Source organism: Apium graveolens, chromosome 8 (assembly GCF_009905375.1).
Source record: "Apium graveolens cultivar Ventura chromosome 8, ASM990537v1, whole genome shotgun sequence".
Lineage (NCBI taxonomy): Eukaryota > Viridiplantae > Streptophyta > Magnoliopsida > Apiales > Apiaceae > Apium > Apium graveolens.
Window position 1 is genome coordinate 198,593,079 of NC_133654.1, and position 72,089 is coordinate 198,665,167.

Sequence of the window (72,089 nt, forward strand, 5' to 3'; positions counted from 1 at the left end):
TAATTCACAAAGGGAGGCCGGAAACGTTGTAATGCACCATGGATCAATGTGATTCTCAGATTAACATTTGTAGTTTTTCACAAAATCAACATGTTTGCATACACAATATGTAGACATAATAGACGTCCAAAACAAAGCAGGTACCAATATTACTGATAAAATTTTCATTAAGAATATTTTGCAATGAGAAGTTATTTTCTATATAAGTTGTATTTTTTAAGGAAATTATAATAATTGGGAAGAGAGAAAATGTGTTTGATTGTTATATACGAATTTACTTCACCGTAGATATAGTCCTTGTTCTTTCAACCGGGACATAGGTTTTCCTACCATCCAAGACATCTATGAGAGTAGTCTTTCCAGCTCAACTATTGAAGCTGTAAGACTCGTAGGCTAAATAGGCTACTGACACCTTTCAAAAAATTTTATCGCTCTCGAGGAACACCTTAAGCTTTTATATCTTGCAGGTAAAATTTTAAAGATTTCGTAGCTAAGTATCAAGTCTAATATATCTAAATATCTTGCAGCATTATCAGTTATATTAGATCAGTTTTAAAGTATCAATATAGATGTCACCTGAAAGTAAAAAAGAGCAATGTCGTAAATTCTCATTTTAACCCTACTTAATCGGGACAATTTTTTAAAGCCAGCTGAGCTTAATCTCGCATCAACTGGTTTTCAGAAAAGGAACATGAACTTATTCATATTAATTAATATAAGGGATATCAGATGCATATAAGAAACTAATGATCAATTCAAATTCTTAGTTAACCTCTTCCACTTTCCAGATTTGCTGAACCTTTTGTAGGATTTTATACATCACAGAAGCATGGTAAAACATTTTTCTTGATATAAAATTCATATAATCGCATATAAATCGTGAATAAATCGAGGGATCGATTACTAACCTTTAATAGCGATCCAAGAACGATGAACGGAGATCCCTAACAGCTGCTCCTCAAGTGTGAAGCACTCCACCGGTATCCACCAAGAGATCAAAATAATGGAGGGAGGAAGAGGTTGAGAGAATTAGGATTTTTATTATTTTTTTTGGGTTGAGGCAAATAGGGTTTATAATAGTATATTTATAGGCAAAATTTTCAGCTGAAAATTTTCCCATAAAATATTATTATTATTAACCCTTTAATTGATTATTCTTATTAACCAATTAACTAATAATTAAAACACCTTTTAATCATTAATCCTTTTTCTAAACACTTTAGAAAAATAATTCTCTCACTTGATTTAATTTCCAAAATTAAATTCTTAATTAATAATATTAAGAACTTTTCTTAATTAATTTATAATTAATTAAATCTCATTTAATCAATTATTAAATTTTCTAATTAATTATTTATTTCACAAATAAATAATTACTAGCCATTATTAATTAATTCCTCCACCATTAAATCATTCTCTTTCATGGTGTGACCCTGTAGGTTCAATATTAAGCCGGTAGTAGAAATAAATAATAATAAAACTATTTTATCATTATTTATATAAATTCTCTAATTCATTAAATATGATTAATTAATAAATTAATCATATTTATTCTACATCGTGAGGGATACTTCTCAGCATATCGCGACTATCCGGATAATACGAATTCACTGCTTAGAATACCAAGAACCTATTCAGTGAATAGTTACCGTACAATTATTCCTTCTACCCTGCAATGTTAAGATTAAATACAAGGCATGGAACTCGTGTCAAGCCTATATTATTTAATCATATGCTTTCCCATTCACTATGCTTAGTTCTAATGAATGTGAATTAGAAATTCCTTTCTAATTTCATTGAACTAGCATAAGTGGATCAGCATTGAAAATTCTCTTCCTTTCACTGGAAGGGGTAGATCCTTTATTGATCATACACTATCTTCGTGTACAAATTCCTACACCCAGTAGAACCCTTATTATTGTCCCTGGAGACTAAGAACTAAACCAAAGTATAGTTCAGTGTACACAAGATGACTATGATGACCTCAAGTCTAAGGATACTTGTACAACTATCACTATATGAACATCTGCTGACACGTGAGTGAACTCCATCAGTTGTTCAGCTGTGTGAGTTAGGGGTGTACACGGATCGGGTTGGGAGAATTTAGCAACCCAACTCAATTAATTCGGGTTTTTTAAAATTTCAACCCAACCTAAACCGTTTAAATTTGTAACCCAAACCAATTTGTATACTTCGGTTTGGTTCGGTTTGGATCGGTTTGATCGGTTTATTAAATATACAAAATTAATATAAAAAATTATAATAAAACATAAGGTTTTAAAGTTTAAAACACTTGAAAATAGTTCAAAACAATATTACAATCCTCCATATTAAATAGTCTTAAATATCTAATTTTCGACATCAAAAGTACTAATAATATTGCTTACGCTTTATATATTGGAGTGAATCATAAATGCAAAAAATATAACACTAATCAAACATCTATTGTTGTTACGAAATGAACTATGAACATGGAGGTTATAAGTTACATTTAGAGTTAGAGATATATGGATCTATGTAAATGGCCTAAACATAATTTTAGATTAACTTATTAGCATGTACATATAAATTTTAATGGGGTTGGGTTGGATTGGTTTAAAATTATCAAAAACCATATCCAACCCAATTAAATCGGGTTGACATTTTTTCAACCCAACTATATATCGGGTTGAAAAAAATCGGTTTGGTTCGGCCGAAATAGGGTCGGTTCGGTTTGGATTGGTCGGGTTGGCCAAACCGTGTACACCCCTAGTGTGAGTCATGTTCAGTTAACTTATTCTATAATAAACACCTACATACTAGCTATAGTGTCACCACACAAATGTCTATGAGAACAGACATCCTTCATAATGAAGCAAGCATAGTATGTACCGATCTTTGTGGGTTACTAATTACCAGTTAGTAATCCTACGACCAGGAAATATTTAAGTTCAGAGTTATCATCTTTTAGGTCTCATTATTATGATCTCATCATAATCCATAAAAAGCTTTACTCTAAACTATGGTATATCTTATTTAAACACTTAAATAGATAAAGCCCGCAATAAAACCAAAACAAGTCTTTTATTAATATCAATAAAATCAAAACAGATTACATAAAAGTTATTCCTAAATCATCATACATGATTGGACTTAGGACACATCTCTTTCAATCTCCCACTTGTACTAAAGCCAATTACTCTAGTATCTAATACCCATCTTGTCTTTATGACGATCAAAGTGACTTTGAGAAAGTGGCTTTGTTAAAGGGTTCACTATGTTGTTATGTGTGTCAACTCTCTTAACGTTGACATCTCCTCTTTCAACAATCTCCCTAATCAGATGAAAGCGCCGCAGGACATGCTTGAAATTCTTATGAGATCTTGGTTCCTTAGCTTGTGCTATTGCTGCGTTGTTATCATAATACAACACAATAGGCTCCTCAATGCTAGGAACAACTCCCAACTCAGAAACAAATTTCCTCATCCAAACGGCTTCTTTTGCCACCTCACTTGTAGCTATATATTCTGCTTCCGCTGTGGAGTCAGCCGTTGTAGACTGTTTGGAACTCTTCCAACTAATTGCACCATCATTCAGAGTAAACACGTACCCTGACATGGATTTGCTATCATCACTTTCTGATTGAAAACTAGAATCAGTATAACCCTCTATTTTCAACTCAGATTCACCACCAAAAACAAGAAAAATATCCTTAGTCCTTCGCAAGTACTTAAGGATGTTCTTCACTGCTTTCCAGTGGTCTTCACCTGGATCGGACTGATATCTGCTCGTCACACTTATTTAATAAGCAACATCAGGCCTAGTACATAACATCGTGTACATGATAGATCCAAATGCTGAAGCATAAGGAATCTTACTCATACGCTCTCTTTCCTCAGGTGTCTTAGGAGACATCTTTTCGGAAAGGGACACTCTATGGCTCATCGGCATGAGACCTCTTTTGGAGTTTTCCATGCTAAACCTTTTAAGCACTTTCTGGATGTATGTACCCTGGGTAAGACCTATCATTCTTCTAGATCTATCTCTATAGATCTTCATACCGAGAATGTAGGATGCTTCTCCCAAGTCCTTCATAGTGAAGTTCTTCGATAGCCACACTTTGACTGATTGTAGCATCGGTATATCATTTCCTATAAGAAGTATGTCATCCACATACAATACAAGAAATGTCACCGCGCTCCCACAAACCTTCTTGTAGACACATGGTTCATCTATATTTTTGATAAAATCAAACTCTTTGATTGTCTCATCAAAATGGATGTTTCATCTACGAGAAGCTTGCTTTAAACCATATATGGTTCGCAGCAGCTTACACACTAGGTGTTCATTTCCCTTGGAAAGAAAACCCTCTGGCTGTGTCATATACACTTCCTCTTCAAGTTTCCCATTGAGGAAGGCCGTTTTGACGTCCATTTGCCAGATCTCATAGTCGTAGTAAGCAGTAATCGCAAGCAAAATCCGAATTGATTTTAACAGGGCTACGGGTGAAAAAGTTTCATCAAAGTCAATCCCTTGCCTTTGTTTGAATCCTTTTGCCACGAGCCTAGCCTTATAGGTCTCCACCTGGCCATCTGCTCCAATCTTTCTTTTGTATACCCATTTGCACTCAATAGGCTTCACACCCTCAGGTGCTTCAACCAAAGTCCATACTTGGTTGGTATACATAGATTCCATTTCGGATTTCATGGCACTTTGCCATTTCTATGAGTCAACACTACTCATAGCCTCATTATAGGTCATAGGGTCGTCATCATCAATGATTGACAACTCATTGTCATTCTCAATGACAAGGCCATAATACCTCTCAGGTTGGCGATACACTCTCCCTGTCCTACGAATGGACTGTTCCACAGAAGGTTGTTCAGTCTGAATAGGTGTTTCCACTTGAACCGTAGTAGTTTGTGCTTCTTGAACTTCATCAAGTTCAATCTTGCTCTCATTGTTTCTTTCAAGGATAAACTGCTTTTCCAAGAAGATAGCATGTCTGGAGACAAACACCCTATGATCGGTGTAAAAGTAATACCCTAAAGTCTCTTTAGGATATCCCACAAAATTACATTTTACGGATCGAGATTCCAGCTTATCTAGGTCAACTTTCTTGACATAAGCTGGACATCCCCAAATCTTAACGTGTTTAAGACTCGGTTTCCTTTCTTTCTATATCTCACATGGAGTTTGAGGAACAGATTTGGAAGGCAACTTATTCAGTAAATATGATGAGGTTTCCAATGTATAACCCCACAGGAATACTGAAAGATTCGCATAGCTCATCATGGACCGAACCATGTCTAACAAAGTTTAATTTCTCCTTTCAAATACCCCATTCAACTGTGGAGTATATGGAGGAGTCCACTGGGAGACTATACGATTTTCTTTAAGATAAGCTAGAAACTCTCCATTCAAGTATTCACCACCTCGATCTGATCGAAGAGTTATAATACTATGTTTGGTTTGTTTCTCCACTTCATATTTATATTCTTTGAACTTTTCAAAGGCTTCAGACTTGTGTTTCATCAAATACACATATCCAAATCTAGATCGATCATCTATGAAAGTAATGAAGTATGAAAATCCACCCATGGCTTGCGTAGACATTGGTCCACATACATCTGTGTGTACCAATCCTAGCAAATCTGCAGCCCTCTCTCCATGTCCACTAAATGGAGATTTGGTCATTTTACCCAATAGACAAGACTCGCATGTAGGATATGATTCAAAATCAAAGGGGTCAAGTAACCCTTCCTTATGCAATGTCCGCAGTCTATTTTCACTAATATGACCAAGTCTGCAGTGCCACAAGAAAGTGAGATTTTCATCATCCCTTTTTCTTTTATTAGTATGTTCAATTTATAGTAAATTATGCTCTACATCACATACATACATACCATTGTTTAAAATACCACTTCCATAAAGAACATTATCTCGAAGAATTGAACATTTATTATTCTAAATAACGAACAAAAATCCAACCAAGTCTAACATGGGAATAGAAATAATATTCCTCACAATCGAAGGAACAAAATAACAATTATTTAAAACAATAGTCTTGCCCGTAGGCATATGTAAATGAAATGATCCTACAGCTTCAGCAGCAACTCTTGCTCCATTTCCCATCCGTAGAATCACCTCCTCTTCTTCAAGAGTCCTACTTCTCCTTAGTCCCTGCAACGAATTGCAAATATGAGAACCACATGCGGTATCTAATACCCAAGTAGAAATTTAATTTAATGACATATTCAATTCAATCATGAACATACCTGAAACAGAAGCGGTAGTCTCACTACCCTTCTTCTTCTTCAATTCTGCAAGGTAAACCTTGCAGTTCCAAACATACATACATAACACTAAAGGAGTATGAGTACATTTAAGTTGCGTTGCTTTTTTGACATATATAAAACATGATAATAATCTTTCAGGTAAACTCATACATATCATTAATGTCATTTATTAATAAGCCAAAAACCTGATAGTGCAACTATAAGTTTGTACCATATTTCAAGCATGAAGGTTTAAAATTAATAGTATCCAATAGTTTTTTAAGAAAATAATCTTCTCATATAATAACACAGATCTATCAACTAATATTATTGTACATGTAAATGTGTTCAAAATAACATACCATCAAGTTATACGTCAGACTACATATTTTAACTTTTTTGTTTGCCTTCCAATTAATAACTTAGATCATGAAGTTCTGCACCAACTGCATCATTACCTTTTGATCTAAGAATGTTGGTGTATTCGTACTATCTGTTGGTTGATCCTCAAGTCCTGCAGCAACCTATGCATCAAATCAATTATTAATTTGAATTCTGAAAGTAAATAGCGACCATTAAGGATAAAAATATGTATGTTTGTTTAAAATTTATCATATCTCATTCCCAATTCAAATATGAAGCTAATAATTTGAACCATAGATACTAAAACTTAAACAGAGAATATCTATGAGTATGAAGGAATTTAATCACAATATGATGAAATACTAATCCTAGGAACATGATTTGTTTCCATTCTTCAATAAAATAAGGTGACATACCTTGGCATTCTTTTATTTTATTAGCAGCTTTAGGCCAAGATCAAGTAACACACGTCTAGATCAAAAAAATGATTTTCAAAGCCAAGAATTTAAAAGAAACCTTCATCAAGATCAAACTCGTAGGTGCTAATTAGCACCATATATCCGAGAATGATTAGTAACAAAATATATATATCCAGAGTGCCACCCCTTCTAGAAAGTTCTGTCTGCAACTTTACCAACTGATCTTCAAGAAGTTGCACATGCAACCTTTTTTGAGAAACAACCATAATCCTAGCATCAGTTCCTGCTAGACATATTAAATCAGTTAGTAAAGTCTCTTGAAGAGGCACGGGTGGATTAAGGGGAGCCTGAAGGCCAAGTATGCAGTTATACCTTGGATTTAACTCACCTTAATAAATTGAACTCAACTATTTCCCCTAACAAAAAATTAAATAGACCATGATCCAATATAGTTTAGAAACAATTATATTTTAAATACCAAGAAAAGTTCTTATGTAACCTGGGAATTCTATGTAGCTCTTCTTCATCTTTAATCTTCTTCTGCCATCATTTTTTTCTGCGAAATACAAATAAAAAACCGAGTAATTCTTACCATTATTTAGAAACTACCAAGTATAGACTGGTTGGCCAAGACGACCTCCTAAATAGTGCTATTTTTATAATAGTTTGATGATTAATGATCAATATTTATCTAAGGTTTAAAAATAAAATATTACAAATGAAAAATCAAATTATCATATGGGAAAGGAATCATACTTCTTCTTCATAAGATGTGAACTTCAGTGCTGGCTTCTCTTCTTGCTTGGGTGCTACATCTTTCAACTCATCAGCCCCGTCATCCTGGACATCCAACATAAATCAGTATATTGGCACCCGAGACTGAAGTTATGCATAATTTATATTATATATCTTGGTCAAATACATACTTGCATATCAGAAGTCCATACAGTCAGATTGTCTCGAAGAAGCTACATAATAAGAATGTTATCCTTGTATAAAGACTCTCCCATAATATCTACAAAAGCTTCATCGAAAGCTTTAAATATTGCAAGTACCGGTAATAATTTATGAAAAAATAATATAAAGCCTAATGTGTTCATTTACAAAAATTGGTGGAAAAACCTGTTCTGCAGGATGCATGCTCGATCAGGAAAATTTAGAATCTCATAATAAACATCAAACACAACATTTAAAAAGAACCAAAGTTCCATGACCACCTTTATAAGATCGAAAAGAAAAGAGACTAAAGGCATAAACATCAAACACAACATTTACAAAGAATGACAATAACTTACCGGATCCTGTCATGAACAATATTGCTGCAATCGAGTTCAAACACTAATGAAAAATAATACAATGTAAAAGACAAAAATAAATAAGTTTGTAACATATCAATATTGTATCTGGTAAAAATAAAATTTAAGAATTAAAGCTACAAAGTTACAATACACACAAAATCAATATGAGAAAAAAATAATAAACACAAAATCATCTCATACAAGGATCATACAAAAGATAATAAAAATTAATCTTATAAATTAAAACATCGGAGATAACCGTAATCTTGACATGAAAGCTCTTTTGACATCCACTTTCATTGATCTTCAGATAATCAACACACAAAAATTGTCAAATACTGATTTGAAAAATATAACAAACACATGTTGGATATGCATATAATATGTGCAAACATATATTACTAAGTCGCAGAAAGAGGAAGAAAAATAAAAACAAATAGAGAAAATTGAGATGTTAGAGATTTAAAATCAAACAGTTGATGTACATACCTTGATTCGTGATTCTATAATCACTTCAACCCATCGTCATCTTCTGCCTAAACCAAAAGTAATATAGGTAAATAATAATAGGACAAACATATTAAATCTATACAAACAACAATACTAAAATTATATAAAGGAAGAAGTGAAGAGGAGAATAAAAAATGAAAAAAAAAGAAAAATGATTTACTAACCTGTTTGTTCGTTGTGTTGCATTAGCAAATAAAACCCAATTAAAATCCGCATGTAACCTGCAAAAAAAGAGAGAGAGAGAATGAGAATCTGGGATTTAAAATTGAGAGAATAAGAGTAATTGACGTGTATACATCAATATAACTTAACTGAATTTACAAATCAAGAAGGTATGAATTCTGAGATTTTGTTATCATCAGACTATCAAGTTATGAGTTTGAGATTTAATGGTGATCAATGGTGAAATCTCCTGTCAGTTGAGAGAGAGAGAGAGAGATGTAACAGATTGGAGACAAACATGCCAAGATTTGATTTATTTAAATTATTTTCCATAGATAGTTTATTTTTGAAATAAAAAAAATCAATCTATTAATTAATATGGGTCAATTGAAGCTAATTGGATAGTCCATGAATATAGCAAAATATATAGGATTTGGGTCATGGGTAAATTGTTTTACCCATGGGTAAATTAAGAGTAGTCATTAAGATATATAGATTCATCCATGTAGAGATTGATATCTGAAAATTCCTTGATATCACAGATGTATAGAAGATCTCCCTTGTTAAAAATAGGTTGAGCTTTGGTTAAGGTTTTAGTTTTGAGTTTCACAGGCTTGACTTTCTTGATTGCTTTTGTCTTTGTCTTCTTTAGCTTGTTGAAGATTAGTAAATTAAGTTCAAGAACAGGCAAACTTTCCCAGTCTATTGGCTGATTCTTGGGAACTATAGGCTCACCATGAAAATTCTTTGTGGGATCCACCTTAAATTCCTCATGCACCACTGAGGGCTTGGATGTTTGAGTTGTAGATGTAGACTGGTTAGGAATGTAATCTTCCAACTTGTCATCATCAAAATCCAACATTCTTTTGGGAAGAATCTTGTATCTGAACTCCCTTTTCTGTTGAGGTTCCTTGTGCATTTTCTGATCTTGATCTTCAGCTACCACAGGTTATTTCTCAGAAATTTCAGTTGCAGTTTTCACAGCTTAAATCTTGGCTACAATATCAGCTTGCTTTTTCTTCTATTTGAGTTTCTTAGCATCTAAAGCAGCTTGCTTCTTTTCTTGCTTGATTCTTTCCTTTTCTTCCTTCTTTGCTTCTGCAAACTGAGGGTGTCCTGCCACCATACATATTTCTCTCTCATTCTTGTAGATCTTAGCAATTCTTCTCTTTAGCACTGAGTCAGTTGGATCTTTGAAGAATGCAATGGACCTTGCCAACTGCTTCTTTTCATCTGGCCTTGGAGTATCAAATATAAGGTCCTAGGGATTCTTGTTAGATGACTTTTGATAAATTTTTTCGGGCTTCAAAACCAAGTTGGCTTCTGGAGACTGTATACATGAAGGTTGGCCCTTTTCCAAGTTACCCAAACTCATTTCATTTACAAATAGTTGTCTCAATTGAGAGAAGTGAGAAAAGACCTTGTCTTTCTTCTCAATTGGACCAAACTTCTTTGCTATCTCTTCATCAATTTTCTTCCATTTTTCATCCAGTTCCTTCTCAACTGCTGCAATATCAAGGTTTTTGAATTTTTCATTTGATTCCAATTTAGCAGCTGCTATCTGGATCAGATCAATGCTATCCAAGACTGGTGGCTTAGGAAATGTAATTTCTGGAACAATTACTTGATTGACTTGTATGTTTAGCATATTTCCCCCTCACTTGTTGGCTTCTCTTGGCTAACTTGAACAATTGAGTCTTTCTCCCAAGTTGAGAAGTTAGGTTAACCACCTCATCTTTAAGAAAAGAGATTTCAGAGTCCTTGGCCTTGATGTCTTTGGAATGGAGAAAGTCTTTGTCTTTTAAAGTGTTCTGTAAGATGTTATTATCACCCTGCAACCTTTCCAGGTGCGCCTTCTCCTCCAAAAGCTTATCCACCACCTGATTAGAATGGATGAATATCTGACAAGAAGTCTTAATAGAAGCCCTGGTGGCATCCTCCAGGCTCATGGCTCGCCATTGCTCCACCTCCTTATCTATGACATGGAGAGAACCCAAAGGACCAAGGCAGTTCAAAGCAGCAGAAGATCCAGAAGGCACACCATCTGTCCTTGGCCTCTTGGGCGCGCCCTATTTTTTAGTCAGATCAATGATTGCACTTTTTGGGACAGGGACAGGTTGAGGAATATAAACTGGAGTAGGTGTGGATGTTTGGGCCTTGGCAGCATCTTTCTTTAGCTTGGCCTTATTATCGCCAGTACGTGATCCGAATTATTTGGGAATCTTGGGAGGAGCCATTTCTGCATAAAACATATGAAAAATATTAGTAAACATAGCAACAAGGCGCGTCTAGACTTTGGGGCGCACCCAAATAGTATCAAATCTGCTAATAAAGGCTCAAAACATATGATATGCAAAAAAGTAGCAGGTAAAAATAAATACAAATGCGAAGCAAATGAAGTACAATGTACAATATACAAGTAAAGAAACTAAGGTAACATTAAAATAAAATATAGATAGGACGCATCCTAACAGGAGGGCGCGCCTTCCAAAACACTATCATTGTTCAAATAGGGGGGTTCACTTTGAGTGGTGCTGTCTTCATGTTCTTTTTCATCTTCTTCCTCATCACTGTCAATTTCTACAACACGAGTAAGGGGAACGCCTTTCCTAAACTATGTGTATCTACATTTGGTCCTAACACGATCAGTAGAATACCAACACACATTATATTAGATTCAGTGACAAGTATCTTCAAATTCTACCTCTCCGTAACAATCTTAAGAATGGCCTCCTCCCTTTCTTTGGGCGCCCTCAAGATCCCGCATGGTGGGCCTGTCTGGTATAGAAGGGAAAAATAACATGAGAATAAAAGAATAAAGATGAAGATAATAAAAAATAATAATAAGTAGGGCGCGCCCTTACTTGAATCTGTGTTAAACTGGATTCTGACTTTAGGAACATCATACACATAGAAAAAGTTCTCCTTCCATCCTTTCTCGTGGTTGACTTTGCCTGATGAGAAGCCCTTCTTGTTATGTTGTTTGTCTATCACCAGATAGTAGTAGCCATGATCAGATTTTCTTAGACTGAAGAAGTGACTAACTTCCTCCATGGTAGGGGCAAGAAATCCTAAGTCTATGTACATGATGTATAAAGATAGGACAAGCTTGTAACTGTTGGGAAATAGTTAAAGAAGGGCCAATTCATATAGCTCAATCACATCCCTCAAGTAGGGATACAGAGGCGCGCCCACACCTAAAGATACCAGCTTTGGGCTGGTAACCATCCTTGGAATTCTGAAATTCATGCCATAATTAAAGAGATGGGGGCGCATCATGCTCAGAGGGCGCACCCATATCCCTTCCATATCATAGTATTCCATTAACCATTTTAATTGCTTATCTGAACAACTAAACAAAAGCCCCACACATAATAGGTTGCCTTGCTCCTTTCTGAAACGCTTCTTCACGGCCCCGGTGCAAACTTCATACTTACTCCTGTCAAAATCCAACTCGCTGTCAGAAAATTCCCATGAACAAATGGTGTGGGTGAAGGTGTTGGAGAAGTAGAGAATTAAAGGGTATCCTCGTCGAAAAAGTTCATCTCATCATGAAGAGGTGATAAGGTCTCCTCAGGTGCGCCCTCAGGATTAGGGGAAGTAGGCCTTCCTTGAGATGGACATGAGGAGATTGCCCTATAAAAAACTTTTGATGGGCCTACACTAACATTGACCCCAATCTATGTGCTCCTATATATGTCTGCGTTCAAAGACTCCAACCAATCATCGTCATCAAATTCTGTCTCAATAGGAGCAAGAGATCTCTCTTTTTGAACTAACTTTTGTTTGCCATGTCTCCAGGATAAAGGGATGTTGTTGTTCATGGAGCAACTGTTTGAAGAATTTGCCATTAAGTTGCCTTCTTTGGAATCTTGAATGAGGCGCACCACTCAATTTAAAAACTCGGGAGTGTGGTGAGCGTTTGGAGGTTGAGGTTTGAAATAAGTATTAGTAGGAGAGTAAATTCTAAGGTTTGAGAGAAATTCCTTGAAATGGTGAGAAGGAGAAGACGCGCCCTCGTCTTCCAGCTGTCAAAAGAAAAGCAAAAACATTAAGGGCGCGTCCAATTCAGAAAAAGGAAAAGAAAATATGAAAAGCGAATAGTAGAAGGCATGCATTGAGAAGATAGCGCGCCCCATTCAGAAATTATATATATAGAAGTAGGCTAAAAAGCATTTATCCTATCAATTTTTAAAGGCGTGCCCTGCGCTAAGAAGGAGCGCCCAGAAAAGGTTGTGTCTATTACAACACAGAAAAAGAGTTACTTAAAGGGGAAGGAAATGCACGCCCTATCAAGATATAAGGTTCGCCTTAAGTCATGTTTTGTACTTAAATCTAACATTTATATTAAAGGATACACGAGATGGCGCGCCCTATGATGTTGGAGAGCCCTAAACAAATACCGTGATATACGCACTCTGAAACCAAATTTGGCATAGAATAATAATGGTTGAAATTATTAAGACCAAAAATTTGAAATTCAAAATCCTATGATTTTGGATCTAAATTACAAAAATCTGAATACACACAATATATATACACAGATACATACACTATGTATTTCATATCAAGAACAATTAAGTATGGGAAGATGAACAGATTTTCACACATGCACTAACCATTACATCACCAAATTATGAAAGAAGAAGGGATTTGTGTACCTTTCTGGTTGCTTAAGAATTTGACCGGAAAAAACTCAAGAAATGTTGAGGAACCAAGTAGCTTTGATAGAAATCGCCGACACTGTTTATCAAGAAAGAGATGAGAAAAGTAAAAGTAAAAAGTAAAAGAATGGAAAGTTACTTGTATTTATAGCTGAAAAAGTGACAGTTGTCAAATCAAATCGAGTCAATCACGTCGATCATAATCCCCAAGAAATAAGGGGACCCGTTTTAAAAACCGCTTGGAATTCTAAGGACGCGCCCTCATGATGGCACGCCTTCTTCGGGGTTATAGGGATTTGATTAGAATATATGATGATAAAGAAACTCTAAGTTTCTAGAAGACGCTCTCAATTGGTGGTGCGCCTTATAAGATAATGGTGAGAATATGCTAATTTATACAAAGTTTAAGAAAAGATAAGGAATTCCAATCCTATTTTCAATAGCATATGGAATTTGGGGGTAGTTATGCCTGAAATTTGGTATAAACCCTACTTTGAGTCATAGTCAGATAATGTGGTTAAAATTGAGATATGTGTGCCTAAGATTGAGGAATTATGATAGCCAGTTTCCTTAAATATTAAAGTCAGAAGGCGCGCCCTCATTGAATCAAAGAAGGCGTGCCCTGGACCCATAAGGTTGGTTCGTCAACTACTTGTTTTGAGCATTTGGCTGACCCATTTTTGTCAGAAGAAGGCACACCCTCAGAAGGAGTCTGTTTGGTCCTTTGAGGATTATAGGGTGCGCCCAAGAAAAAAAAGTAAATTAATGAAGTATTGGCTCGGCTGCTTGGACGGGTTTTCTGGAGGATTCAAGGAAGATATAGATGATTATTACTAACGTGTTTGCTGCAGGTACTCTATTGAAGAACTCCTTCCTGTAATGTAACCAGAGGAAGGCGGTGTCCGCGGCAGAGACCACCAGGGGTATGCCTGGATGGAAGGCCTCCTCTTGTAGTCAATGAGTGTCCTTATTGGGGATGTGGGGTAAATTCTGGGGTGTGCTTTGGGAACTCTGTCTCTGTAGTCCACGGGTCTCCTCGTTGGGAGACTTCGGAGTATCCTAAACTTTGCACCCAAAAGCATAGGATCACTTGTCTTGTAATCTGGTAGGGGCTCCTTATCTGGGGGATAAGGATGCGTCCAATATTCGGGGTGAACCACGACTATACCTGCGTCCATGGATTAGAGAAACAGCTGGTAGCAGAGGGTTATCCTTGGCCAGGGAGAAGCCTTATCCGTGAAGTCTCGAAGCAATGGATGAGCCTTGGGCCTTAGTGGTTGGGCCTCATCGGCAGACATTCCTAAATCCAGAAGAAGACGGTTTCCAGTAAGTTTCCTACTGGGCCTCGAGACAAGAGATCTAAGCCCGTTAGGTTTCTTGTTCCCCAAGAACTACATTGGCTTGATTCCCTATAAATAGGGATATGTAGACAAATTGTAAGGGGTTATAAGTGAGAGCGCAAAGGAGCCACCACTTACCCTAAGCAATCTCAGCCACCAATAATCACCACCACCAAATAATGTTCATACTTCCCGACGAACACTATTCATAAGATCCGATGATTACTTGTTGTGTATATGTCGTGAACTTGATGATTTCATTAACAAAATACCTTGGTAGATTTTACTTAGTGAAAATGTAGCACTCGACGGATAAGGATTATAGTCCCGATGGATGACTCAATATAGACCCGACGGATGATGATTTATTATCCATCGAGTGAGTAGCTTATGTAACAATAAGTCTGTAGCACATTTCTACATACACATTGTTTAGAATCTATAGTAGTACTTATATCATGTTGACTTTAACTAGATATGCAGAATATGTTGATTAATTATACATAGATGATGTCTTGTAATTATGCATAAATAAAATGAAGTCTAGTGCCTGATTGCTACCCGACGGATAAATAACAATGAATTCGACGGATGATCAACAACCCGACGGATTATCATTAACTCGACGGATGATCATGAACCTGACGGATAAAGAATTCAAATATCTGTTGATAGTGACAACACAGTCACATACTTCGAGTGTATGCAAATGGAATGTGGTAGCCTATTCAACTGGGTTTTCGAGAACAAAGAAGCATTGCCATTTCCATGCTATTATGAAGATATTCAAAGATGCTGGAATAGAGTAATGGAGTAGCATTGTAATAGAATCGATAGTTTTTGTTTTATTATCTTGTCTTATTGCTTTGTAATCTTGGTGATATATATAAACCAAGAAGCAGCAAATAGAACAACTAACTAAGAAACTAAGCAACCAAGAGAGAAACATTTGTAAGCTGAATTCTCAGTATTTCTCTGTATTCTTAGTTGTTCATTTATAAGCGGCTGTGAGCTTTTTACACACAGAGTTCTCTCGATATATATTATATATCTTTGGTGGAATCATTCAAATCCACCATAAAGTTTTTAAAGACTCTTGTTTTTAATTACTTGTGTTTTGATTCATTTCAAGTGATTATTCTGCATTCTGCTAATCAATTCACACTGATATATATAATTGAGTTAAAATAATTTTTATTCAAGAAAAAGTTTCAAGAATTCCATTCAACCCCCCTTTTGTAATTCTTGTTATATTTTAAGGGACTAACAATTGGTATCAGAGCAAGCTCTTGAAGAACAAAGAGTTTAAGATCAAAACAATACATCAAAATGAACAAGAAGGATGTTGGAGGCAAGATTCCTTTTCTCGATAAAGATAATTACCATCGATAAAGATGCATCTTCATTTGCTTTCTCAAGATGAGACCTATGTGGATTGCATAGAAAGAGGCCCTCATGTACCAATGAGAGCTGCAACTAGAAATGAGCCATCTGTCCCCAAGCCAAGGCATGAATGGTCTGATCCTGACATTGAACAAGTCAGGAAGGATAAAAAGGCCATGAATATTCTGTTCAATGGAGTTGATGGTGATATGTTTGACAACATCATCAATTGCAAAACTGTAAAGGAAGTTTGGGACACAATACAGATTATCTGTGATGGCACTGAACAAGTCAGAGAAAACAAGATGCAACTACTGATTCAGCAATATGAGCATTTTCATAATGAAGAAAGTGAGTCTCTCACTGACATCTTTAGTAGGTTTCAAAAACTACTAAATGCTCTAAAGTTGCATGGAAGGGTCTAACAGACAAAAGACTCCAATATGAAATTCCTTAGATCTCTTCCAAAGGAATGGAAACCAATGACAGTCTCATTGAGAAACTCACAAGATTATAAGGAGTTTACTTTGGAGAGACTGTATGGCATCCTGAAAACATATGAGCTTGAAATAGAGCAAGATGAGAGGATGGAGAGAGGAAAGAAGAAAGGAGGGTCCATTGCACTAGTTGCTGTGTTAGAAAAGGAGAAGGAGATGAAGATGGAAGCTGTTAAATCAACTTCAAGGGTCTGTGAAAACAAGGGCAAGGGGCTTGCAGTAGAAAATGAAGATTCTTCGAACCAAGATGACATGGAAGACATTGATGAACATTTAGCATTTCTTTCCAGAAGATTTTCCAAGCTCAAGTTCAAAAAAAACTTTGGAGCAGCCAAGCCAAATAGAAACATGTTGGATAAATCAAAATTCAAATGTTTCAAATTTGGCTTGGCAGGGCACTTTGCTAGTGAGTGTAGATAGTTAGTTTCCAGCAAGAAAAAGTTTGAGCCTGTGGATTATAAGCAAAAATACTTTGAGCTGCTCAAACAAAAGGAAAGGGCTTTCATTACACAAGAAAATGACTGGGTAGCAGATGGTCTGGATGAAGATGAAGATATCAGCTATGTCAATCTTGCCCTAATGGCCAAGTCTGATGAAACAGAAACAAGTTCTTCAAGTAATCAGGTAATTACTACAAACCTTGCATATTTATCTAAAGCTGAGTGTAATGATGCTATAAATGACATGTCCACAGAGCTATATCATTTGCGTGTTACACTTAAGTCTCTTACTAAAGAAAATGCTAAAATTAAAGAAAACAATCTGTTTTTGAGTGAGAGAAATAATGTGCTAGAGTCTCAGTTCATTGATTATGAAAAATTAAGAATTGAGTCTAAGATTGCCAAGGAGGAATTAACTGAGTCCTTGAAGAAAGAAGAAATTTTGAAGAAGCAGCTCGAGCGTGAACAGGAGGTGATTAAAGCATGGAAAACATCTAGAGATGTCCATGCTCAAATCACCAAAGTTCAAGGAATCGAGTCCTTCTGTGATATAGCCTGGAAAAAGAACAAGGAGAAACTAGAACCAAATTTGGTGGATGGAGTGCTAACATATGTAGACTCGATGGATGATGAGGGTCATTCGTCGGATAACAAAAAGGGTTATCCATCGACTGATGCAAATCCTCATCCGTCGACTGTAAGCAAGCCTATCAGTAAAGCCAAACTTGTTAAGTTGAATGAAAAATATGGATCTGTTTCCAAGAACTTTGTTCCAGGAGAATTGAGTCAAATTAAGAAAGGGAAAAAGGCTAATGTTGGTCACATGACTGTCAAATGATTAAGTGATAGACTTGAAAAGATTGAGGTTAAAACAGAGGCTAAAAAGAAAAATAATAGAAATGGTAAAGTAGGAATTAACAAATACAATAACTACATACCTGATAAATATGCTCCAAGAAAAATCTGTGTCAAGTGTGGTAGTGTAAATCATTTGTCTGTTAATTGCAAATCTGCCATGCCTACTTCCATGTCTGTGCCACCTCACTCTCCCAACATGAATGCCATGCCTCCCATGCCTATGAATGCTATGCCTACACAGAATATGAATGCACAGTTTGCTAATATGCCATTTGCACCTAATCCTTATTATGCTGCATTTAGTATGCCACAAATGCCATTTAGCATGCCTTACTGGAATAACATGTTCACTAGTAGCATGCCATTCCCTATTAATTATAATATGCATGATAATTCTGTTGCAATGAATGGTTTCAAAGGTCCAACTCAAATGACTAAGGATGAATCTGATATCCCCAAGTCAAATGAGATAAAGCCTAAGAAACAGAAAAAGAAAGCTAACAAGGCAGGACCCAAGGAAACTTGGGTACCAAAATCAACTTGATATGATTTTGATGTGTGCAGGGAAACAGAAAGAATCTTCAACACTTGGATAGTGGTTGTTCAAGACACATGACTGGTGATTCTACCCTGCTCACAGAGTTCAAGGAGAGAGCTGGCCCGAGTATTACTTTTGGAGATGACATCAAGGGTTATACTGTGGCATATGACTTGATTTCAAAGGACAATGTCATCATTGAGGAGGTTACCATAGTGGATTGTCTCAAACACAACTTGTTGAGTATCATCCAGCTTTGTGATAAAGGCAATTCAGTAACCTTCAACTCAGAAGCCTGTGTTGTGACTAACAAAAGGAGCAACAAAGTGTTTCTCACTGGTGTGAGGAAAGGAAATGTGTACCTAGCAGATTTTAACTCATCTAATGCAGAATCTGTTACTTGTCTTCTCAGTAAAACAAGTCAGGATGAAAGTTGGCTATGGCACAAGAAGCTATCCCATCTAAACTTCGAGACCATGAATGAGCTAGTAAAGAAAGAACTGGTTAGAGGCATTCCTCTAGTGGAGTTTTCTAAGGATGAATTGTGTGATGCCTGCCAAAAGGGAAAGCAGATCAAAGCATCATTCAGAAAGAAACTTGATTCAACAATTGAAGAACCTTTGCAACTGCTACACATGGATTTATTTGGACCAGTCAATGTGTTGTCCATCTCAAGGAAAAGATATTTCCTAGAAATTATAGATGATTTTTCAAAGTTCTCTTGGACATATTTCCTAAAGTCTAAAGATGAGGCTAGTGAAATCATCATCAATCACATAAGGCAAGTCAATAATCATCCTGACGTCAAAGTAAGAAGAATCAGGAGTGACAATGAAACTGAGTTCAAGAATTCTGTCATGAGAGCATTTTGTGAAGAAAATGGAATTTTGCATGAATTTTTAAAAGCAAGAACTCCACAACAGAATGGAGTAGTAGAAAGGAAGAACAGATCACTTATTGAAGCTGCCAGAACAATGCTTGAAGAATCTAAATTGCCTACATATTTCTGGGCTGAAGCTGTAAATACTGCATGCTACACTCAGAATATTTCTCTTATCAATCAAGCAAAATGCATGACTCCTTATCAGTTGTTCAAGAACAAGAAGCCAACTCTAAATTTTCTTCATGTCTTTGGCTGCAAATGTTATATATTGAGAAATCAAACTGATCAAAATGGGAAGTTTGATGCTAAAGCAGATGAAGGAATTTTTGTTGGATATGCTGTTGGTAAAGCATATAGAGTCTACAATCTAAGAACCAACATTGTTGTGGAATCAATACATGTTGTGTTTGATGATAAAAAGATTGAAGGACTAGAAGATGGAGACTACCATGAAAGCCTCAAATTTGACAATGTGGAGATGGTTAGTGATGACAGTGATGATGAAAGTGATCAAGAAACAGTATCAAAGGATAATGCAGAAAAATCTACTACCAATGAAGCACAATATTCAACATCTGTCGAATTGAAAAATGCTTCATCCGTCGGGAGACAATCCGCTTTATCCGTCGGAAGGCAACCCGCTTCATCCGTTAGTACTCAAAATTCACCATCCGTCGGGTTATCAAAAAGAGCAGGAAGTCAGGATAGATCACCTATAGAAAGTTCCCCTTTCTCAAATCAAATATCCACAAACTCAGGGGGAGTTTCTAACAATCAAAACTCAATCACACATCAAGACAACAATGAGGCCTCTTCATCTAGAGCTAATCTACCTCAACAAAGGAAATGGACAAAAGATCACCCATTTGAGCTCATAATTGGTGATGTTTCTTCTAGAGTTCAAACAAGGAGAGCAACTCAAAAAGAATGTCTGTGCAACAGCTTTTTTTCTAAGGAAGAACCAAAGAAGGTAGAAGAAGCTTTGTTGGATCCTGATTGGATTTTAGCTATACAAGAGGAGCTAAACCAATTTAAAAGGAATAATGTATGGAAGCTGGTGCCCAAGCCTAAAGGAAAGAATTTAATAGACACCAAATGGGTATTTAGAAACAAGATGGATGAAAATGGCATAGTAGTCAGGAACAAAGCCAAATTGGTTGCTAAGGGCTATTGTCAACAAGAAGGAATAGATTTTGATGAAATATTTGCTCCTGTTGCAAGACTTAAAGCCATCGGAATCTTCTTAGCCTATGCAGCCCATGCCAATTTCAAGGTCTATCAAATGGTTGTCAAAAGTGCCTTTTTGAATGGAGATTTGGAGGAGGAAGTCTATGTCAGTCAACCTCTTGGTTTTGAAGATCCAAATTTTCCAGAACATGTCTATTATCTTTTGAAAGCACTTTATGGATTGAAGCAAGCACCTAGAGCCTGGTATGACACCTTATCAAAGTTCCTTTTGGAAAATCATTTCACAAGAGGTACTGTATCTTTAGAAATGTAAATGGCTCTAGTATACTTGTTCAAACTTATGTAGATTAGTTTTGGCTCTACAGATGAGAAACTTTGCAAAAAGTTTGCCAAATTGATGCAAAGTAAGTATGAAATGAGTATGATGGGAGAACTAACTTACTTTCTTGGTTTGCAAGTTAAGTAAGTTAGTGATGGAATATTCATTAGTCAAACTAAATATATTTTTGATCTTTTAAAAAAGTTTGATCTAATGGATTGCACATCTGCAAAAACTCCCATGACCACTGCAACTAAACTTGAATTAAACACTACTGAAAAGTCTGTGGATATTTCAAGTTATATGGGCATGGTTGGCTCACTTCTGTACTTAACAGCTAGTAAGCCAGATATAATGTTTGCTACATGTTTATGTGCTAGATTTTAGGATGATCCTAGAGAATCTCACTTAGTAGCTATTAAGAGAATTTTCAGATATCTCAAGGGAACACCAAAACTTGTCATTTGGTACCCTAGAGATTCTGGTTTTGATCTAAATGATTATTCAGATGCAGATTATGCAGGTTGTAGAATTGATAGAAAAAGTACAACAGGAACCTGTCAATTTCTAGGAAACAAGCTTGTGTCCTGGTTCAGTAAAAAGCAAAATTCAGTTTCTACTTCTACAACTGAAGCTGAATACATTGCTGCTGGCAGTTGCCATGCACAAATTTTATGGATGAAAAATCAATTGCTAGATTATGGTCTGCAAGTTGAAAGGATTCCTATTTTTTGTGATAACACAAATGCAATTGCCATCACTGAAAATTCATTACAACATTCAAGGATAAAGCACATAGACATCAAGTACCACTTCATAAGGGAACATGTAATGAATGGTACTGTGGAACTACATTTTGTTTCAAGTGAGAAACAGCTTGTAGATATTTTTACCAAACCACTGGATGAATCCACCTTTTCAAGGTTGGTAAGTGAATTAGGTATGCTCAATTATTCTTAAATCTTTATGAGATAATTTGCAAGTTATAATGCAGCCAGAAATTTAATTGATTTTTCAGTCATGGATGAAAGTTTGGCTAAGTCAAAATTTACATCTCGACGGATGATCTTTATCCATCGAGTTTGATCATCCTTTAAAGATCATCCGTTAAAGATCATCCGTCGGTATAAAATTTGCTAATAAAAATCAATTATTTTTCTGGAATATTTCATGACTCGATGGATAACAGTTTAAACTCATCTGTCGAATTGTCTTAATCTTAGCCGTTAATTCCCTGAACATTATCCATCGAGTATACTTACAGTTTGTAAGCATAACACGACGGATAGTGAGTGGAATTTTTACAATTTATTTTTAAACGGCTATTTTTAGGCAATTTTCATTGGTTACTTTATTTTACTTTATTATTTTTAACAGTTATTCTTGAGATAGTATAAAAGCTTATTTCATTTCCATTGCTTTTCTTTTATCATTCTCAAATCAACTGCTCCAATTTCTTTCTCTTTCAAAGCACTTACTCTCTCTCTCTTCAAGCTCTTATTCTCTAACAATGGCGCCCGTTGTCAAGATTATATCTCAAACTAGGTTTATTTATGAGAAGAACAATTTTACTACACTAGTAAACAAGGGGATTCAGCAATCTGGTGACTATCACAAGATGATGGACTTTGTGAAGAATTGCAAGCTTAGCTATGCCATGCTGGAATCACCCACAATCTTTTGTGAATTTGTTGAAGAGATGTGGACCACTGCTACATACAACTCAACATATAAGACAATCACACTCACCATTAAAGGTAAGGAATTCTGTATCAATAGTGATGTTATAAAAGCATGTTTCAAGATTCCTGATAACACTGTGACCTCACCACACACTGACACTGACATAATCAATATGCTTAATTCCATGAACTATGCTCTTTCTACTTCTAAGTTAAGTGACATTAAGAGATTGGGCCTTAGGAAAGAATGGAGTTTTATGTGTGATGTAGTGACAAAGGTCTTTTCAGGTAAAATTAGTAATTTTGATTCAGTCAATATCTCCATGCTTAACATGCTCTACATGCTAGTTACATATAGGTTCTATAATTTTAGTGACCTTGTTTTATTTGAGTTGGTATTCAAACTAGGAGAGTTAAATAAGAGAGGTAAGAATGTGTATTATGCTAGATTCTTTATGATGCTAGCTAACCACCTCTCTGAGGGAGTTTTGCTTGAGAACCCTAACAACAAATTAGATTGTTGGGTTCAAGAGAGAAGGATCATTGCATATTTGAACAGGGCTAATCATCACAAGGAGGTGCCACTGTTCTATTTCCCTGCAATGGAAGCACCTCAGGTAAGTGAGGTAAGTTCATCTATCCCTGCTATTCCAACCTCACGAGTTTTTTTTTTGAGTTCCAGTGTAGCTATGGAAACTGTGTCAATGACCCAACAGTTGCCTACCAAAGCTACCAAACCAGCAAAAATTTCTAAATCCAAATCAAAGAAAACCCCCTCTGGTATTTCTCAAAAGATGCCAATTGCAAAATCCACTAAAACCAAAGAGGGGAGTGTGCAGGTGGGTAAGGCAGGTGAGGGAAGGGGTGAACATAAAAGAAACCCTAAGGATAAGGATGGAGAGTTGAGTGGTTCCTAGCCTAGCGACACTGCAGTTTCCCAACAAACTGTAGTACTTAAAAAGGATAAAAGCTCATTTCTAGCTGCATCCTTCCAAAAGGATGTAGCTATTGAACAAAGCTCTCAACCAAGAGCACAGGTCAAGAGGGTTAGGGACATAAGCTCACCCCAAACTTATGTTAGAAAGAAGAAATCTAAAACCCTTGGGGATGCACAGGGTACACACACTGTGCAAACTGGTGCTAAAGACACAGTCACTGCACCTTCACAAATTCAGTTTGATGTGGCTTCAATAAATATGGAGTCACAGCCAAAATCTCTAGTAATAGAAGCACCTCAAACACTAAACTCACCCACAAACTTTCTGGATGTGGATATGATAAACACATCAATTCCTGATTCCCCTTCTTTAACTTTGTTGGGGAAGCCAAAATCTAGTGCAAGTGAGCATCATCTTTTAGATGATTTGTTGGCTCACTTGCCAATTCTTTCAGGAACTGTTGAATCATCTGTGCCCAAAATATCATCAATCAGCACAGAGTCCACAATAGTTTCTATTCCAAGTTCATTCATTTCTACTCTCTCGATGGATATTTCTCATCCGTCGAGTAGTGACTGTATCCCGACGGATAAGCTTAACAGCAGTTATCCGTCGGTTAGCAAAATCACTAACCCGATGGATATTCCATATCCGTAGAGTGTCTCTGCACCACCTCAAACTTCATTTATTTCAAGTGCAGAAGAATTAGTGGTTGCATAGTCACTATTAGGATTGAGAGAGAAGAGTGTTTTGAGTGAGAGTCTGGGTTGCTCCCAGGAAAAAGGAGAGGAAATGAGGGAAACAATGCAGTCCATTTCTTCAGGACTGGCAAAAGAGAGTGAGAGGAGTCCCACCTTAGATTGTGAAGGTGAGGGTATGAGGGTGGGGAGCCAGGGTGAGACCCTGATGCAACAAAAGAGAGAAAAGGAGAGAAATGCAGGTACTGGAACTATAAGGATGGATGTCATTGCTAGTGAGTCAATGAATGTCCAGGATGCAGACATGGAGGGACTATCTCAGCAATCTCAATCTGTTATAGATTCCACCTCCCTCGATGCTGAGGCATTTACTCACCCTGTTCCAGCTTATCAACTTCTAGCCGAACAGGGCAATGACAATGCAGAAAGGATGCTCAATCTGGTGCATACCACACAGTCTATGCTAAGAGCTAAGGATGCTATCACAGCTTTGCCCTCTACAGCTGGTGATCTGGATTCTGAGACTGCTGATTCAGCTGATTTCTTTGGTGATGGAAGTGGGGATAGTGAAGATGAAGCAATGGACATAGGGGGAGAAGTAGGTTCCAGTTCAAGATCAGGTATGCCATCATGGGCATTTTCAAAGCACTGTGATGAGCACTACTTCAAGACAACCCTGATCCAACTAATCAATCAGACAAATACTGCTCTTCAAACCACTAAAAAATGCCAGCACCAAGAAGCTCCTTCAGGCACATCTAGCCTCTCTACAACTTCAACAAATTCAAGGCTTCCAATATGCTAGGGATGTAAACACCATCAAGGGTGATATTGAGGAGATGAAGAAGGCCATTTCAGACAAGATGGATTCTAAGCTTCCAGAAGCTACAATGCTTGATATCAAGAGGCAATTAAGGAAAAATTATGATATTGCAACCAAGATAGATGCCTTGGATACAAGAATGTCAGCCATGGAAGCATATTTAACATCCATTCATCTTCATCAAGCCCAACAGACAGATTTACTTCAAAAACTGGTGGCTGCTCAAACCTCCTCCTCTACTCAACTTGATGATAACAAAAAGGGGGAGAAAGGACCAAGTGAGGGGGAGAGGCTTCAAATTCAAATCAGTAAAGTAATTGTGCCTTCAATTAATATCTCAAAGCCACCAGTTACAGACAGTATAGATCTGATAAATGCAGCAGCAGCCAACATTAGAGCAGCTAAAATGAAGCAGTTGAAACCAATCAACTGGGAGAAGATTGATGAGGATATACAAAGGAAATTTGGGCTAGTAAAGGAGTCAGAAAAGTCAGCCATCCATCACTCTCAAATCAAGCAGATTTCTGTGAATGAGATGAGCATGAACTATTTGGAAAGGGGACAGTCATCCTGCATCAAATCTTTAAAGGCTGAAATAATTCTGAAACCAAGGGTGAACTATCCAAAATTATCATTGAAGAACCCTTTGGATACTGTGTATGAGACACCTAAGCCTGATGAGAAGAAACTTCTGTCAAGGTCAATTGCCTTCTACAAGGATCCAGCTGATTCAGCTTTAAAAAGAAGAATTGCTAAAGTTTTCAGGAATGGGAAAGAAATCTGTGTGGTGGCTGGACATCCTCAATTTGCTCAATCAAAGAGAGAAGAAAAGGCAAGATTGATGCAAGAAAAGAAGCAAGCTATTCTAGATGCCAAAAAGGCTAAGCAAAAGAAAGAGCAAACTGCTATCTTGGCCAAGCTACATGCTGTAAATTCATCACAAAAAATTCCTGTTCAGCCATCTGAAATCATTGAATCTCAAGATCCAAAGAAGCAAGTTGAATAACAGAAGAAAGCTCCAAGAATCAAGGAATTGGCTAAAAGAACCAAAAGGAAACTAGACATTGTTGATAAGGAATTGGAGAATCAGTTTCCCAAGGAATCCACTCCAACTACAACTCAAGCATCAAAACCCTCTGTGGTATTTGAAGATATCAAGGTGGTGGATCCTTACAGGAACATTCATGGTGAACCTATTGTGCCTAAGGATGAGCCAATAGAATGGGAGAACATACCAATTCCTGACTTTAATTTGCCAATCCTTAACAAGCCAAAGAGAACAAAGTCAAGAGATGTCAAGAAAGTGAAGTTGTCACCTCTCAAATCCAAATCTTTAGTCAAAGCTCAATCTAAAGTCAATAAGGGAGATTACATGTACTTGTGTGACATCAAGGAATTCTCTGATCTAAATCTCTATCTAGATGAACTAGAAGAAGTAAGAGGGATTGATGCATACAGAAACCTACCTGAAAGGCTAGTTTCCAAGTACAAGGGAGGAAAGGAGATTCAATGGCCACTTCACAGGATCCTTCAAGAAAGCCAAGCTGTACTGATTAAGGTTTATTCATCTTTCAAGAAGAACTTTGGGTTCAATGTTACTGCAAGAAGATTGGTTCTAAAGAAGATTGAAGAACTAAGGAGTGTTAGAGCTAAAGATGCACTCCCAAAGACTCTAATTATCCCTTACACAAGGAGAAGAGTGCATCTAAGGCCCTACTGGCTGATGGAGTTCATAGATGATAAAGGAGTGAGAAGATTTTTCAGATTAGAAGACCAACTGAGCATCTCTAGCAATGAGACTCTCTTGGAAATGCAAGAAAAGCTAAATCTCTCAGAATCTGATGAACTGGAATTCTACAGGCAGCTCCAAAATCAGATTGAAGAAAATAACAGAAAGCTTGGAAAGAGATCCAGACCTTCAAGGAACTAGATAAATCTGCTCAGGCTAGAGGAGCATCTTGAAAATGACTGTGAGCAAAACTTTGTACATTTTGTTAATTGAAGCACTTTACAGTTTTATCTATCTACTTTCAAAGTTGTATTTTTAGGGTGTTTTGTTATCATCAAGTATCTCTTAATTTATGGCTACAATTCTAGTAGACATAAATTGAGGGAGATTGTTGTGTATATGTTGTGAACTTAATGATTTCATTAACAAAATACCTTGATAGATTTTACTTAGTGAAAATGTAGCACTCGACGGATAAGGATTATAGTCCCGATGGATGACTCAATATAGTCCCGACAGATGATGATTTATTATCCATCGAGTGAGTAGATTATGTAACAATAAGTCTGTAGCACATTTCTGCATACAAATTGTTTAGAATCTGTAGTAGTACTTAAGTCATGTTGAATTTAACTAGATATGCAGAATAGGTTGATTAATTGTACATAGATGATGTCTTGTAATTCTGCATAAATGAAATGAAGTCTAGTGCCTGATTGCTACCCGACGGATAAACAACAATGAATTCGACGGATAATCAACAACCCGACGGATGATCAACAGTCCGACGGATGATCATTAACTCGACGGATGATCATGAACCCGACGGATAAAGAATTCAAATATCTGTTGACAGTGACAACACAGTCACATGCGTCGAGTGTATGCAAATGGAATATGGTAGCCTATTCAACTGGGTTTTCGAGAATAAAGAAGCATTGTCATTTCCATGCTATTATGAAGATATTCAATGATGCTGGAATAGAGTAATGAAGTAGCATTGTAATAGACTCGATAGTTTTTGTTTTTTTATCTTGTCTTATTGCTTTATAATCTTGGTGATATATATAAACCAAGAAGCAGCAAATAGAACAACTAACTAAGAAACTAAGCAACCAAGAGTGAAACATTTGTAAGCTGAATTCTCAGTATTTCTCTGTATTCTTATTTGTTCATTTGTAAGCAGCTGTGAGCTTTTTGCACACAGAGTTCTCTCGATATATATTATATATCTATGGTGGAATCATTCAAATCCACCAGAAAGTTTTTAAAGACTCTTGTTTTTAATTACTTGTGTTTTGATTCATTTCAAGTGATTATTCCGCATTCTGCTAATCAATTCACACTGATATATATAATTGAGTTAGAACAATTTTTATTCAAGAAAAAGTTTCAAGAATTCCATTCAACCCCCCTTCTGTAATTCTTGTTATATTGTTAAGGGACTAACATTACTGTTCACATTTTTCGACGAAGAACCACCGTCACAGATCTTGTTTCTGGCTACGAACCTCAAACTTTGTTGCTCCCAAATTCCTCCGTCCACAATATCATTTGATGAATATATATTATGAAAACTTTATGAATTGTAAATCTTAAATTTTTATACTCAATTTAATTTGATATTATTTTTTTTGTTTCACATGGTTATATTAGTTTAAATATTTGAGAAAAAGATTGAAAGATTATTACACCCAAAAAGTTAATTACTTTATTCATTTGTTCAGTTACAATTAAATGAGAAAAATAAAATTACACCAATAGGAATTGGGTATCCATTTACAATATGAAAACCTTATTTGATTAATACTGAGCGAGCGAGAGTCAGAGCGAGAGGAGTGTGTGTTCGCCTTTGCTTCGTCCAATTGCCGTTATTTTCCTCCGATCATCAATTCATCACCACCGCTTTTCTGCGGTAGATTGGGGTTCAGAGACTTCTTGTTCAAGCCAGAGCTTCTTCGAGCCATCAAGGATTCCAGATTTGAGCATCCTTCGGGAGTCCACCGTGGCGCCGCAGTACTCGGTGTCGCCGGCGTCCGGGTCTGATGAGATTTGGCCGTGGATGGATGAGAATCATCATGCTAAAATATGGGCCTGCTCATTATCCGCTTGTTACTAAAGATATTATTGCTTTTACAAGTAATAGTCGCCACCTCAAGAGACGTTAGTAACGAGATGGTTTGTGTTTTTTTTTGGTTTTTCTGGATAGGTTGGTGGTAAATCAAAATATTTAGTTTGGAACGAGATCTCTAAGGGAAAGATTGAGTTTGGGGAAAGATTGAGTTTGGGGAATCAAAATGAGTCTTATATGAGAAATAGAAGGGACTTATGACAACTACTTTTGGCCGATGATTTTTTACGAAATAGGTAAGTCCCATGTGAAGAAAACCATGGGAGGAGGTATTATCTCACTTACTTTTACTTACTTTTATATATCATTATTTATCATTTTTTACTTAAAACACATATATTTGTGCACACATAAGCCGATGGTCTTTTGAGAAAATATCCTCTTCATTCTTTGGAATGAGGGAAAGATTGCATACGCTATACCCTCCCCAGACACTGCCATAGGCGGTATTATTGGGTACGATGATGATACTAATATCTATATTTTAAGTAGCTAGCTTTTCTTATTTTACACTAATATTTCTGATTTGATAATTTGCATCTAATTATTCTTAAATAAAATGTTAAAAAAAAAAGAAATAGTAAATAACGACCAGCAGGTAAACTATTTTCAATTATTATGCTATAGAAACAAGAAGCAGTGTCTGGGCAAGCATCTGGATGAAAGAGACCAAGAGCATCTTCAATGTATCATCACTATTTTGGTATGAAATTTATATCAAAATGGTATAAAAGTTACACTATTTTGATATTTATCTCCAACCCACATATACTAAATCTTATACAATTCTTGTACTATATATGTTATTTTATTACTAGAGTACAAAATAAAGTATAAAATTAATAAAATTAATATGATAAAAAAGAATAATTTTATTTTAGGTAAAAAAGGAAGGGTAATGTTGACATTAATAAAAACTCTAAAAATTTGGTGGGATACCAAATTTGGTATAACTTTTGTCGCAATATCAAAATGATGTAAAATTTAGAATTGGGTTGGAAAAGAATTTTACATAAAAATGATGTTAAAGTATAAATTTGAAATTGGGTTGGAGATTGTTTAAAAGAAAATGAAATGACTCGTTTAAAGAGATTTATGTGTCGTCCAGCTCCAAATTCTTTCAGCAGATATATATTTGGTTATATTAAAATTATCATGGAGAATTTTTTTATAATTTTTGTATTAAAATATAAAAATTAGTGACTATATATAATAACCCAATATGACTATAATATTAGTGAGATATTTCATTCTCGTGAAATGACAGAAAATGTTGTATATGAAAATAAATAAATATTACTATTGAATTAGTATATGATAGAAGGTTGAAATTATTCACAAATAAAAGTCGATAACGATTAAAATAACTCTATATTAATCCCTATACTCGAAAATAATCTATGTCTAACCTATATTAACACGACCAACACTATAACATATTCTAAAATACATATATCTCAGTTGATACACATATATTGTTAACTAGACACACCTATATTGTTAATTACACGTCGTTATCATGCATATGAAAAATTTGTAACGACACTTTAATACGATATCACTGAAGTTCGACAGAGACATTGTCGATTCCAATTACAACAAGTTTTAATTACCTTACATCCATAAATATAGGACCTACGCAAATTACAATTAGTATCGATGTGATATCCCTTATTTTCAGAATTATTATTATTATTATTATTATTATTATTATTATTATTATTATTATTATTATTATTATTATTATTATTATCTGAATATGTTTATGTGCTTTTCTGATTTAGAAAGAATTAAATAGTGAATATTTTATTCCTGTTTCGTGAGTTCGTGTCTTGAAATGGCCTAAAGTGTTAATTGGTAGTTGGTGTCGAACCCTTTCGCATTTTGAAAGTATTTAACTATACACTATAACATATTATAAAATACATATATCTCAGTTGATACACGTATATTGTTAACTAGACACACCTATATTGTTAATTACACGTCAGTATCATGAATATAAAAAATTTGTAACGACACTTTAATAAGATATCACTGAAGTTCGATGGAGACATTGTCGATTCCAATTACAACAAGTTTTAATTACCTTACATCCATAAATATTGGACCTACGCAAATTACAATTAGTATCGATGTGATATCCCTTATTTTCAGAATTATTATTATTATTATTATTATTATTATTATTATTATTATTATTATTATTATTATTATTATTATTATTATTATTATTATTATCATCTGAATATTTTTATGTGCTTTTCTGATTTGGAAAGAATTAAATGGTGAATATTTTATTCCTGTTTCGTGAGTTCGTGTCTTGAAATGGCCTAAAGTGTTAATTGGTAGTTGGTGTCGAACCCTTTCGCATTCTGAAAGTATTTAAAAACTTTTATTATTTCAAATTTTTTATCTGAAATCTGATCGTTTTATCAATATCGGTAAACTAAGTATGTTTTCCAGTCTTAGGGATCGAGTGGATTTTACTCGCCTAAATATTTTATCTTTGTTAGAAATATTATATGGTATTTTAACCGTTATTTTTAACGGCTCATCTAGTACGTGTTAAATGGATTATTATGTGTTTAATAATATTTAAAAATGGGTCTTGCCATGATTTAATATGTAGTGGATTTATGTGTGGTCCCGTAAGTAGGGCTGTACAAATAAACCGCTCAACCGCATCCAACCGCTCAACCGCTCGCAACCGAACCGCATTTGCGGATAATCGCGAAACGCGGGTTGGTTGTGGATTTAAATTTTAAAAACCGCTCATTCGCGGTTTGGATGCAGTTTTAAATTTTTAAAAATCGCAAAATCGCAACCGCAACCGTAACTCGCAACATATATTTATAATAAAATATATTTCCAAAAATGTAGTTAATATCATATAAATTAATAAGTATACACATTTATCAACTAATCTTAGGTTAATGTTAAGACTTCATTCATCAAATTCACAATCATAATAAGATATATAACCAAACAAATGAAAAATACAATTAACATGTAATTTTTTTTATCATTTTCTTTTTTTTTTCTCTCGCCTCCACATTTTTGTTTGTTTTTAATATCCTTACTCCACACGGAGCATTAGTTTATATTTTATTTTTGAATGTAATTTATCACGTAACTTAAACTTCAATTTATTAATATTCCAAATTTATTTTTTTGCAAATTATTAATTATTTTAAAATAAGTGGTTGAACCGCAAACCGATCCGCAATAACCGCAAATTCGCAACCGCAAATGACGCGGTTAACCGCAACCGCATTTGCGGTTGCGGATGACAATTTTTTAAAACCGCTCTTCGCGGTTTGGTTCGACTTTTACCCCAAAACCGATCCGATCTGAACCGCGTACACCCCTACCCGTAAGGACCTGAGTATTTTTCGGATACTCGTTACGTGTTTAAAATGCATTTGTATGAGATTATACGCGATCTGGACGCGTATTTATTTGCATTTTTATCGAGGTACCTGTTTAATCTTGTTTTATGTGCGTTTACATGCATTATATGTGTTTTCAGGGTGTTTTGTTAATTTAGAAAATATTTCGATTTCTCAAAAAATAACGGACCGGGACCCCACCGGGACGTCAAAGGCCACAAAATTCATATTTTTGTTTTTATAAAATCATACTCATTTCAAATATCAATTATTTTTGTATTTTTAGATTATTCACAATTTTTGGTGAATTTTGATATAAATTTATATTTATTCGATTTAAAAATTATTCCCCAAAATTATTATTTTTGGGCCTTATTATTTTAATTAAGATATTAAAACACTCTTAATTGATTTTGGAGTATTTATTTTTCAAAAATATAAATAGCTGAAGTTTTATTTTATTATTCATAATTATATTTAAAAAAAGAAAAGAGAAAAACAGATTTTGGGGGTGAGAATCTGTTCTTGTTCTTCATCCACTGACTCTAGGAGCTATATTGATCTGGTATTGACACTCTAATATCCAAATTAAAGCTCGTTTCAAGACCTTCCTATTGATGCAGGAATCGTCAACTTAGGTTGATTTTATTGTAAAATCGAATTTCATCGTTTAGGTACGAATTGGGTCCTCAATTATAGTTATTTTTCAGTTGACTATGAGATTGAAAATAGAATGATCATGTTAATTATAGTCTATTAACGGCACCGTGTTATGGGTTTTCCAGAATCCGGTGACCGTGTTCTTGGTCCTCCGGTCACTGTCCACCCCTTCCATGCCGCCCTTCAATCCTTCAAAAGTTTAACGAAAATCCTGAAATCTGTTTTACAGATTTATTTTAAAAATAAATTCAAAATTCATATTTTTAAATTCCAAAAATTAATTTTTAATTCAAAAAAATTTGGTTAATTATTTTTAAATAAATAAATAAATAATTTTAATTCCAAAAATTAATTTTCTTTTATTATTTTCACAATTTAAAATCTGATTTAATTATTTAAAATTTATTTTAATTAATTAATTATGATTTAATTAATTGATTAATTTATTTAATCAATTAATTTTATTTATCAATATTTAAATAAAATATAATTATTTATAATTAAGCCAATAATTCTTAAAAATTATTTTAAGTTTTTAAAAATAAATTTAGGTATTTAAAAATCAATTAATATTATTATTAATTGATTTATTCTTATTTTATTCATAATAAATAGACTGTTCGTCCGTTTAATACGAAACGAACGCGTGTAGACTCAGAAAAATATTCCGCTTTCATTAAAAATACTTTCAAGAACAAATTCTTTTGTTTCGAAAGGTCTCTTGTTTTGCAAGTTAGTAATGAGTCACGTATTTATCGAAAAGTCATATTTTTAACCTGATTTTTATTCTAAAAGTACCAAGTCAAATATTTAACGAACCGAATTATGTACGTGAGTTATGTGTTTATGTACTATATGAATTACGTGCATACGTGGGTCAAGAGTCTTGTGTTTGACTATTTTCTTTATGTGCGGGCTATCGTATAGGTAGATAATAGGTTTTAACGCGTAATTCGTCGAGTAATTATTATGTAGACGATTAAGATGTATCTTTTAATTATAGATTTGGGTCTGTTATTCCCAAGGAACTAATAATGAGATTTACAGAAGGGGGGTTGAATGTAAATCTCAAAACTTTTTCAAGTTTTGAGCAGTTTCAAAAGCTAAGTATATGATGAACAGATGTGTGCGAATTGCTTTAAGCAAGTGCAGACAGATGTATATTCAAAACACAAATGTAAAGAACACAGAGGCTTTAAAAACTTTTCTGGTGGATTTGTTGTTCCACCAGAGATGTGTATTTCAGAAAATCTGTGATACAAAGAATTGTTCACAGCTGCTTCCTAGTACAAACTAGATGATTTTCTCTCTGAATTTTTCTAAACAGCTCTTGAAAATTCACACCTAATTACTAGCTGCAACTTGGTTTATATATCACCAAGTATTTCAAGTGAAGACAAAGATAAAATACAATTATAAAATAGTTCTTCACATGTTTCTTCTTCATTTCTCTATCCAATGTAATCTAAGATAATCTGTGAATCTTTGAATACTTCCTTGTTTGCACCAGAATGGAAATGCTGCTTTTTCTTGATTCCTCCAAGAGGCTACCACATTCCAATTGTCTCTGTCAACCCATGTGCCTCTGTCAGCTTATGAATTATCAATATCAACTGTTATGGAACTGAGCATCCATTGAAGCTTTCATCCGTTGATGGCTTTATCCGTTGATGCTCTTATCTGTTGATGCTTTAGCAGTTGAAGCTTTATTCATTAATGTACTCATCCATTGATGGATGTTATTCGTTGAAGCTTTGGAGACATCCGTTGAGGCTTTGTTTCTCATCCGTTGAAGGTCTTTAATTTACCAGTTGATACTACTTCATTTATACAAAATTACAAGGCATGAAATATTTACAATTAGCCCTCCTATTTGCTTATCCACTAGTAGTCAACATGACTTATAATTTCCTACAACTTCTAAGAATTATAACTCATTTACAAAGACTGAAATGTGCTACAATACTAAACTTATTTCTAAGTAAAGCTACTCCATCAACGGATAGCCAAAGTGGTCTTATCCGTTGAGGCTACAAAAACTAGATTTTTACTTAAGTGTTTTGTTTAATTTATCATCAAACTAATACACATATATTCCTAACAAGGTCGTTTCAGTTGATTGGGACCAAACATTGGAAATAATGAAATTGAATGGTATTGGACATCTGGCTTCTAGCAATCGCAGGGGTAGCATATCAGTGAATTGTTGGAATAAAAGATAGTGATGCCATGGGATGTCAGAATGAGGGATTGTGTTATTGCGAGTATGCCTAACTGTTAAAAACCAAAGGAAAGTTTTCTACACTATTCTAATTCTAGAATAGTTCAATACTTTACATATCCAACTACTTATGATTATGCAAGTATTTTTCTCCATTCCCACTTCAGAATAGATAACTTCTTTACATGTCGCTGAATTAAATGCTTATTATGCAAGTACTCTTTTGCTATTCTAGGTCCAGAATAGTTAAGTGTTTTTACTTATCTAAATACCATATTTATAAATGTTTTATACTTTGAGAAAAAAAATGATTTTGTTGCGAGTATTCATGCCAAGTGAATGGGGGAATAAAATTTATAAGGGTGTCGATTATTATGACCCCTCTCAATAAAATATTTTAAGATTGGATGGTTACTAGTTACAACATAAGTGGACGAGGCACCGGTCCAGCATGAGCTATTATACGAAAGTGTAATAACTTGCAAGGCGAATGTATGCCATTTTGGATATCCTATAGGTACGGTATGGCTGCGGGATACAGGTCCCTATATATACGGCATGACTGCTGGATACCAGTGCTGTTTCGTGACTGATCATCAGGAATAACATAATGCATAATTGGTTCCATTTTAAATTGCTATATTGTTTTGATAGTCGTATAATAAATTATTTACCAAGTATTTTTGTTTTTGATAAAATATGAGATTCAGTTTATGATTGATGTTGATATTTAATTTGCTGTTAATTTCAAAAGTGGTATTGATATAAATGATTGGTGTTCACTTCAATACTGGTATGTTGTGAGCATCTAAGATTAGTATCAATATCTATTTTGATGTGGCATCAAAATAAGTATTGATATCATGATTGGGGTTTTCAGTAAAATGGATTTAAGTTTGTAATTCAGTCCATAATCACTGTTTCATATTGCTGTTTACGATATTTCCATAAACACTGTTTTACGAGTTTTATCAAGATTCAAAGTATTGCCGAAGCATTTCTCTAAAAAATATCAAAATGGTTTTAAAACAAGTGAGGAACCAATTCTGGGATTCCTTAACTAAATTTTCTGATTCGACAATTATGATTTTAAATATTCTGCTCTATTGTAGACGTTAATTTTATATCAAAAAGACCATAAATATGTTATAACGAACTTGCTAAGCATTTCTTTTGCTTATACTTGCCTTTTTCTAAATTTAACCTTCCAGTGAGTATTAACTGCCACTGTTTAGCTGTGTAATTCGAGAAAAGTAAAGGAAGAAGATTTTGGAAGGTGGTTGGTCCAGGGTTTGTGTAACTAAAGTAAGTTCTATTGTATAAAGTTGTGCATATATATATATATATTAGTTATGTTATTAAATCGTTGGTCTAGTATACTTCTTTTCGAAGTTATACTAGTGGGTTATGTTTTGAGTTTGGGAATTTGTTGAAAAGAGTTTTAAAAGAAAGAAAGTGAAAAATTTATTTGTGGAAATTTGGAATTCTTGTTTCTAGAATTGTAACCTAAAAAGATCTTGGTGTAGTTTGGGGTCACAAATGATATATTTCAGTTCCGGGCATTTGTTTATTGATTAAACATGTTGTTTTGGATTAAGGTTTCACAGTGACGACCAAATCTTCTGACCCCATATTTGGGGGCGTTACAGGTTGGTAACAGAGCTAAGGTTATAGTAAACTAGAAACGAGAGTGGTAGGAGTGTGTATAGTTATGTAAGGACGCCAGAGCTCATATATAGTTCGTGTTGGACTATTGGATATAGTACCAACAAGTAAGTTAAGATATACATGCTAGTTTGAGTTGGTTTTGCTAAGATGGATTGAACTCCTGGCAGCTGCAAACATCTATTGCGGAATCTTCCTAGGCTACTACGAATCGACGATGATGTAGAATATTGATATTCTTAGAACGTGAAGAAGTTTATAGAATCGGATGACGAGTCAACAGAAGAGTTCAAATAGAAGATAAGTATTAAGACCCTGACAATACCTTCTCTTTCTATAACTTCTCTTGACATCTCTTAAAAAGAGGTATCTGTTTGTGGATATATTCCCTAACACTTGTTTTCAATTACGTATGTGTTTTAAATGTGACAGATGCTATCATAAAGCCTATTTTCAGGACTTGATAGCTTTGTCAAGTTGTGATAGTGAAGTTTCCACCTTTCTTATATGGTGGATGGTTTATTGGTAGTGTGACACCACTTGGCCATTTTATTCCAGAATTTTGTTTTCTGGATTTTATTTTCTCCAGAAATATTAGCTTTTAAACCTTTTTAGTTTTGATCCAAGGATTGCATTAACAAGTCATTTATCAAAAACCATTGATTATTCATTTGATTTTGAATTCACTTCATATTCTTTTATTCTGACTGAGATGAACAACCTTATTTATAATGGATGCCATGACTCTCTGTCTGTTTGATAGAAGTTAGATGGGACACCATCACTGGTGTGTTGTGCATTACGAAAAAGCTAATTTCCTTCACTTGTAAGTGTCTTAACTAAGGCACGCAACATAAGTTCATTTGATCATACTGATATTTCAGTTATTCCTTCATTTAAACAATATTTTCCCAAAAATTCAGATTTTAATAACCACAATTGTGGGACACCAATTATGATATGAAATTCTTTTTTCTTTGAAATTTCATGATTTTATTATCTCAAATATAAGAAGGTATGCCGATCAAGTTGAGCTAAGTTATCCTGGTCAATTCAAAGTAAGGCTATATGATGAGATTACCAATAACATCAGTGGATTGTAATGCAATTAAAATATCAGTGGCGTATAGCAAAGTCAGTCTATTTCTTTACATCTCTCTCTATTTATCTCTATCTCTGTTTCTTTTTCGTTCTCTTTATCTTTGTTTCTATTCTTCTTTATCTCTATCAATAAAAGTGATTCTATGGAGAAATTGGTCAAATGATATGTGGAAGGAGCAATGGTGCGGAGAGAAGCTCTCGTGCTAACTGTGCTGTATAAGGAATTTCAGTGTTATTTGAAATTTTGAGAAAAGTTTCGTTACAAGATTGGAAAGTTGGCAAGAAGATCCCTAGTGTTCTCTTCTGCTGATTCCGAGGACGGAATCCTTATAAGGGGGGTAGATTGTGATATCCCGTATTTTCAGAATTATTATTATTATTATTATTTGAATATGTTTATGTGCTTTTCTAATTTAGAAGGAATAAAATGATGGTTATTTTATTCCTGTTTCGTGAGTTCGTGTCTTTCACTGGCCTAATGTGTTAATTGGTAGTTGGTGTCAAACCCTTTCGCATTGTGAAAGTATTTAAATACTTTTACTCGCCTCAATATTTTATTTGTATTAGAAATATTATTTGGTATTTTAACCGTGTTCACCCGGGCATAGGGTGATGTTTAAAAATATTTAAAAATAATATTTTACGGCTATTCTGGTATGTGCTAAATGAATTATTATGTGTTTAATATTATTTAAAAATGGGTCTTGCCATGATTTAACATGCAGTGGATTTATGTGTGGTCCCATAAGGACCAGAATATTTTTCGGATACTCGTTACATGTTTAAAATGCATTTGTATGAGATTATACGCGATCTAGACGCGTATTTATTTGTGTTTCTATTGAGGTACTTATTTTATCTTGTTTTATGTGCGTTTGCATGCATTATATGTGTTTTCAGAGTTTTTAATTAATTTAGGAAATGTTTCGCTTTCTAAAAAATAACGGACCGGGACCTGATCGGGACCCTACCGGGACGTCAAATACGACAAAATTCATATTTTTATTTTTATAAAATCATAAACATTTCAAATATCTATTATTTTTGCACTTTTGGATTATTCATAATTTTTGGGGAATTTTGATATAAATTTTATATTTATTCAATTTAAAATTATTCCCCATTATTATTATTTTTGGGCCTAATTATTTTAATCAAAGGATAAAAACACCCTTAATTGATTTTGGAGTGTTTTTCTGAAAATATATATAGCTGAAGTTTTATTTTATTATTCATAATTAAAAAAATAGAAAATAGAAAAACAGATTTTGGGGATTAAGATCCGTTCTTGTTCTTCATCCAATGATTCCAAGAGCTATACTGATATGTTGTTGACGCTCTAATATCCATATTAAAGCTTGTTTCTAGACCTTCCTATTGATGCAATAATCGTCAACTAAGGTTGATTTTATTGAAAAATCGAATTTCATCATTTATGTACGAATTGGGTCTTCAACTTTTGTTGTTTTTCCGTTGATTCTAAGATTGAAAATAGCGTGGCCATGTTGATTATAGTCAATTAACATGTTAAATCGGGGTTTTCTAGTGCTGAAATTATGCAGTCGAGTTCTTGTTTTTTTGTTTTTAATTTCAATTTTCCGAATTATTTATAATATGGTTGTTGTTTTTGTTTTTAGGGATAGATTGTATGGAATCAAGGCTTTAATTTTGGATATAAAACGTTGATTTTGGTTGAAAATTGAGCGTTCTTGAGTTTGGCCGGAAAAGCTTGGTGGTTTGATCGGATTTTGATCGGTTTTTCGTTCCGCCCCATCGATTGGGCATGTTAAGATTGCTGTTTAGTTCCTGGAGATTCAAGGAACATTTTAGAATCAATTTACGAGCCAAACAGTTCCAATTTGGCCTTGGCGGTGGGTTTCCGGCCGATTTTTCGGTGACCAGAACCGGCACCGTGTTCTTGGTCCTCCGGTAACCGTCCCCCCTTCCATGCCGCCCTTCAATCCTCCAAAACCTTCACCAAAATCCTGAAATCTGTTTTACAGATTTATTTTAAAAATTTTCAAAATTCATATTCTAAATTCCAAAAATTCATTTTTAATTCGAAAATAATTTGGTTAATTATTTTTAAATAATTAACTAAATTATTTTAATTCCAAAAAATATTTTTTTTTATTTTCAAAAATACAAATTTGATTTAATTATTTATAGTTTATTTTATTTAATTAATTATGATTTAACTAATTGAATAATTCATTTAATCAATTGATTTTATTTATAAATAGTTAAATAAAATATATTTATTTATTTATAATTAAGCCAAATAATTTCTAATTTTTTTTGAGCTTTTAAAAATATATTTAGGTATTTAAAAATCAATTATTATTATTATTAATTGATTTATTCTTATTTTATTCATAATAAATAGACCGTTCATCCGTTTAATACGAAACGAACGCGTCTAGATTAAAAAAAATATTCCGTTTTCATCAAAAATACTTTCGAGACACAAATTATTTTGTTTCGAAAGGTCTCTTATTTTGCAAGTTAGTTATGAGTCGAGATATATCGAAAAGTCATATTTTTGACCTGATTTCAATTTTAAAAGTATCAAGTCAAATATTTCACGAACCGAATTATGTGTTATATGAATTATGTGATAGGTGAGTTATGTGTTTAAGTACTATATAAATTATGCGTATACGTTGGTAAAGAGTCTTGTGTTTGACTATTTTCTCTATGTGCGGGCTACCGTATGGGTTTTAACGCGTAATTCGTTGAGTAATTATTATGTAGATGATTAAGATGTATCTTTCAATTATAGATGTGGGTCGTTCGAGTTGATTGGGACCAGACATTGGAAAGAATGAAATTGAATGGTATTGGACATCTAGCTTCTAGAAATCACAGGGGAAGCATGTCAGTGAATTGTTGGAATAAAAGATAGTGATGCCATGGGATGTCAGAATGAGGGATTGTGTTATTGCGAGTATGCCTAACTGCTAAAAATCAAAGGATTGTTTTCTACGCTATTCTAATTCTAGAATAGTTCAATACTTTACATATCAAACTGCTTATGATTATGCAGGTATTCTTCTTTATTCTCACTTCAAAATAGATAACTACTTTACATGTCGCTGAATTAAATGCTTATTATGCAAGTACTCTTCTGCTATTCTAGGTTCAGAATAGTTAAGTGTTTTTAATTATCCAAATATCGGATTTATAAATGTTTTATACTTTGAGAAAAAAATGATTTTGTTAGGAGTATTTCTGCTAAGTGAATGGGGGAATAAAATTTATAAGGGTGTCGATTATTATTACCCCTCTCAATAAAATATTTTAAGAATGGATGGTTACTAGTTACAACGTAAGTGGCCGAGGCACCGGTCCAGCGCGACCTATTTATACGAAAGTGTAATAACTTGCAAGGAGAATGCATGCCTTTTTGGATATCCTATAGGTATGGTATGCCTGCGGGATACCTATACCTATATTTACGGTATGGCTGCGGGATACCGATGCTGTTTCGTGACTGATCATCAGGAAAATCATAGTGCATAATTAGTTCTAATCTAAATATCTATATTATTTTGATAGTCGTGTAATAAATGATTTATCAAGTATTTCTGTTTTTGATAAAAAGTGAGATTCAGTTTATGATTGATGTTGATATTTAATTTGCTGTTAATATCAAAAGTGGTATTGATATATATGATTGATGTTGACTTCAATACTTTAGTATTGGTATGTTGTGAGCATCTAAGATTAGTATCAATATCTAATTTGATGTGACATCAAAATAAGTATTGATATCATGATTGGGGTTTTAAGTAAAATGGATTTAAGTTTGTGATTCTGTTCATAATCACTGTTTCATATTGTAGTTTACGATATTTCTGTAAACACTATTTTACGAGTTTTATTCTCATCAAGATTCAAAGTATTGCTGAAGCATTTAGATTAAAAATATCAAAAAGGTCTTGAATACAAATAAGGAACCAATTTTGGGATTCCTTAACTAAATTTTCTGATTCAGAAATTAAGATTTTAAATGTTCTGCTCTATTGCAGACGTCAGTTTTATATCAAAAAGACCATATATATGTTATAATGAACTTGCTGAGCATTTCTTTCGCTATACTTGTCTGTTTTTAAATTTAACCTTCTAGTGAGGATTAACTGGCGCTGTTTAGCCACGTAATTCGAGAAAAGTAAAGGAAGAAGCTTTTGGAAGGTGCTTGGTCCAGGGTTTGCGAAACTAAAGTAATTTCTATTGTATAAAGTTGTGCATAAATATATATATATATATATAAATATTAGTTATGTTATTAAATCGTTGGTCTAGTATACTTCTTTTCGAAGTTATACTAGTGGGTTAAGTTTTGAGTTTGAGAATTTGTTGAAAAGAGTTTTAAAAGAAAAAAGTGAAAAATTTATTTTTGGAAATTTGGAATTCTTGTTTCTAGAACAGTAACCTAAAAAAATCTTGGTATAGTTTGGGGTCATAGATGCTATGTTTCAATTGCTGGCATTTGTTTATTTATTAAATAGGTTGTCTTGGATTAAGGTTTCAAAAAGTCAAGTACAAATTTTCTCTTTCTCGAAATTCAATTCTAATTAAGAAATCTTCTTATATTTAAATTAATTAAATAAAAAAGACTTTAATTAGATTTTAGATATTTTATTAGAGATAGATCAGACCTAATATAGAGAAAAAAGGAAGAGACATGTATCCCAACAAGGGAGGAAGAGAAGAAGCCATCAACGGAGAATAATTCAGAAATTGAAGACATTTAGCTGAGTTTGTTTTCTCTTCTTCTTTATTTATCTTTTCTTAGGAACATGTGTTGGTTATCTTGAGATTTTTTTAAGATATTTGTTATGAACTAAACTTATATGACTTAGGATTTTAATGGAACCCTGGTATGTTGTTGGGAATTGTCTATGTTGGGAATCAGGATCTGCCAAGGAGTCAGGATCTGACAGAGATATCAGGATGTGTAGCCAATCAGAATCTGTTTGATAGTCAGGATGTGTCAAGCCGTCAGGATGTGAAGACTGTAAGGATCTGAGTGGATAAGTCAAAGCTGCGGGATAAATCAGAATCTGCTAATTTATAGGATCGTAGTTGTTAATTTAGAAATATATATAGAAAGTAAATAAATTATACTGTAACTGTTGTGCAAGAAATTCCTGTACTATAACAAGACTAAGTCAAATTGATAGCCCTAAGTAAGTTGTATGATAATCTAAGTTTGCATTTTGTATTGTATCACTTAAGTCTGTAAAAGTATAAATAGATTAGTCTGGAGTATTTTATGTAAACAGTCTCAAGCCTAAGAATAAACTCTGGAAGAAGATCATAAACATCATGTCTCAGAGACAATGTGAAGAAGCTTGGAGTTGAATAAATCTGTTTTGGGAAAAACATTCTAAGTCAAGAAATCTACAAGTCACAGATTAAGTCTTATAGGGAAGTCATTCGAAAACTCCAGAATGACTTATCGAGAAGTCAAGAAAAGCTTATAGAGAAGTCTCAGAGATATCGACAAGCCAAAATGAAGACATGAAGATTGGAGATATCGATAAGTCAAAATATCACTAGAGATCTCTGAGATATCGAAAAGTCAAATTATTACTAGAGATCTCTAAGATATCAACAAGTCATTTCTTCACTAGAGCTCTCTGAGATATCGACAAGTCAAAATGAAGACATGAAGATTGGAGACTATTAGGTCACACAACACTATAGAAGGGGGTTGAATATAGTATATATATAATCAAATCGATTTAGAACACAAGTATGTAACATTAATCAATTTTATTCAATATAATAAGCTCTGTTACAAAGTAGGTTAAACTACTCTCTCAGTGATGAACAATATCACTAAGAGCTGCTAGGTTATAATGAATAATGTTCTCGTGAATAATAACACATATAGTGTAAACCCTAAGCTGTGTTTATATAGTACACAGTTACAAGATATCTTCAAATTGATATGGAATATAATTCTGTCTCCTAAAATATATCAATCAGATATTATCTTCTGTAGTACTATAGCTGTCCAACTCTTCATGCATATCTTTTATTATTTTAGTCCAGATCTTATCCTGTAAATCAGCAGCATTCCTTATCTGAAGTACCCGCACTTAAGTCCTGATATAAATCCCGACGGCCTTAAGTTCTGATATAAGTTCTGACTTCAGTAAGTTTTGATTTCCAATAAGTCCTGATAAGTCCTGATATTAAGTTCTGAAACTAAACACAACAGATTAGACATGACATCACAAATATATCTAACAATCTCCCCCAACTTGTAAATTATGAAAAATATACAAGTTAATAGATCTGATGATGTCAAAAACGTTTAAGTACAAATGCAATGAGAGTTTATTTAGACAACTAACTACAACTTACATTCTTTGCAGCTTTTACCAATCTTACTGAATCAATCTGAATCCAAAGTAATTCTTGACAAAGTTTGATATCAGCTTCTCTTATGCATTCCTTGGGACTTGAGCTAATTTAGCCTTGACTTGCTTCATTTCTTCATCTTGATTTCCAATTTGGTAGATTGCAGTCCTAAGTGCTGAGATGTGATTTCTTTCCAATCCATCACCAAGTCTGATTACTCTTGGATGAGATGAGTCTTCATTATAGCACATACATTTCTCTTTCAGAATAACTTCAAGTTGAGCAGAATTCTTCTTTATTGGAGTTTCACTTCCATCATCTTCAACTATCTTTGGAACAAATTCTGTAACCCTTGATCCAGAGATTTTGACTTTATCCCTTATAGTCTTCATGATGAAATTTGACCATCTTCTGGTAATCTCAGACTTTATCTCCAAAAGATAATGAAAGAATTGAAGTTCTTTTAGAGATTTGTTCAGCACATCTGATTCTGACATTCTGTATGTTCTTCCATCTTCAAGAAATAGAATCAGTTTTTCCTTGACATTACTCTTATCATGAGCATCCAGTACCACTTGAACAAATATAACCTTGTCAAGGTATTTCTGTGTAACTTCCTCAAATGTTTTTTCAGTTAATAAGAATGGATCTTTGATAGTTACTTGAACTCCTGTTTTCAGCTTGGCTTCGCTTGATCCTAACCCTGATCTGTCTCTTGCTTCTCTGGCATTCAATTCAACAGTCAAGAAATCAGATAGCAGTTGACTTTTCTTAGGATCTGATGGATTAACATTTTTCTATAGGAGTTTCCTCTTATCAGTAACTGTCATCTTGCCCAAATCAACTTGAGCTATGTCAGAGGTTGACGTCTTGATGACTTGATCAGGATTTGCTGTTTCATTTATACCTTGCTATTCTGAAATGTCTTCACTCTGAACAACTTGAGCTATGTCAGAGGTTGTCTTAGATTCTTCTGTTATCTTCCTTCTTTTTAGAGTTTCAACAGTTTCATCTTCTGCAGCAGCATCATCAAAGACTTGAACCAACTTGCACAAAGGATTCATTATAATTTGAGGAATCTTCATTTCCTGTTTCTTTGTTGGTTCATCAATCTTTCCTTTCCCTTTTGCCTTGGGATCAATTTTAACTTGTGATCTTGTCTTGGGCTTTGAAGCCTCAGAAGTTGACCTTCCTTGATCACAATGCCTTTTACCTTAGGCCTTGGAGGTTTCTTTGCATTAGAAGCTTTAGATTTAAGATTTATCTTCTCAGCTGCAAATCTAGCTTCTTCCGCCTTTAGAGTCTCTAAATCCATTCCAGGATTATCCTTGAGAAACAATCTTCTAGCAATTTCTTCATCAAGTGTCTGAATCTTGGGATCTTTATAGACGAGTTTGTAAAAACTTCTGAGAGTCTTGACTTCCAGACAAAATCAGAACATCAGAACTTGATATCATATTTTGATTATCAGAACTTGCTATCAGAGTTTGAGCATTTACAGCTTCAGAACTTGATTTCTTTTGTGTAGAAAATTTACTAGAATCAGAAATTAGTTTCTGTGAAGAAACTTTGCTGCTTTGCCCTTGACCTTGACCTTTGCCCTTGCTAGGGTTTCCCTGGTCATCTCCTTCATCATCCTTCTTCTTCAGTACTTGACTAGTTGAGCATTTGGACTTAACTACCTTCTCCCCCTTTTTGGCATCATCTGGCAGGAGTAGTGAAAGAAGGAGTTCCACTGAAGATTGGATTTCATTGATTTGTGCTTGTTGAGAGGCTTGATTTTGCAGGACCTCATTCAGTTGGGCCTGTTGTTTTTCTTGAGCTTCCTCAATAGCTTCCACTTTTTCTTTAATTGGTATGATAAACCGCTTTTTATCTAGTTTGATTTCCATGCCCAGCTTATCAGCTTTTTCCAGAAGTTTTATCAACCTTTTCAAGAGTAATGGAGTGTTGACCCTGAAGATTTTTAGTACTGAGAGCTGTGACTTTAAGTTGAGCTTTGAAGTCAGAATTTGTCAACAACTCATCAGCTTTTTCAATATGACATGTCAGAACTTTTTAGCTTGAAATGAAGTCAGATTCATTTCACTTTTTGGTCCACTCAACTCCTCTATGAGTTTCTTCCCAAGGAACATGAGCATCTTCTTCAACAAATCTTAGCAATGTCTCCTTTCCAAGAATTAGAGCATTTACTGGAGCACTATCTCCGGAACTTGAGTGAATCTCATCATCTTTTGACAATACTAAAGTGTGTGTTACTGAAGGTGATTCTGGTACAACTTCATATATTTCCACATCCAGAATTGGTGTGGTAGGAACTTCAGCATTTAGTGGAGAAACAGGTGGAGTTATCTCATTTGCGGGTGCTTTCAGATACAAGACAGTTGGTATGTTCAGCCTGTGAATATCAATTTCAGGACTTAATCCTGAATCTTCAACTATAACAGTTTCTTTGATTGGAGAGACATGAGGTGTGATCACTGTATCTTGAACAGTGTCTTCAGCTTGAGGTGGCAAAGCTTCAATCACTATTGGTTCTGATGAGATCAGAGATTCCTGATCCCCTTCCTCAGCTTCTTCATATTGAGCTTGTGTAATTTTCACACCTGCTCTCTTCTTCTTTGATCTTCTGGATGATGGAGGAGCTGCTTGAGCAGCATCAGAATTTGAAGTTCTTTTCCTTTTTAAAATTCCAGAACCCCCAGCTTTAGTTTGTTTCTGAGGAGTTACCTCTTTCTGAAAAAGTTCCTTTTCAGCTTCTATTTCTACAGGTTCTGATGTGGGAACCTGTGCCTGCTCATCTTCATATGATTCATCTCTCAGAATCAGCCTTCTCTTTCTCCTTGGTGGAGATTGAGGAACATATTTTGCTCTTGAAGGTTTGGGTCTTGATGTTATAGAAGATTTTACAACTGGAACCGTTTAGGAAGTACCAGAAGTTGGTTTGGATTTGAGAGGTGAGGTTCTGATGGTAGGTGCTAATGATTGTGGTTGAGAGGATTATGCTGGTTGAAAATAGGTTCTGATGGTAGGCTGTGGTCGAGAGTTGGAAGGTTGTGTTGGTGGAGGTTGAGGGGGTGCAACTTCAGGAAATTTGGGTGTGTATGTGTTGGGGCCAGAGTTTACTAAGAACTGTTTTACAGATTCAGGAATTTGAAGGGGTCTTACTAAGTTTTTCTTATTATCAGTAGATAAAAAGTCTGTGAAAGCCCTTTTAGCAAGTTTAAAAGGTTAAATTGACTCACTAAAGTTTTGGGGCTTATCAGGACAATACAAACTGTAAATTAGTTGACAAAATCTAGCAAAGCAACCAGTATTTGGGTCCTCATTCATCCTATCCCCAATAAAACCCAAAATAGCAGTAGCATAATCAAAATGAGTTTGATTAAGAAGTGCATACCCTATTTGCTGACTCAGAATTGGAATGACATCAAAGTTGGAGCATTTGTTGGCAAAAGCTCTGGTGATGCAGTCAAAGAAAAAACTCCACTCCCTTCTAATGTATGGCCTCTTCAGTTGTCCCAGCTTGGACAAACTTTTCTCATAGCCAAGATTGGCCATCATACTTTGTAGAAGTGGCTCCTCAATCTGAGCATTGAAAGTGCAATTTTCTGGCAAGTGTAGAGCTTGTCGAATAGTTGACAAGTTAACTAGATGCTCATCTTCCCCTGTTGTGAAGATAATGCTTGGGGACCCATTTTCACCACCATCATCATATACACCAGTCCTCCAAACTCCAGTATTTATGTTCCAGAGAGTAATTGTGGTTGGGTCAGAGCATACGAAGTCCTGAACGAAGTGAAGATCTGAAGGAGCAACGTCCTTGCTGAGAATAGCCATGTAGTTGTTGGGGACGAACTTGGCTCCATTAAAGATAACGTCCTTAGGTGCCATATCTGTAAGAAATTAAGTGAAAAAATTATGTGTTTGCAAGGTGTTTGATAAAATGACTGTAAGAAATAGCTTAAGAGAATATTAGAGAGTGAGAGAGAATAAGAGAGATTAGAAAATAAGAATAGTAGGTAAAAGATTGTAAAATCTTGTAACTCTCTTATTTATACACTTCACGTGACAACGGCTATTTTTGTGAAGCAGAACAGACTTTTTACACCTGGCAGCATGGAAACAGTCAAAACAGTAATGAGTGGGCACGGTAAACGTGCAGTAATTATTGCTCACATGTTGTTACCAAAACAAACACGCAACCCATTAACCAAATGATTATCACTGTTTTTATCTCACTTAATTATTTTCTAACAAAATATAATCGTTACAGTAAATACTAAAAATAAGTCAAGTAATTAAATAATGCCACGTGAGCATCAAAGTTTCCATCAGGATTTGCATCAGAACTTGACTATTATCAGAATTTAACGGTCATCAGAACATGGCTTCTGCACTCAAAAAGTGAATGACTATTTTTGTGATTCTTCACACAAATACCGACTGGTTTCTTCAGAGTTTAATCATCAGAACTTTCATCAGAATTTGTCCTCAGAATTTATGCAAATAAAAACTTAACTGTTTGTCAGAAACAACTTAATCACCACAGTAATTTTCATCATTCATATGGAGTGAGAGTGTGTGCATTTGCAAATGATCAGAAAAAGATTAAAGTCTGGTAAACTTCAGATATCTTAGAAATAAGGCATAACTAAGAAAAATGCTTAAAATCTGTCTTTAATTTTAAAGTCTACTATAAAATAAATTTATGCTAGAGTCCACCTCAATTCGTTGTGTAATATCCCATATTTTCAGATATTATTATTATAATTATTTGGAATTGTTTATGTGATTTTATGTGAATTTTGGTGAATTATCTGATAATTGGAATTGATGTTTGGGTGTTTATATGTGATATTATTTGAGTATTTGAATTTTTATATGTCCATAATAAAATATAGATAATTGTGTTATTTTCCTGGTAATTTTTGGATTGTTATATGATTTTATAATAATTTATGTATTTATTAATTATTTTCTGTTTAATTATAAAACTATTTTATAAAGCCGGGAATCGTCCAACTTCATCCGTTTTGCGTTTTTACAACCCGAAACTCTTCCGAAAACTCCTTCCTAACCTAATCTGGTAATTCCAGACATTTTCCGTGTTTTGACTTTTTCGATCCGGATTACGGTTTGACCCGTGCGCGGTCCGGCGCAAGATTTTCGATACGATAGTTATTTTGATAAATTAATAAAACCCGTATTCTCAAGAGACGGGATATTTTGACATCATTTTCGTATATGGTGTTTTATGAAAAGCTCGGTTTTGATGATTATCCAATTCTGGTATTAAATTGTATCATTTTTATAGTTACTTAGCGGCTAAGTAATCTATTTTTAGATCATTTTGTAGTTACTTAGCGGCTAAGCAACTAATTTAACGATCCAAAACGATCCAATATTGCATAATATAAATAGCCTATTTCTTATTTCCTTTATTTCTTTTATTCATTTGCAACCAGTAAAAATACCGTAAATACAGAGGAAACCCTAGAAACCGATACGTTCCTGAGAATCAAACACACGAACGAAGGTGTTATCGAACTCCGATTCGGGCTTGCAGCATATCAAAACGAAGCTCTCGAAATCCTCTTCCTGAATCAATCATCATTTTTTGCCCAGAAATCAAGGTTATTTTCTTATTTAATTATTTTAATTCGAATGATATAGTGAATAAAATATGAATTTTTGCAGACGTGACTATCCGAGTGTTTTGATGATTCCATGTTGTAGAGCATATTTTTCTGGTCAATTTCATATATTATACTTCAAAAATAGAGTTCAGTATCATATAGGAATTAAAGTTTGATTTTCTGAAAATTATTTGCATATGTGTTCTTGGTGTTCTTGAAGAATGCTGAAAATCAAAGTTAATTTTGAAGGTGTTATTGAACACCAAATCACAAGTATTTGTAACCGTTGTGAAGCCCTTGATGAGAGCTATCTATTCGTACCTATATCATCAACATAGGTTGTTTATTTATTAAAATCAATTTTTTTATTGTGTTCTTCGATTTGGGATACTGATTTTAAGGCGTTTTTGTTTGTTTCTAAGATTATGATCAGTTTTTCCCTGTTAAGTAGAGTCGATTTGAGTATAAAGTTGTATCGTTTGATTTCCAAATGATGTTAGTCGAGTTTTTGGTTTTTGCTCATTTTTAACTTCGATTTTCTAAGTGTTCTAAGTGTTAGTTGTTAATTATGACTACATGTATAGATTACATATGTTCAGGGCTTTAAATTGACTGTTAAATCAGGAATTTTGGTTAGGAATTGACCAAGTTTGTATTCTCGCCGGAAAACGGTCGAGTTCTTGGTTGTTTTGATTGGAATTTCGTTTGGATTAGTGTTTGTTGTAGATGTTAGTAGAATCGAGTTGCTGAGGAGATTTAGAATCAGATCGTATTTAAAACCATAGAATTTGGCTGTGTTTTGGGTCCAATCGGGAGGGCAGAGATGTTGCCGGACTTCGGCCGGAAACCGGCGAAGTCGACCGGTTTCTGTGTTGCTCCCCAGATTCCGGCGAGCTCCAACCGGATTTTCCGGTCGTCTTCTTCGACCCTGCCGCCCTCAGATCTTTCTCAGACTGTTTTCAGTTTACAAACATGTTTTTACTATTTACTTTTATGTTTATTACAAAATTCATTTTTTTATTTTAAAAATCATTATTTTAATTCTGAAAAATTATTTTAATTCAAAAATAAATCCAAATTATTTATTTAATTAATTTTAGTTGATAATTAATTATTTAATTAGTCAATTAATTTAAATATTAATTGATTAATTAATTTAATTAGTTATTAATTAATTTTAATTGATTATTTAATTAGATTTAATTATTTATTCTTGATTTAAAAATTTCCGAAAAATAGTTTTGAGTTTTAAAAATATTATTTTAAATTATTTTCCAGGCTCGATAATTCTTATAAAATTATTTTCGGGTGTTCGAGCCCTATTATTTAAATTATAAAATGATTCGGAGATCGTTTGAATTCCGAAAAATGTTCAAAAATTCATAATAAATAAACCGTTCGTCCGTTTAATACGAAACAAACGACTCTAGACTCAGAAAAATATTCCACTTTCAATAAAAATACTTTCGAGACCCAAATTCTTTTATTTCGAAAGGTCGCTTATTTTACGAATCATTCTGAGTCGATTTTTGATCGATAAATCATATTTTTGACCCGATTTCAGTTTAAACGTATTGAGTCGAACCTTTTAGCGAACCGAGGCGTGTGTGATATAAATTATATGATACGTGAATTACGTGTTTACATGCTATGTGAATTATGTGCATATATGGATCAAAAGTCCTGTGTTTGTCTGTTATATTTATGTGTGGGCTATCGTATGGGTAGACGATAGGCTGTTGAAGCACAGTTTGTTGAGTAATTATCGTTTAGACGATTAAAGTTATATTTTCTAATTATAGATGCGGATCTCTCGAGTTGATCGAGACAAGACGTTGGATAAAGAATAAGATGGAATGGTATTGGGTATCTGGCTTCTAGCAATCGCAGGAGCATCATATCAGTAAAGTGTTGAAAGGAAAGACGGTGATGTTTTGAGACCAAATGTCAGAATAAATGCGTGTTTGTGAGTGTGACTAACTGATAAATTCCAAAGGCAAGTACCCCGGACTTCACTTATCGTTCAAGTGACGTTTATTTCGAATCATATTATGTAAGTATCCCTATCATCACTTATTGTTCAAGTGATATTTATTTTAAATCTTTTCTTGCAAGTATTGCTTTCCCTATTCAGTTCGTAATCGATAAATGTTTTACATATCACTAAATTAAATGATTTTGTTTTTGCAAGTATTCTTCTGCTATTCTAGGTTCAGAATAGCTAAGTGATTTTACTTATCAAATTACTAGATTTATAAATGTTTTGGATTTTGAGAAAGATGATTTTGTTGCGAGTATTCCTGCCCAAGTGATGGGGGAATAAAAATTATTTAGGATGTCGAAGGATTCGGCTCCTTTTTCAATAAAAAGGTTTTTAAGATTGGAATGGTTACTGGTTATTGGTTACATCGTAGGTGATCGAGATATCGGTCCAGCTGTAATATCTTTCAAGGCTAGTTATGCCTATATTTACGGTATGGCTGCGGGATACCGGTGTTGTTTCGCGACTGATCATCGGGAACAACATGAAATGCTATTGGTTCCAATCTAAATTGATATCTAAATTTCTTTATTATTTTGATAATCATAGAATAAATGATTTATCAATTGATTCTATTTTGGATAAAAAGTACTGATTCTATTTTGGATTAAAAGTGAATTGTGGTTTTAATTCAGTTTCTGATTTTATGGATACTTAGTTTGTTGTTAAATATCAAAGGTTGTATTAGTACAGATGATTGGTGTTGACTTCAGTATGGAATGTTGTTAGCATCAAAGTTCGTATTGATATCTAATTTGAAATGACAACAAAATAAGTATTAATTTCAAGAGTTCGATTTTGAGTAAAGTTTGTGATTCAATCCATAATCATTGTTTCGTGTTATTGTGGTTTACGATATTTCCGTAAACAATGTTTTAAGTGTTTTATTCTCGTCAAGATTCAAAGTATTGCTGAAGCATTTCGCTCAAAAATATCAAAATGGATTTGAATACAATTAAGGAATCAATTCTGGGATTCCTCAACTAAAATTTTATGATTTAGCAATTATGATTTTTAAATGTTCAGCTCTAATGCAGATGTCGGTTTTATATCAAAACAACCCTATATTTGCTATAATGAACTTGCTGAGCATTTCTTTCGCTCATACTTGCCTATTTTCAAATTTAACCTCCAGTGAGGACTAGCTTGCGCTGTTTAGCTGCATAATTCGAGGAAGCAAAGAAGAAACCTTTGGAAGGTGGTTGGTCTAGGGTTTGCGAATTAGTGTAAGTTCTTTTGTGTAAAGTTGTTTATAGTAAATTATATTATAATTGTTTTTTTTATAGTTGGGCCTAGTATACTTCATTTCGAAGTTATACTAGCGGGTTTAATTTTGTGTTGGAATTTATTGAAAAGAGTTTTAAAAGAAAGTGAAAATTTATTTTTGGAATTTGGAATTCTTGTTTCTAGAACTGTAACCTTAAAAGATCTTGGGTATAGTTGGGGTCATAAATGATAAATATCTTCCAACGGCATTTAATTATTGATTAAACAAGTTAATTTGGATTGAAGTTTTATAGTGACGACCAAATCCCTTGACCCCGGATTTGGGGGCGTTACAGGTTGTGCTCATTTTATGCATCTTTTGATATTTTTTTTATAGTGGCTTCTCAGTGTAAATGAGTCACAACTGTTATCAGAATTTATGCTATTATCAAAATATTTCTCCAGTAATCAGAGAATGTGAAAAGTAACCAAGAAAAATTTATTTGCTTTTCTAATACGTATAAATTAATACCAGCAATGCACTTGGGTCTTCCCTTTCACATATTTACTCTAGATCTCAAAGGAGTACCTGACTTCAATTTTTCTTTTCTTCAGATAAGTGAGGCTTATCAAGCATGTAGTTCATCCTTAAGATTTACTAACATCAGAATTTGATAGATAAGAAACAATAATCTAGTTTGTGACTTAGTAATAAGATACAAGAAATAAATTTGACTAAGATCAAAATCAGAGTTTGCTTGTGTTATGGATTTCCACATAAACAACTAATTCAAACATGGGATACATAGTTTGTTAAAAACTACTAAGTCAGCATCTAGCAAAGTAATCCTCATTGGATTGAATAGTCACAGAACATTCAAAACACTATCAGAGTATATAGAATCATATCAGATAACAATCAGTATTTAATCTGATATATTTTAAGCACATATTACATTGAGATAAGACAATCTATAAACACTGATCATAAATGTTAGGTCAAACACACTGTAGAAGGGGGTTGAATACAGTGTATAGCACAATCAAATCGAATTCAAAGAACACAACTAACAGAAAAAAAACTTTATTAAACTCTGTTATAATGTAGAACTGTCCTCTCTCAGTGATGACCAAATATCACGAGAGCTGCTAGGGTTACAATGAATAATATTCTCGAAAATGATAACACATATAGTGTAAACCCTATGTATGTGTTTATATATCACACAGTTACAAGATAATCACTAATTGATATGGAATATAATTCTGCTTCCTAAAATATATCAATCAGTTATCTTTTCTTCCAAGTATTCCATTCTTCACAGAATTCCTTCTTCATGCATATCTCTTCTTACGTTTGTCTTGATCTTCTTTCGTTTCAATCAACCACCTTCCTTATCTGAAAGTTTCCTTTAAGTCCTGATATTATCTCCTTATAAATATCTCCTGAATCTTAAGTACTGATAACTTAAGTTCTGACTTCTGATTTCAGTTAAGTACTGATTTGTCCTATTTAAGTAAGATCTGAAAACTAGACATAAATCATATTAGACATGACATTATCAGATATATCTAACAATCTCCCCCAACTTGTAAATTAGCATAATATACAATTTTAACAGATATTTGATGATGTCAAAAACATTAAGTACAAATGCATGAGAATTTGACTAGATAACTACAACTTACAGTCCTTAAAGCTTTACCAACTTTAACTTCTGATAACAAATTCAGTCTGTATACATATCAGAATTTGAGCAGTTATAGATCTTGACTTGGCTTCACTTTCTGATCTCTTCGATGCCAGGAGTTATTCTGAGATAGTTCTTTAACAAACATCTCTCAGTATATCTGAGTTCATCAATCATCCTCCTTTTAGCATCTTTGAGTTCTGCAGTATCTTCACCAGTTTGGAAGATGGCATATCTGAGATCATTAATTTTTGCTTTTCTCAACTCCTGATCTAGTCTTATGACATAGGCTTTGTCAGACTCTAGATTGAATTCAAGTCCCTTAATACCAAGATATGTTCTGATCGTTGCAGTATTAGGCTTCATATCAACAATATCACCCTTGTGATCTCTGTACTTGGGACAGTATGTGCTGTCAGACTTTACAGAATAAAGCCTTTTCTGTCTCTGAATTTGAGTCTTCAAATAGTTTGTAGCACTTTCTGTTTTCTGTCATTCACTTGAAGTAAGAATAAAACATGTTCTAGTTCCTCAAAATACTTCAGTGGTATAGCATTTTCCCTTATATGGTAAACCCTTCCATCTGTCATGAAATATAACAAGATGTGTTCTTTCAAGAAGGTATGGTAGACCTACAGATTCTAGTTGATTCAATCTTTCAGGAGTTGCTCCAACACCTGGTTCACTTAAGGAAGTTGGATCATTGGTTGTGTTCTGCACTCTTCTTTCATCAGCACTACCCAATCCAGATTTATCTCTTGCTTCCTTTCCAGTAACCACTCTTGCTTCAAAACCACTCGCTGCAGTCTTCAAAGGCTGAGTCTGTTTGGCTTTAGTGAATCCTGGTAGGAGTAACTTTGAGGATTTAACATGAGCAATGTCAGAGGTTTCCTTTGACTTATTGTCACACCCCAACTTAAACAGCAGATTAAATATAGCTATTACAACATTTTAAAAGAAATAACATAACCAAATCCAAGATCTTACAGTTTAGGGTTTGGAACAGCCCAACACTACCAACTATTACATCTGATTTTAAATACCGAGTCCTCACACAAACTACTATCACTTATTCTACCTGAGCTCGAACATAAGCATCAGCATCACAGGTCTTACGGGCAGTCTGCTTGAATCTAACCATAGCTGCTAGCTGTATTATCAGGGTAAAGCAAGGAGTGAGCCAAATGCTCAACAAGTGCTAAATAATATGATACAAAATATAAATTGAGATATACATTAAAGAATGACAATGGAAAGACATAACCACTAATAATGAGGGATAAAACTTTGGGTGATGGCATCATTTTATTTGTATCAAAACAATTTCAAAATCATACCGTTTAATCAAAATCATTTTATGACGCTACGAATTACAGCCGGTGATTAGCAGCGAAGTAATCCCGAACCTCGCTGGGTTCTAAAACATTAATGGGAATCCCTAGGCAACTTTTAAGCCTAATATAAGTGTGGAAAGGACTCGCGTCTCAGTCTAGATCCACTATTCAAAGAAAACATTTATCCCCCTTTGGGACTGGAAACCCATATTTTATTTATTTCAAAAACTGATGCCGAATTATAACAAAATCTCTTTTTACAGTAAACATCTTTATCAAGGGATTATAGATCAACTCGAAACACGGGGAAATGGTACTAACTCTCAGAGCCATGAATCACAAAACTATACTCTATTAGGGTAACTAAATGGTTTTCATATTTCAAAGTTTGGAAGGGAATTTAGTGAGGCTATTGAATATCATGAAAAAAATTGGGCTTAAAGCAATAGTTTCTCATCAAGGTTCAAGTGCTGGATCATCAAGGAGGTAAGCTTCATGAATACTAAGGGTGTTAAGGTATGAAGAAATGATTTTTAGTTCAGGATATATCAGAATTGTCAAGCTTTAGGATAAGAAAGAGGGGTATCAATCAATGAGGAATCACTTTGATAAGTATCTGACTTTCAGGGTTCAAGGTAAGGTTCTATAGGGGTTCAAGTATCAGGATGAGATATCAATACTTAGGAATCATCAGCATGTTAATCAAGAGAATCAACCAAGAGTTATAACTGCCCTTTTCTTTTATCATGGCATTCGAATTACTTTAATATACTATCACGATAAGACTACTTTGCAATACGTACTCGAGGGTTCATGGCATCTCTATAAAATTCAAAGTTAAACATAAGATACGCTTGATTTAATATATCAAATGACACAGGATAGTTGCAGCAATGTATGAACCATTAGCAGTAAATACGAAGGACAAGTTGAATCACTTGCCTTGAGAAAGACTGGTCTGGTCTGACTGGTAGGTGCAACTGGAGCTTCACTCGACCTTTATAGCAAGTTTTCCCTCGTCTCGAGATCCTACATAAATAATAATAATCTTCATTATAATATACTCTCACCAACTAAACCTATTTACAACCCGAAATTAAATACGGATTGCACTTAGGCCTATATGCACTTAATTTTATACTCACCTTTAAATTACAATTGTACACACATAGCCACATAATCACATATCATATATTAATATCAAATAACACTATATACACCATAATGCAACACTAGGTTTGGATGATCTCGACTCACAACTTAAGTCACTTGGTCGCTAAACTAGACAAAGTCTTCAAATTTTGGCTTCCTAACTCAATGTGCCTTTACTAAACTATCCAAATCCTATTGACCCTCACTTGTGCCTTTTGCTCTACTGACATTATACTATCTTACAACTATGGTGGTCAACCTAAATCTCACTCCTAAGTGTTCTAAAACTATGTGATAGGTGAAAGTGCTCACTGGTGGAAATTTCAGAATGACAACTATGGTTTCTTGAGTGCATTAGACACTCTTAAACTACAAGTTTTCCTTTAAAACTTTTACACAAGACTCTCCTGGCCTAAGGGAATCTCACAAACTTGATGTGGCTCAAGGGCCTGGCTTGGGCCTTCTTGGGCCTAAGCTAAAAGTCCAAGGTTCCCCTGTTTTTCTGGGCAGAAAACGCTCTGACTTGAATTAACTTGTGACACATGGTTCTAACTCATATCCAATGAACTATGGTTGGCAAAACTTCTCTGACACTCCCTCTAACTAAGGCCCAACAGGGCCTAATGAGGGCCTACCCATGACATGGTCAAATCTCCCTATTTCTAAGTTGCAACAAAACTGTCCCCTGCTGGACAGATTTTGTTATTCTACTTGTGCACCTAACCAAATGACATGCAAACCTCCAAACAACACCTAAAACCTTTTATATACTCCCAATACTAACTTCTGGTGGCTTGGGCCTCAAAGTGCACATCAATCTTTGAACATCAATGACATGGTCAAAACTCACTCTAAACCTCAGGGTACTAAACTGATTTTCTGCAAAAACTATAACTCTCCTTTCTCCAAGGTTTTGACTTGACAAACTCAACTACCAACAACCCAATACCCAAACCAAGACTTAAACATGGTGATCTACTGAACTAACTTATTCTCAAAATAAATTTGGTGGAGATCATCCTTTACCTATGGTACAATTATGGTAAAACAAAAGAAACTACACTTCCCAACTCACAAATCATCAAGTTTTTGAAACAACAAGATATGCATTTTTATAAAAGATATCCATGAATTATTACCATGCATTAAGGAGCATTAATCAATATTAACACCTTAATCCTACTGTAATTAAAGCTTACTAACAAAATCTTTCCAAATGATCAAAATCTTATAACATTCTAAGAGACATTCACATGCGTGCATGTCCTCGAGTTTTGCAAGCCAAACAACATGTTTTCTAAATATGTTTTACCAAGAAATTTACATGCAAGCCTAGCATGAGCTATATCTAGATGATCACTTAGCATGCAAGGAGTTTTATCAAATTTTCACCATAAAATTCAAGCCATTATCAAATAAACATGCAAAAATTGAACAAAGCAACAAGAATAGTCTTAAGGACCATTCATTCGGCTCCCCTATGGTCATGGCCGAATAAAATGGAAGGGAATGGCCATTTAATCATCAAGAGTTTCCTTTTCAAGACTTGGCACTTCTCCATTCCTTGTAGTCCTTTCAAAAACAACCCTAAACTCACAAGAATCAAGGTTGTACTTTGAGTTTCAACTAAAACCTTTACATGCAACCTTAAAACTTAAACTTTCTACTCAAAACTCTTTGAAATATGAGTGATCATGGTATGGGAAGTAACATTTACTTGTATAGAGGGTGGAAGCTTGGTTAAGGAATGAAGAAAAATGGGGAGGGGGTGGTTTCGGCTAAAAGCCGAGAGTGAAGGAGGGAGTAGCCGAGAGTGAGAGAGAGGAGGGAGAGAAGAATGAGTGTGGTGGTGAGTGATGTGTGAAATGATCATGTCTTTACTTGTTTTATGGTTTTTGTGTTGACAAATGTGAGTGGAAATAGGAATTGACATGATTACCCTTCCACTTGTACTTGGTTCAATTTGCATGCAAGGGTAAATAAGGTATTTGGCTAGAAAATAAGAGTTAGTGGGGTGGTTATTGACTCTTTAGCCCTTTTGGATTGAATAGAAAGGATTTGCATGCAAGGATAACTATGTAATTTACTAATTATGACAATTAATACTTATAAAGATTTAATTTTATAAAATAAAACACAAGTTAAAAAATTATAAAATTTATACCATAAAATAGCTTGGATTTTTGGAAATTTTATAAAACTACTTTTGAAATTTGTGAGCAAAATAACTTTTAAAAAGAAATTTATTTAAGGTTTAAAATATTCCTTATAAATCAAAAAAATGAAAGAAATAAATAAACTTTTGATTTGAAAAATCATATACCACATATCGAAAATTTAAGACGCAGAAATTCTCATTCACACAAGCATACAATAGTTAAATATATTGGCATTCGGCTTTATAATTACACCAAATTTACAATTAATATTTCACATAAATGTCGGGTGTAACATCCTCTCCCCCTTAAGGGATTCTGTCCCCAGAATCTAAGAGAACAGAAGAGGATACCGAGAACACATATCAGACTCTAACTCCCAAGTCGATTCTTCGACCTTAGGGTTCCTCCAAAGTACTTTTACTAACTTTACTGACTTATTTCTAAGACTCTTCTCTTGCCAGTCGAGTATTTTAACCGGTTGCTCCACAAATGACAGGTCTGCCTGAATTTCTACAGGTTCATATTCTATTATATAGCTAGCGTCAGGATTATACTTCTTAAGCAATGACACATGGAACACATTATGCACATGCTAATACTGAGGTGGTAAGGCCAACTCGTAGGCCACCTTTCCCACTTGACTCAATATTTCAAAAGGACCTATGTATCTAGGTGCTAACTTCCCTTTCTTGCCAAATCTAGACAACCCTTTTCTAGGTGACACCTTCAACAAAACAGCTTCGCCAATTTGGAATCGAACATCCTTACGCGATGGATCCGCATACTTCCTCTGTCTATCTTGAGCAGCAAGCAACCTTTTCTGAATTAACTTGACCGAGTCATGCAACTGTTGTACCAATTTCGAGCCGAGAATCTTTCCTTCTCCTACTTCATCCCAACTTGTTGGTGATCTACATTTTAGCCCGTATAAAGTTTCGTATGGTGGCATGCCGATACTGGAATGATAGCTGTTGTTGTAAGAGAATTCAATCAACGGGCAAATGGTCATCCCAACTTCCTGCAAAATTGATTGCACAACTGCGCAACATGTCTTCAATTGTTTGGATTGTCCTTTCACTCTGGCCATCAGTCTGCGGGTGGTACGCCATGCTCATATTCAAGTTTGTGCCCAGACATTCCTGAAATTGCTTCCAAAATCTCGAGTTAAATCGGGGATCTCTGTCTGAAACTATTGATACAGGTACTCCATGCCTTAGTACGATTTTGCGCACATACAGATGAACCAACTTGTCCAGTGACGACTTCTCGTTAATTGGAAGGAAATGCGCTGACTTCGTAAGATGATCAATTATAACCCATATTGCGTCATGCCCGAATTTCGTTCGCGGTAGTCCTATTATAAAGTCCATAGTGATATTTTCCCATTTCCATTCTGGAATCTTCGGGGGCTGAATCAATCCGCTTGGTCGTTGATGTTCTGCCTTCACTTTCTGACAAGTATAACACTTCACAACCCATTATGCCACGTCTCGCTTCATATTTGGCCACCAAAAGTTCTTTTTTAAGTCTCGATACATCTTCGTACTTCCCGGGTGGATTGAAAATTTCGAATTCTGGGCTTCGTATAGGATCTCATTCTTTATTTCAGGTACATGAGGAATCCATATTCTGGAAGAAAACCTTAGTATCCCTTGCTCATCCCTTTGAGAATTAATCTCTTCTCCAGATAACTGATTCTTCTCTTTCTCCATTACTTCTTCTTGACATTTCTTTATCTTTTCCACTAGTGTTGGCTGAAAAGTCATTGCGCGACAAACTTCTTCAACTTTTCCACAATCACAAAGTTCCAATTCAAATATCTTGATTTTTTTAGATAATTCCTTTGAGGTTGTCATCTTATTCAGTCTCTCTTTCCTACTTAGAGCATCGGCCACAACATTCGCCTTTCCAGGATGGTAATTTATCGAGCAGTCATAGTCCTTGATCAATTCCAGCCATCTCCTCTGCCTCATATTGAGCTCCTTCTGAGTAAAAATGTACTTTAAACTCTTGTGATCCGTGTAGATTTCACACTTCTCTCCGTAGAGGTAATGTCTCCAAATCTTAAGTGCGAACACTATGGCGGCTAGTTCCAAGTCATGCGTCGGGTACTTTAACTCATGCGGTTTCAACTGTCTTGACGCATATGCGATCACCTTACTGTGTTGCATTAACACACAACCCAATCCCTTATGTGAAGCGTCGCTGAATATTACAAAGTTTCCTTGATCATCCGGTACCACTAACATCGGAGCTGTTACCAATCTCTGTTTTAACTTTTGAAAACTATCCTCACATTCTGTACTCCATTCAAACTTTTGATTCTTTCTGGTTAACTTGGTCAATGGCGTGGCGATTTTCGAAAAATCCTTGACGAACCTTCTATAGTATCCTGCCAACCCTAGAAAACTTCGCACTTCCTTAGGAATCTTTGGCCTCTCCCAACTCATAACTGCCTCAATCTTTGCCGGATCCACTTTAACTCCTTCATTTCCAATGACATGCCCCAAAAATTGAACTTCCTTTAATCAGAACTCACATTTGGTAAACTTGGCATACAACTTCTCTTGATGAAGTATTTCTAATGCTATCCAGAGGTGCTGCTTATGTTCTTCTTCTGACTTAGAATAAATAAGGATGTCATCAATGAATACCACGATAAATTTGTCCAAATACTTCTTAAATACTCGATTCATCAGATCCATAAATGCGGCCGGGGCGTTGGTCAGTCCAAACGACATTACTAAGAATTCATAATACCCATATCTGGTCCTGAATGCGGTCTTGGGAATATCTTCTTCTTTGATCTGTAATTGATGGTATCCCGATCTCAAATCGATCTTTGAAAAGCATTTTGCTCCCTTCAGCTGGTCAAAAAGGTCATCTATTCTTGGTGGCGGGTAGCGGTTCTTGGTCGTTACCTTATTCAACTCTCGATAATCTCTGCATAATCGCATGCTCCCATCTTTCTTCTTGACAAACAGAACAGGTGCTCCCCATGGCGACGTACTTGGCCGTATCACTCCCTTATCCAACAATTCTTGTAGCTGGCTCGCCAACTCTTTCATTTCTGCTGGTGCCATCCTATATGGGGCCTTAGAAACTGGTTCCGTGCCTGGAGCAAGGTTGATCTCGAACTCGATTTGTCGATCTGGTGGTAAGCCTGGTAGTTCGTCGGGAAACACATCGGGAAACTCGTTAACTACAAGAATATCTTCTATGTTAGGGCTGCCTTTTTCTGAATCCACTACATAAGCTAGGAACGACTCACAACCTTTTCTAAGTAGCTTCTTAGCCTGAACGATTGTAAGAAATAATTGCTCTTGCCTCTGCCCCTTGAATACTACCTTCTCTCCATTCTTCATCTTTAAATACACTTTCTTGGTCTTACAATTAATCTGAGCGCTATTTTCTCCTAACCAATCCATGCCTAAAATTATATCAAACTCTCCCAACTTGAAGAGTATCAAGTCGGCTGAAAACTTATACCCCGAAATATCAATCTCACACTTTGGACATAATTGATTCACAGGAATCTTCTCTTGGTTCGCAATTACCACATTTACTACCTCACTCATAATCATTTTATCACATTGAAGCTTATCAACAAAAGATTCTGATATGAAAGATCTTGTTGCTCCCGAATCAATCAATACTTTAGCTTTGACATTATTGAGTAAAAGTGTACCTGCTATCACCTCAGAATTCTGAACAGCATCCTTCATCTTCAGATCAAATGTCCTTGCTGTTGCTTGCGGGGTTGGTGTAGGTGGTGGAGGTAATGCCAATACCTCGGCTGGCATGCTCGCACTAGTACTTGCCACGTTCATTAAAGCTTTGACTGGTCCGGTTGCCTTGCACTCCCTAGCTATGTGTCCAGTCTTCCCACACTTGTAACACGTAACTCCTGGCTTCGGCATCTTGCACTCATTCGCCAAATGTCCCTTCTAATTGCACCTATAGCATGTGATGCTCAGCTTATTACATAATCCAGGGTGCCTTCTTCCACAGTGCTTGCATTCCGGTCTCGGGAAATTATTTTCTCCAACTTGCCCTTGGCTTGCCTGACTGCTCCCCTTTGATTCTTGCCTTTTACCCAAATTTCCCTTCTTTTAAAAATTTCCACCCTTTTGGAATCTGATCCTCTTTACATTCCGATCTTGTGAACTTCCCGCTTTGGATTTTTCTCCATAAAATGGAACCTTCCTCTTCTTGTTATCCTTTCCTTCCTTGACAACATCCCATTATTCTCAATCAGAGCAGCTTTATGTACTACTCCCGCATAAGTTTCAAGCTCAAATATAGCCACTCTATCTCTGATCCAGGGCTCCAATCCTTGTTGAAATTTCTTTGCTTTTTCCTCCTCGGTGCTGGTATACTTTGTCACAAACCTTGACAACTCTGTGAACTTCTTCTCATACTCCAATACAGCCATGTTCCCTTGCTTCAGCTCCAAAAATTTGAGCTCCATCTGACTCTGCATGTACTTAGGGTAATACTTGTCCAGAAATAACTTCTTAAATCTCTTCCAAGAAACCTGCTGAGTGACTTCCATAGCTTTTACTGATTCCCACCAATAGATGACTTCACCCTTTAAGAAGTAAGTAGCATACGGCGTCTTCTGATCGTCTCCTAACTGTACCAACTCAAAAGCCCTTTCCATCTCCTTGATCCATGTGTTAGCTATTACTGGATCAGTGGTATCATGAAATGCAGGTGGTTTCACATTCCGAAAAGCCTTGAAAGTGACAATTTGTCTAGGTGGTACTGGTGGTTCAGGTGGTTGGTGTGGTTCACGGTTATCTTGGTTTTCAATTCGTTGTTGAAGAGTTAGTTGTTGTTGAGCTATAACATTGGTTTGCTGTTGCAAAGTTTCCAGTAGTCGAAGAATATTTGGGTCTGTGGTGGATGTGGTTGTTGGGTTCTTCTTTTTGGGAGGCATGATCCTGAAATAAGAGTTATGTTAAAACATATATGAATAATAAAACAATTCGAGGGTATCGCATGGCATTCTTATTTACATGTGAGGTCAGGTTTCAAATTAAGCAGATATGATGATGCATATAAAAATGTAAAATAACAGTTGAGAGCAAATGGAATAATAGAGCATGATTATTGAAATTTAAAGGTCACAATACATGGGATTATAACAAAGTCTGATTCTAGGATCAACAGGCTTATTTAAAGGAAATAACGGAAACAACTGGGAAATTCTACGGAGTCTGATAGTACAACAACATGAAAGATAAATGGAAAGAACTAAGGCTCCACTCCATCTGAATGGGGCTTGGTAGTCTTTTCCTCTCGAAGCGTCTTCACAATGCTCTGGAGCTCATCCGCCACCATCTAAATGACATACTGGCTGGTACGGTCCCGGTGCGATGGCATCTCCTCAAGCTTAGTGTTGACGTACTGAACCAAGGTCTCAAGTCTCACAGTCATCTGCTCCTTGGGCTTCCCTTCGTAGTTTCGGCTGTCCGGATACACGTTCTTCAGTCGGTCTATCAGTCGGTCGTACTTGCCCTGAAGCATGTCGAACTCACGCCTCAACTCGGAACCTATTTGGGCAGTCCAGGGACTCTAAACCGTAGCTCTGATACCAAAACCTGTCACACCCCAACTTAAACAGCAGATTAAATATAGCTATTACAACATTTTAAAAGAAATAACATAACCAAATCCAAGATATTACAGTTTAGGGTTTGGAACAGCCCAACACTACCAACTATTACATCTGATTTTAAATACCGAGTCCTCACACAAACTACTATCACTTATTCTACCTGAGCTCGAACATAAGCATCAGCATCACAGGTCTTATGGGCAGTCTGCTTGAATCTAACCATAGCTGCTAGCTGTATTATCAGGGTAAAGCAAGGAGTGAGCCAAATGCTCAACAAGTGCTAAACAATATGATACAAAACATAAATCGAGATATACATTAAAGAATGACAATAGAAAGACATAACCACTGATAATGAGGGATAAAACTTTGGGTGATGGCATCATTTTGTTTGTATCAAAACAATTTCAAAGTCATACTGTTTAATCAAAATCTTTTATGATGCTACGGATTACAGCCGGTGATCAGCCGTGAAGTAATCCCGAACCTCGCTGGGTTCTAAAATATTAATGGGAATCCCTAGGCAACTTTTAAGCCTAATATAAGTGTGGAAAGGACTCGCGTCTCAGTCCAGATCCACTATTCAAACAAAACATTTATCCCCCTTTGGGACTGAAAACCCACATTTTATTTATTTCAAAAACTGATGCCGAATTATAACAAAATCTCTTTTTACAGTAAACATCTTTATCAAGGGATTATAGATCAACTCGAAACACGGGGAAATGGTACTAACTCTCAGAGCCATGAATCACAAAACTATACTCAATTAGGGTAACTGAATGGTTTTCATATTTCAAAGTTTGGACAAGGGAATTTAGTGAGGCTATTGGATATCAGGAAGGGAAATGCCAAATTGGGCTTAAAGCAATGGTTTCTCATCAAGGTTCAAGTGCTGGATCATCAAGGAGGTAAGCTTCATGAATACTAAGGGTGTTAAGGTATGAAGAAATGATTTTTAGTTTAGGATATATCAGAATTGTCAAGCTTTAGGATAAGAAAGAGGGGTATCAATCAATGAGGAATCACTTTGATAAGTATCTGACTTTCAGGGTTCAAGGTAAGGTTCTATAGGGGTTCAAGTATCAGGATGAGATATCAATACTTAGGAATCATCAGCATGTTAATCAAGAGAATCAACCAAGAGTTATAACTGCCTTTTTCTTTTATCATGGCATTCGAATTACTTTAATATACTATCATGATAAGACTACTTTGCAATACGTACTCGAGGGTTCATGGTATCTCTATATAATTCAAAGTTAAACATAAGATACGCTTGATTTAATATATCAAATGACACAGGATAGTTGCAGCAATGTATGAACTATTAGCAGTAAATACGAGGGATAAGTTGAATCACTTGCCTTGAGAAAGGCTGGTCTGGTCTGACTGGTAGGAGCAACTGGAGCTTCACTCGACCTTTGTGGCAAGTTTTCCCTCGTCTCGATATCCTACATAAATAATAATAATCTTCATTATAATATACTCTCACCAACTAAACCTATTTACAACCCGAAATTAAACACGGATGACACTTAGGCCTATATGCACTTAATTTTATACTCACCTTTAAATTACAATTGTACACACATAGCCACATAATCACATATCATATATTAATACCAAATAAGACCATATACACCATAATGCAACACTAGGCTTGGATGATCTCGACTCACAACTTAAGTCACTTGGTCGCTACACTAGACAAAGTCTTCAAATTTTGGCTTCCTAACTCGATGTGCCTTTACTAAACTATCCAAAACCTATTGACCCTCACTTGTGCCTTTTGCTCTACTGACCTTATACTATCTTACAACTATGGTGTTCAACCTAAATCTCACTCCTAAGTGTTCTAAAACTATGTGATAAGTGAAAGTGCTCACTGGTGCAAATTTCAGAATGACAACTATGGTTTCTTGAGTGCATTAGACACTCTTAAACTACAATTTTTCCTTTAAAACTTTTACATAAGACTCTCCTGACCTAAGGGCATTTCACAAACTTGATGTGGCTCAAGGGCCTGTCTTGGGCCTTCTTGGGCCTAAGCTAAAAGTCCAAGGTTCCCCTGTTTTTCTGGGCAGAAAACGCCCTGACTTAAATTAACTTGTGACACATAGTTCTAACTCATATCCTATGAACTATGGTTGGAAAAACTTCTCTGACACTCCCTCTAAATAAGGCCCAACAGGGCCTAATGAGGGCCTACCCATGACATGGTAAAATCTCCCTATTTCTAAGTTACAACAAAACTGTCCCCTGCTGGACAGATTTTGTTATTCTACTTGTGCACCTAACCAAATGACATGCAAACCTCCAAACAACACCTAAAACCTTTTATATACTCCCAATACTAACTTATGGTGGCTTGGGCCTCAAAGTGCACATCAATGACATGGTCAAAACTCACTCTAAACCTCAGGGTACTAAACTGATTTTCTGCAGAAACTATAACTCTCCTTTCTCCAAGGTTTTGACTTGACAAACTCAACTACCAACAACCCAATACCCAAACCAAGACTTAAACATGGTGATCTACTGAACTAAATCCCTTATTCTCAAAATAACTTTGGTGGAGATCATCCTTTACCTATGGTACAATTATGGCAAAACAAAAGAAACTACACTTCCCAACTCACAAATCATCAAGTTTTTGAAACAACAAGATATGCATTTTTATAAAAGATAACCACGAATTATTACCATGCATTAAGGAGCATTAATAAATATTAACACCTTAATCCTACTGAAATTAAATCTTACTAACAAAATCTTTCCAAATGATCAAAATCTTATAACATTCTAAGAGAAATTCACATGTGTGCATGTCCTCGAGTTTTGCAAGCCAAACAACATGTTTTCTAAATATGTTTTACCAAGAAATTTACATGCAAGCCTAGCATGAGCTATATCTAGATGATCACTTAGTATGCAAGGAGTTTCATCAAATTTTCACCATAAAATTCAAGCCATTATCACATAAACATGCAAAAATTGAACAAAGCAACAAGAATAGTCTTAAGGACCATTCATTCGGCTCCCCTATGGTCATGGCCGAATGAAATGGAAGGGAATGGCCATTTAATCATCAAGAGTTTCCTTCTCAAGAATTGGCACTTCTCCATTCCTTGTAGTCCTCTAAAAAACAACCCTAAACTCACAAGAATCAAGGTTGTACTTTGAGTTTCAACTAAAACCTTTACATGCAACCTTAAAACTTAAAATTTCTACTCAAAACTCTTTGAAATATGAGTGATCATGGTATGGGAAGTAACATTTACTTGTATAGAGGGTGGAAGCTTGGTTGAGGAATGAAGAAAAATGGGGAGGGGGTGGTTTCGGCTAAAAGCCGAGAGTGAAGGAGGGAGTAGCCGAGAGTGAGAGAGAGGAGGGAGAGAAGAATGAGTGTGGTGGTGAGTGATGTGTGAAATGATCATGTCTTTACTTGTTTTATGGTTTTTGTGTTGACAAATGTGAGTGGAAATAGGAATTGACATGATTACCCTTCCACTTGTACTTGGTTCAATTTGCATGCAAGGGTAAAGAAGGTATTTGGCCCTTTTGGATTGAATAGAAAGGATTTGCATGCAAGTATAACTATGTAATTTGCTAATTATGACAATTAATACTTATAAAGATTTAATTTTATAAAATAAAACACAAGTTCAAAAATTATAAAATTTATACCATAAAATAGATTGGATTTTTGGAAATTTTATAAAACTACTTTTGAAATTTGTGAGCAAAATAACTTTTAAAAAGAAATTTATTCAAGGTTTAAAATATTCCTTATAAATAAAAAAAATGAAAGAAATAAATAAACTTTTGATTTGAAAAATCATATACCACATATCGAAAATTTAAGACGCAGAAATTCTCATTCACACAAGCATACAATAGTTGAATATATTGGCATTCGGCTTTATAATTACACCAAATTTACAATTAATATTTCACAGAAATGTCGGGTGTAACACTTATCTTCTGATATCAAGCCAACTTGAGCTATGTCAGAGGTTGCTTGCTTCATTTTTATATCAGAACTAACTATATCTTGACTTTGAACAACTTATGCTATGTCAGAGGTTGTCTTAGAAATTTTCCTTAAAGTCAGAGTAAGATCAGCATCTTCAACATAAATTTCTTCATCCATTGGAGGCACATAAACCTTTATAGGTTCACCAACTTTTTCTTTGCCCTTGGACCTTGGATCTATCTGCAATTGTGATTTGGCCTTGGTTGCCACAAAATTCGTTTTTTCTTTTATCACAATGCCTTTAGCCGTAGGAAGTTTCTTTTTAACAACAGAAGCTTCAGATTTGGAGTTGAACTATTCTAACTTAAGTCTAGCTTCTTCTTCCATTAGACTCTCAAAGTCCATTCCTGGATTTTCTTACAGAAATAACTGTCTTGAAATTTCTTCATCAAGATCCAAAAGTTCAACAGAACTTATCCTTTTACCAGTATCAGAAGTTATTCTTCTCCCAGTATCAGAACTTGTTCTATGACTTGTAGTTCCAGCTCTACTTGATGAGAGACCTCCACCTTGACCACGACCTCCACCCATTCCAGAGTTTCCCGGGTCATTACCATCATCCTTTTTCTTCAGTGTCTTAACAGGTTTGCATTTGGACTTAATTACTTTCTCCCCCTTTTTGGCATCAGCAGGTAAAAGAAGAGAGAGAAGCAATTCCACTGAGGATTGGATCTCATTGAGTTGAGATTGCTGAGAAGCTTGATTTTTCAAAATTTCATCAATCTGAGACTGTTGATTCTCTTGGGTTTTCTCAATGTTGGTAATTTAGTCAAAGGAAGGTTTGAAAAACCTTTTCTTGTCCAGCTTGACAAGTGTATCTTGCTGCATTAAGGATTCTTGAATCTTGTCCACTTTGGCCTGAGTTACAGACTGTTGACCTTGAAGGTGCCCTGTAGTAAGTGCAGTAACTCTTAGCTGTGTCTTGAAATCTTCATTGACTAACAACTCATCAGCTTTTGCCAAATGATCAGCAAGAATCTTTTCTGTAGGAACAAAGGTAACTGAGTTCCACTCCTTAGTCCATTCTTGTCCTCTAGGAGTTTCACTCCAAGGTACTGGTGCTTCCCCTGTAACAAACTTTTTGACTATTTCAGCCTTTAAAGGAGCTTGCAGAGGTGCATGTCCAGAAGGACCAGCTGCATCAGCATCTAAATTTGTAGCAGCAGCTTCACCAGTAACTTCATCATTAGCAGCATCAGAACTTACAGAGTAAACAACTTCAGCATCTTCTGATACAAGAACAGTATGAGAAGCTATGAAGGCTTCCACATCATCCTCTAAGGGTTGATCTCCAACTAAGTTCTGATCAACATCCATATTCTGTTGCTCACCTAAAATCTGATCTTCAGTATCTAGATGCAGAGAAGGTGTTGTAGGCAATTCTAGATTAAAATCAGCATCAGGAATTGGTGTTGTTGATGAAGTGACTTGAGTTGTTGAAGCTTCTAGATGCAAAACCTGAGGCACTTTCAAGTTATGAATGTCAATTTCATCACTTGGCCCCTGGGTATCAGCATTTACTGGAGATACTGGAGGTGTAGGAATGTGAGTAGATTCTGGCTCATGTAGTGGTGAGTGATGAGTAGCATGAGGGTCTGAATCAGCACTAGAAGAATTGTGAGCTTCAATAGAGTCTTGTGAGATCAGAGATTCCTGATCTCCTTCCTTAGCCGCTGCTTCCATTCCTTTACCAGAATCTTCAGGCCTTTTTGCCAATATTTTGAATCTTTTAGCTTTTAAGGTGACTTTAAGAGCTGTATCATCAGAATTATGCTTTCTAAGCCTTTTTAGAGGCCTAGAACTCCCAATATCATCAACCTTCTGAGAAGAGACCTTCTCAGCTTCTTGAACAACAGGTTCTGATACAGGAACCTGTTCCTCAACATCTGATTCATCTCGCAGAATGAATCTCCTTCTCTTCTGTTATGTCTGAGGTACTTTCTTAGTCCTCTTAGATTTGGAAGATGAAGGCTGCACTGTAGGGTCTGATGGTTGAGGTTGAGAAGTTTGTGGTGGTTGAGTAGAGGTGGTAGGTGCTGATGGATGAGGTTCAGATGGTTGAACATCAGGGTATAATACAGTGTACTTAACAGGATCATAGGTTATTAAGGCTTGTTTGACAGGTAAAGGAATTAAGAGGGGTCTTAACACAACCTTCTTATTATCAGTAGATAATAAGTCAGTAAAAGCTCTTTTAGCTATTCTGAATGATGAAATTTAGTCACCATAATTTTGGGGCTTATTATCACAACATAAACTATAAATAAGCTGACAGAATCTAGCAAAATAAACAGTAGATCTATCTTCATTCATTATGTCCCCAATAAAACCTAAAATAGCACATGCATAGTCAAAATCGGTTCGATTTATAAGAGCATACCCGATTTGTTGGCTGAATATGGGAATTGCATCAAAATTGGAACATTTGTTTGCAAAAGCTTTAGTTATGCAATTAAAGAAGAAACTCCATTCCCTCCTTATGAAAGATCTCTTCAACTGGCCCAACTTTGCCAATGTTCTTTCATATCCCAGACTGGCCATGATGTTTTGAAGAACTGGTTCGTCAACAGTAGAATAAACACAGTTCTCAGGTAGCTGCAGTGCTTGTCGAACCGTAGACAACGTCACATCATACTCATCCTCCCCAGATGAAAAAATAATGTTTGGGTAC